The sequence below is a fragment of the Uloborus diversus genome, chromosome 8, assembly GCF_026930045.1.
Source record: "Uloborus diversus isolate 005 chromosome 8, Udiv.v.3.1, whole genome shotgun sequence".
In the NCBI taxonomy this organism is placed as follows: Eukaryota; Metazoa; Arthropoda; class Arachnida; order Araneae; family Uloboridae; genus Uloborus; species Uloborus diversus.
Window position 1 is genome coordinate 119,276,460 of NC_072738.1, and position 72,089 is coordinate 119,348,548.

Below are 72,089 nucleotides of genomic sequence, written 5' to 3' on the forward strand. Positions count from 1 at the left end.
CATAAGTCACTTAAGGTTTAGCCATTCACAGCGTTGATTTGAGCAGGTAATGAAGCTGAACAGATTAAACGACTTTCTAAAACGCCTTTCGTTTAAGCAACGTATCGTAGTTAATGAACTGATGCACAAACATTAGGTTAACCTCTGGGAGCTCTCAGTTTGAAATAAAGCAATTTCTACCTATCCATAAGACACGTTATGAACTTTAATCTTAATCAAGAGTGATTTATATCCTTTGATATATTTTGTCATACGTAATATTAAGGGTTTGCTGAACTTCATTAGTTAAAAGCGTTGTTTGATCGAAAATTCAGAAGTTGAAATTCATATGTCTTAAAGCAGTATAAAAATTGTTGCTCATACGTTATTAGTTTATTCGTATGCACATCAATGAAAAGTTAATGATGAAAATTCATATGGTATTTATTTATATATCTTTTACGTATTTGTTTGAAAAGAGCTAAGATTTTGGAATAATACTTTAGTTGTTGTACTTCTTTGTTTCCCCAATGTTTTGCTTTAATTTAAAATTTCTTTTATACAATTCTGTTGTAAAATTAAAATAAAGGTTTATTACTCTGACAGAAGTCGACAAAAGATTATCTTTGAACAAGCGATTTATTTTGTTGTATTTTTCCCATTGCTACATTTAAAAAATAATTTTGAGAAAAAAAAACTAGTAATGCATACAATTTTTGGTTAGCCTCGTTATCTTCAGCGAGAGGACAGTTTAGGGTTCATTCTAACAATTCCACAGTAACTTTATTATGCATTGTAAAAACGATTCAGAAACGTTCCTGGAAAATAATAGGCAGCTGATGTGCCCACTTTCTGCCAGTAACATATCTCGCTAAAACCAGGAAAGTTTTCCGCTAAAATTCAGTAACCTTCCTGAAAAATCCAGAAATCTTTCCGTTTAAAGTCTTTGTGTCTCTGGAAGTTCAAACTTATCTCTGGTAGGGATAATATCACAGCTTGGCACCTTCCTGATTTATCAAGACAGTGCCAAAAGCAGTACTATAAGGATGGCCATAGCTAAGCTGGAATTGCAAGTAAGTATCAAGCTTCTCACTTGCTTGCATTTCTGGCAAAGCTACGAAGTATATACTTATTCGCTCCGTTTGGGAGTTTAGTCAGCATGGACGAGCCGTAGGTAAACTGAAGCCGATACACCTTATAAATACTCTCAATTAATCTTTAAACTGGGAGCAAAAAATATTTTTTACTACAGAGAGAAGTCTGCATTTGTGCAACTGGTAGCCATTCAGGAAACTTTTTGTCCTTGATACGTGATATTTCCAGGAAGTGGATAAAAACCATTAAAATCCCGAAAGGTTGCACGGAAGTAGTCCGTAATATTTCTGAATTTTTTTACAGTGTACAGGGTATACCATTTAAACCTGCAAGACCTTTATTTTCGCAACCGTTAATCCTAGATGTATACTTTCAATTGCAAAAATGTTCAAAATCAAATGCGGAGTTAAGATATTGCAAGTTTGAAGTAAAAATAAAAATAAGTCAAAAGATGCAAAATTTAACTTTTTATACGGACCCCAGGTCCCCTAACTTATATTTATCGAAATCATCTTTATTGAAAAATAATTCCAACACAAAAAGTTTGAAATTAGTACAAACAATATTCACCGAGATATGAAATGCAGCGTTTTGTGACTTACACCACTTTTGGGGGAAAATATAGCGGTTAACAAGTGTTTAAAATTATATGTGTGCATAGAGTGTATTTTTTTTATAATTAATCAAGGTTTCGTCGTGCATTTATACGTATCACAGCAAATATTGCACTTATTTTTGGATAGCAATAAAAAATATAAATACTTTGTTCTTCTTACTTTGACGACCAGGTACATTCTTCTGAAAGGGCGATAAATTCTATTCTCATCTTCTGTATGGTCCCTTAAAACTTTGAACTGGAATATCTCCTTGAGTTTTGGTCGCACATATGTCAAGTTTTTTGTGTCAGTAATAGTTTTCAATGGATATTATTTCTCTAAATATTAGCTAGAGGACCTAGGGCTCGTATAAAAAGTTAAGTTTTGTATTTTTTGACTTTATTATTATTATTTTTTTTACTTCAAACTTTCAGTATCTTACCCTTGCATCTGATTTTGAACATTTTTGCAATTGGAAGTATACATCTGGGACTAACGGTTGCGAAAATAAAGGTCTGGCAGGTTAAATCGGAACATCCTGTATATTGACAAGCCCATTTTGAAGCATTAAGGGAGTACGGGACGTAAAAATCGTCAAATTTTGCATTTTTTATATTTTTTAAAATCATTTGAAAAACTACTCCATTTTTTCTGCTTAAAATTACGTTTGAATTTTACTTCTATCTTAGTTAGAACGAAAGATATAATTATTACATTTAACTATAGTATGCTAAATTTTACAACTTTAAACGCGGTTTTCTCTATTATGCAATTTTTCCCATTTTTTTCCTTTCGAACTCTTATAAGTCAAAAACTAATGAAGATAAAGTAATGAAATTTGGAGCACATCTTTTTCAAACAGTTTACTCGACAAATTTGAAAAGAAAAAAACTTTTACACTGCAAAAAATGTGATTAAAAAAAAATTGTCTCAGAATTTTTCGAAATCGTTCTTTAAATAGTTTCTATAGTTTATTGAAATAATATTTTTTAAATCACGGAATAAAAAGTAAAGCTTAGATATTTGTTTCTTTTCTTTTTTTTAATAAAATTAATATTGACCAATAATACTTTGAGTTTTAGCGATTTAAAAAGCAACCTTAGTAAAAAAAAAAAAAGCAAGACTATTTATGCTAGGATTTTGCTTATTAAATAAATGGTCAGTCAGTGAAAAAATTTCAAATCTCTAAATTGTTTAATAAAAGCTTTTTTCAAAATGTGTCCCGGTTCCACTTAAATATCTTGATGCTTCTAAAGTTAAGGCATTTTATTTTATATTTGCTTCTAGTACATTTCTTTCATTGTTTTGGACAAGGTTTTGATAAAGTAAAGCCAACAATGAAAATTTCGAAAGTATAAGTGAGCATTTGTAGATATTAGTTGAGAAGTGCAAAACATTACATCTGATGCAGTGAGAATCAAAAGGCTGTAAGTAACAAAGTTAAAAATTTGGAGATAACATTTACAAATGATAGATCAACCCCTCCTCATGCTTGGGCAAGATATAATGTTAGTGGCCCTGGTAGGTTCTGTTATGCAGTATAATTTAGAAAAAATTTTCAATGAAAGCCTACCTACACTGTAAAAACGATTCAGGAACGTTCCTGGAAAATAATAGGCAGCTGATGTGCCCAATTTCTTCCAGTAACTTATCTTGAAAAACCAGGAACGTTTTCCTTTAAAAGTCAGTAACCTTTCTGAAATTAACTTTGAAACTTTCTGAAGAAGTGCGAAATATCCCCTGTTAAAGCCAGCCATGTCTCTAGAATCTTCCAGAAAAATTATGCAGGTTTATTGTTATTGACTAGAACCTTCCTGATCTACCAAGAAGGCTCCATAAAAATCTGAGCGACCACGGCCAAAGCTAAGCAAAAAGGAACCAAACAAATCTCTTGGCCTACAATTCCTGCCTTGCAAAGTCTGGCGCTATCTATTGACTTTTTTGCTCTCATTAGGAGCTAAGTCAACCCGGACAGGCCGTAAGCAACCTTAGGCAGATACACTTAATAAACACGTTCTTTCAATCTTTAAACTGGTTGCCAAAAATATTTTCCACAACAGTGAAAAGTCTGCACGTGTGGAACTTGTAGCGATTCAGGAAAGTTTTTTGTGAAGATACTTGTTTTTACGGGGAAATAGGTGAAAACGTGTAAAATCCCGAGCCGTTCCACGGAAATAACCAGTGACGTTTCGGAATTTTTTTACAGTGTAGGATCCTATATTTAAACGCGTTTTACTCAAAACTTGAGAAAATGTCTGCTTACATCCCTTTGCTTCTCACTGCCTCATTTGTCCAACAACATCAGAAATAAGTAAAACTATTCGACTTCAACAATAATAAACGGCATTTTTATTCTAGTAAACTACAGTGACCCATATAGAAACAAATTGTGTTGTAAAATACGATCAAGTGTTTACGGACTGTACATGCACTCTTCTGTGCGTGTAATGTTGCTTTTTGATAGAAAACTGCTTGCTGATAAATCTTTATCAGTCTTTCTGATGAAGTTACGATCTAGCAAATTAGTGTCGAACTATATCAAGAAATATGGGATGTCCTTCCTGGTCAAAATGATCTTATTTTGTCAATGATCCTAACCTTAAGTTTATATGAAATCCGACACAAAATATGAAAACGTATACTCATATACCTACTTGAGTAAAATTTCTGAAAATTTAGTTAGTACAGGTTTAGCGGCGGAAACTTACTGCTAAATGTCTAGCACTGACATTTTAAAAGTTATTACAAATTCCACACACAATACAATGTTTTTACATATTTTCCAAATTTTTCACACAACATAACTATACGATCAACTTTATGTGTAATATATCGACAGGCGCAACAAGCAAATAAAGAGCTACAATGGTTATTCAAAAGAATGTTATAATTTTTCTCATTAAATTAACGAGAAAAAAAATGAGTAAATCAGTAAAATCTAATTAATCACCAAATTTCTTAGTTAATGCTCAAAAATAATAACTTGTTTTATTTTCTTCAACAGCTTCACAAGGTTGTGAATTTCCAGCCAAATGGACAGGTGTCTGGTTTCAGAAAGGAGTACATCCGCCCATTAAAATAGAGAAGGATCTGTTTTCTCTAAAAGGAAAGTGCTTAGCAGCCGATAGCCACATGTTTTACATTGAAGACGCGTAAGTGTGCATTTCCATATTCTTCTTAATACATTTTAAATAAAAATATCTCTCAATGAAAATAATTTCTCAAAGGTATATAATATGAAAATTTTATAAATGCCTACTGGTAGGTTATTTTACTGAAACAAGCGCCCTGAAACTAAACTGAACTGAAACTTTCGCATATTTTCTACGATAAAAAGCCATCAAACGAATATGACTGCTCTCCCAAATATAGTATTTTTTACAGTATTATTTTATAGTATTTTTTATAGAGTTTTTCATTAATTGTTTCTTCCAATGTTTATAAATAATGCACAAAAAGAGGGGTTTGAGTAGAGTAGTTTAAGCATTTTGTATCAATTGAAACTTTTGTACAGTTGTTAATATACCGATTGGCTAGCTTCAAACTTTTTTTAATATGTAAAATCTGTAAGTCAGGGCCAAAACAAGATAAGTCACACAATCTTAAGTTCAGAGTAAAAAGGAAAAACTTTGGTCTACTTTGGTCAAACTTTGGTGCTTGCAAAAGATTGAACGTGCGCTCTTTTAACAATTGTAAGTAATTATTTTTTTTATTTAATTAATACCATTTATTACAACTACGTTCACATGTTTAGATGCGGAATAGGATTCTACATACAATTCACTAATAAACAGAAAATCGCAATTTTTCTACTTACGTCCATCTATCTCTGAGGTACAGACAAAACCTTCAAAATATTTTCTTTTTAAGTTTTGAGGCGTTGAGCATAAAGAGTTAATATTATAAATTACTATAGCTTAAATACTTACCATTACTTTTTGCGTTCATTCTAATGTAATATGTTTTCATTTGCGTTACGTTTAGTATTAATTTTACTACTTTATTCGAAGGTTATATGGAAATTGAATGAAAAAGGTAAACAACGGAAAAAATTAACAGAAGTAAAATTTGTAAAACACTTGTAGCTTTGAGACTTCCATTTTAAGGACACATATTGTTTTGTAGTATTTACACTTATGTAACTTTTTGAATTGAACAATTAGTTTACCGTTTCATAAAAACATGCAATTTATTTGTCACGGCAGCGCGCTACTTTGGTGCAACAATAAGTGTGGTTTAATGAGTTTCGCAGTTGTTTGGTGTTCGCATTGATTGGAAAATGTTCAATTATTGGGATTCGCAGCTGTAGCAATCTCATTTGCGGTGCACTAAATGATCTTAGGTCTTTTCGAAATTAAATTGGATATTTATGCCTTATATGTCGATAACTCATTTTTACCAATGAATATGAATTTTATTTTAAATGAAGTTAGAGCCAATGCCGAAGTGTCGCCATTTTATTTTCCAGCAAGCTTAACACATTCACTGGCCAATGAATTAGAAACCCCCCAAGATCAATATTTTATTGGACCCCTTTTTACGCGAATAGCTCTTCTGATTGGTTTGGGTATCGAGTCTACAAGCTTCTGGAGTGCATTTACATCTAGAGAATGCCATGCATTGGCTATGCAGCTTTTCAGATCTTGTAAATTAGACGGAAGAGAAGAGTTCTGTCGATTGCGTCTATTTTCTATGGGGTTAAGATCCGGGCTACTCGGTGGCCAGGTAAAGTGTTGAATGTCAGAATGATTCTCAGCGAACCAAATTTCAACACTCCTGGCACGATGTATAGTTGCATTATAGTCCATGAAGTATCCGTTGCCATTAAGATAAAAATGTAACACCGCAGGGCGCACGTGATCTGTCAGTATTTCTATATCGGATCGCTGTATGTTCACCCTCGAGGAGTACCAAGGAACCTCTTTCATACCTGCAGAATATGCTCCATATCATGATAATATCTCAAGATTCTTGCACAATGCTGGTAAGACAAGAAGTTTCTCTCAAAGGTTTCTATTGCATAGGCCAGTGAGTGCATGCTTCTTTTGAAAGTATTAAATGCGTTGAATTTAATGTCTTGGATTTTTGAATTATTTTTTAAATGAGAGAACTTTCTTTGAAGGGTGGTTTGAGAATGTGATTTGACTATGAATTTAACGTTCCTTTAATTTTGTTGTTTATCATGGTGGAGCACATGATTTGTTACATGTAACACTTTAATATTTAACCATCCACGAAAATTGGTGACGATCCTAGATGTTTTGAAAATGCAACATTTTAGTTCATGGTGCAACATTATTTTTCACCACAATAAGTTTTTTTTCCGAACGCTAAAAAAATTATAAACAAAGGTCATTAAACATTGTTTTGGAAAATCAAAGCTTCTCAGATCCATGTCGCAGATTATAGATCCCACGTTATGTATTAAATTCATGTTTCAAAGTAAAGAGACATAATTAATGTTTTCAAGCTTAAGTTAATCATACAATCCTCTTTAAAGGAAGGATCAAAATCTAAAAAATGTGTTTACACTTCATGCAGCTTCCAAACTTTCTTCCAAAGTAGGACAATGATATTTATCTTTCTTTTCTACTGATGGCATCTAAGAAATATGGAGACAAAATTCATTTGTGAAAATCATTTTTGCCAAGTGGGTCAAACTCTAAGATTAAATGCTTTAGAAATGTACTATCGTTAAAGTTTATTTTCGAAATCGAGGTAACGCATATGCTGAGATAAAATTTAATTCACAAAAATTTTGCTTAACAGTTTGAAGTTTCACTGATTAGAAAAAAAAACTGACATTAACTTTTGGAGCTTTATCTGATCTATCTTTATGGATAGAGTCAAATACGTGTTTTATTAAAAGATCATTAAGCAAAAAGGATTCAATTATTATATGTTTTACTATAGGTGAACACTGTAAAAAGGACTCAGAAACATTCCTGGAAAATAATAGGCAGCAAATAATAAACATTTTACTTAAGGGAAAACTAATGTATTTTATTATAGTTTTAGGAAGACTGTTAGCATTATATTTCAGTATAACTGTCATTTCTATATTTTCTATGAGATTTGAAACAACTTTTGTTCTGATTCACTGTAAAAACGATTCAGAAACGTTCCAGGATAAAAATGAGCAGCTGATGTTCCCAATTTCAGCTAGTAAAATATCTCGCAAAAAACAGGAATGTTTTCCGCTAAAACTCAGTAACCTTCTTGAAATTATCCTGAAAAATATTCCCATTTGAAGCAAGTCATGTCTCTAGAACTTGAAGGTAATCTTTGGTAGGGATAATGTAACAGCTGCACAATCAGTATTACAATCATGGCCAAAGCTAAGCCAAAATTGCAAGTAATGTTTGTAATTCTTGCAAAGTTAAGTAGTTCAAAGACAGATTCGCTTCCTTTGGGAGCTTAATCAGTCAGGACGAGCCATAATTGCTTTAAAGTCGATACACCTTATAAATGCTCTCAGTTAATCTTTAAACTGAGACCTATAAATATATTTTACAACATAGAGAAGTCTGCATTTCAGCAACTTGTAGCCATTCAGGAAACTTTTTGACAATGATACTTGATATTTCCAGGAAGTGGATAAAAACCATTGAAATTCGGAAACGTTACACGAAAATACTCAGTAACGTTTCTTAAATTTTTTATACAGTGCATGATAATAATGAACTGAGGTCCAAATTGAAAGTTATGTTATTTGGAGATTTACGAGATCATAATGTTAAATTTGTAGAAAAATATAAAACAAACACAACTTGTATAATATTTTATATGGGTTTTCACTTCATAATAGTAAAAATATACAGCTCCAACCAAAAATTTTTGAACCCAATAAAGTAATTAGCAACAAACGGTTATTTTTTTTTTCTTTTTTTTTTTTTTTTTTTTGTTTTTGCTCTTTTGAAGTTTCAATAAAGCTTTTGAACAGATAACTTGACTTAAATTAAAGCAAGCTTCGAAAACCTGCATTGATATAAAAGTTTTAACAGTCTTCAAATTCCTGCTTGCTTAAATTCCACTCTGATAGATTCTTTATTTTGTTAACAAAATTAACTTTAAAAGTACTATGAATTTTCAGTGTTTTGACAACAACTAAAAAGTGATACCGGCAACATTAAGACACTTAAAGATATTTATAAAAATTTGTTTAGAAATAGACACTGTGAGAGATTAGTTTTAAATCACATTCATAAATCATTAATCCCTCAACGTATAACTCGATATCTTTCTCTTTTAGAACCGTACGTCTATATACACATTTCATAGAAATATTTTTCAAGCACTTATATAAGGAATAATACATATAATTGTCTACAAATACTAATATTTAAAACTGCATTAGATGACCGTGAAAAAAAAATAGAATGAAAAGCATTAGCTGATCTTTTGGATTTTCATTATCTTATTTAGTAAGGAGAAACAGCATTGTTAAAGAACTATTTTTTTTTCTCACAAAGTGCCCAATATTACATACTAAAAAAAGCTTTTTTCATTATTTTATTTTTTGACATGAAACGCAGAAATGTAATTTACTTTGCAAATGTGTTCGAGACTAGACTTTCTGCATGATTTATTCAAAGGAAACTCAAACAAAAACTGAAGTCCTATTCTGTTAGTTTTCATTGTCAGCCTCAAATTTAGACGCAAATCAATATTAGTTTAAGTACAGACGTGCTGTAAAATGTTAAACAAAAAATGTTTAGGGAAAGCGGTGTTTTTTTTTTTTTTTTTTGCTCTTGCTATTTAACGAGGTTAGTGCGTAAGACATGACATCTTCCTTGTTTTAAATTTTATTTTTATTTCCCGAGAATAGAAAGAAGAACATTGAAAAAGGAATTCTGTGTTCTTCTGGTGCGACTTATTATTATTTTTTATCTTACTCACTTCTTACTTAGCCGATAAAATTCTTCTCTCTTTCATTTCGTTTTTGATTGAAGTAGCAGTAAATGGAACTAAACTTCCAACTAAATCCTTCATGTCCGGAACAATTCAAAACTCTAAATAGACAGGGATTTAAACACCCTTTCAATTCTTTCACACATTATAGATTTGAAGACTCTTATCATAGAAGATGTCTGTTAGAGGGAGATTTTTCTTTGGTGTAAGAAGTGTAAAAGCGCACTTTCTTTCACGTACATTTTCTGCGGTAGGATTAGAGATAAGCAGGTTTTCAAAGCTTTTTGAAGAATCGGAAACAGTAATGCATGTTCTTCGACAAATGTAGGTTCTTTGGAAAATGTGGAATGTATGGGAGTAGCATAAAGTGGAAAGTTTAAAAAAAAAGAAAAATATCGAAAAAAGCCCCAAAATGTGAATTAAAACTGCAATAGATGGAAATAAAACTTTTTTTTGTTCCTTTCTTAATTCTATGATAAAGATTTTATAAAAGTATCTTTTATTTCACAAACGCATCGCGAAAACTATGCTGCCGTGTGTATAAAGGAAAAATGTTGCATTTGGTAAACCTTACCGTCTCACGGCAGTATATCACTTGCATATCGTCATCATGCACACGATTGTAAACAAAAATAAGTTACCATGGAGTCAATTCTTCCCCAAGTTTTCCAAATTACTGTTTTTTTCCTAGATCATTATCAATTTTATCAATTTAATGATTAAAATCAGCAAAATTGGAATGTGTCATGTGAACATATATTGATTCCCCCTCCCCCTTTTTTTTGTTTATTACGTGTTCCAGATGAGCCATATGTAGTGTTAGGAATATTTATCTTGAACTTGCAAATGAAAAAAAGTTTCTCGCAAGAAAATAATCTACATTATTGCCACTATATGACACACTAATTAGTAACTACAAAAAATTATTTATGACATTTTTAAGGGGATGTTTCTTTGTGGGAAGCGATTGCATTTGTATGGTTCATATTTATAGATTTAAATGCATAAGTTACCATTTACTTAAAGAGATAAAGAAAGCTATTTATGAGGTCACTTTTAAACTTTAGTGAGATCCAATGTCTCAAAAAATTAGTCTAGTAGCTTGTTCAAATAACGGAGTCATGAAACATTCAGTTCAGTTATTTCATAACATTCCTTCGATATTAACACTTATTAATTTCTTATCATCATTAAAATTTATGTCGAAAATATATGAAATTCTTTTGCGTTAAGGAATCAGTGTAACTTCTTGGTGAAGAATTCGTTTGCAAATGTGGAGTAATTGTAATATCAAAGTATGGCAAAGTAAATAAATGCATTAATAAAACTCAATAAAACAATGTTTTCAAATTTTTACTATACAAATACTGAATTTTCGTACATCCTTAAGAAAGAGAAAGTAGTAGTATTTCTACAACTTAAAATAGTCGCATAAAATACATCGCTTTAATAAATTATAATCTCACGTTAAATACAAGGTATACTTCATTACCTTTTCTTCAGAAAAAATGTTTTACTTTAATACGAAGGTTTATTTTCGGAAATTTATCGGTTTCTAACATCCTTATATATTATTTCTGTAGCCTGTTTTTGGTTTCTACGCCAGATTTTCCTCAATTCTTGATCGATTTCTTTGATTTACGCCTTATTTTAAAGCTTATGGTGCTGGCTACTGACGAAAAATAGACCCACGGTCTAAAAATTGTGTTTTTCAGCTGAAAAACCTGTTTTAAAGAACCAGAATGAGGTTTTCAGTTAAACTTATAACTTTAATTTGCGCTATGACCGACAGAGCTGAATAGCTTGATCGGCAGAGCGTAACCAGCTCTTCGTAACCAGGAGAATGCGTGTTCGGGCCCCCGTCCGGACAATCTGCATCGAAAAATATCGCGCATTACATGAATAATAAATATGAGGGAACACATGAGGTAGAAACGCTCCTAGCTGTTATGAAAACTTGATGCAACACGGAGCTAAATTAATACTCAATTCTGAGGTTTTTTTTTTTTTTTTTTTTTTTTTTTTAAAGCTTTAGCTCCGGGAAGGAAATTAAAGCATAATGTAAGAGAAAATATAAGTATCAGGTTTAAGATTTCAGACTACATTGGAATTGTTTGTTGTTCAGTAAAATATAATAAATTGTGTGTTGAAATATAGATTCTTCTAATGAGTTTTTGACTCTTTGTACAAATGAAAAAAAAATACTACCTCAATTTAAAGGGTAATATATATTTTTTCTTCTTTTTTGCAAAAAAAAACAAATAGCGTATCACATTTTTACTACATTTGAAAAGCTACGCTTAAAAAAGAACTTAGTTTAAATTATTTTGTATTTTAACCGTGCTGTTAAATGATGAACACGTGCTGCCATCTAAGTCATAACGATTCAAACAGCCTGCGATAACAAATTGTAAAAAAAAAAAAAAAAAAAAAAAAAAAAACACTTCTCGGCAAGAAAAAAAATTTAAAATTACCTGTGGGTTTTTTTTTTTTTTTGGTAGAGCGTTCGGCTATAAACTGTATGAACTTCGGGCCAGATCGGACTAACTGACATAATAGCAAATTTACAGTAATATCACGTATTACATGTACTCATAACATACTACAGATAACACATGTAATAAAATAAATTGCAGTGGGAATGCTATTTGGTGTTTCGACTCCTTTATGCAGGCTACAGTTATCATTCAGATAAGTTGACTGCTAATGGAAGGGTAATCTTCCCTTTATTTCTTTAAACTTTGACTTCGTCCAGACCACTCAGCATAATGTAAGCATAAAAAAGAATTAGATATACCTCACGGGAATCCTTTTTGTGCAGAAAAACATTTTCATTGTATGCTGAAATGTAGATTTTTCTAATAGCAGTGTTCGAACTTTTGTACAAATGAAAAAATACTATGCCAAATTAAAACTACGAGTTTCAACCAGTAAATCTTTAATTATTTATTCTAATACGATATAAAACATTAAAATTATTATCATCTTCATTAATAAGAAATCATTTTCTACTCCTCTGCTTTCGGCTGAAAAAAAAAAAAGAACATTTTGTCTACGTTCGAAAAATTACACTTAAAAACGGACTCAGTTCAACTGGTTTTGGTTTTGAATTTTAAGTGTTCGATTAAAAGAAAAACAAGTGCGGGCTTTTAAGCCGTACAGGTTAAAGCAGCCTGCTATGGGAAAATGTTGAATATTCAAAAATAAAAAAACTTATTATTTCAACCGAAATTATTACTTCTCTAGAATGTTTGTTTCAATCGCTACGTGAGATCTTCTTCATTCTTTAATCAAATTCCATGTTTTAGGAATAAGTTTAAATCGTATCATGCTGGCTAATGAAAAAACATAGACGCATAATCTTATTATTTTTTCGGCGAAAACCTTTTTTACCGTGTTTTATTACGCATTACTTCAATGAATAGCATTCGAAAAGGAAGGCACAGTTGCTAGGTTTGTTGGAGCGTCGTACTGTTCATCAGAGTGGCGCCAGTTCGAATCCGTGCTACTAAATATATCTTTAATGTTTCTTTTTTTTTTCGTCATATGCTCACCTGGGCAGGACTGTATTTGCCACAACCTGTTTTTTCACATGCAAAATTACTGATTTTTCATGTGTCACTCAGCCACATTTTAATGATATTTATATTTGCATTGAAAATACGTACAACCAAAAGGGGAGCGATGATCAAATTATCGCAACGTTGTATTTAACGAGGTTTTGTTACTGATGTCTTCAAATTACATGCCTTCTCTTGTGCGCTTACTTTTTTCGGTTTTTCTTCATAATATTCTTTCTTTGAAATTTTTAAAGAGCGAAATGCCTTATGAAACGATTCGAAGTACAGTGCGGAGTTCCGCACGGGTCGACTAGTATAACATATTCAATTACGAAATAGATACAATAAGACAGAAGTACGTAAACTGAAATTACAAAATCTGTCAACAAGTAACAAAAAAAAAAAAAAAAAGTAGTCCGACTTAAAAATAAAAATAAAATAAAAAAACAGTAAGTTATTAATTGCAAAACGTATCGAATAACAATAATCGCGTATTGTGTACACTACTTGCTTTATTGTCAATCAATAAAAAAGCGCAGAAATATTCGTGTAGAGGGATAAGCTTCGATATTCTTTCTCTCTTTTACAAGGTATATATTTTTATTACGCTCAGTGTTTCAAGGTTACATTGACTTCAAGCATTTTTTAAGAGACTGCACCCTGAAAAAAACCCACAATTTTTTAGATGAATACTGTACAAAATATACTTCAAACAAGATATTTTTTTTCATCAAACTAATAAAGAGAAGGTTTTTCGAGTTTTAAATTTGCTAACGCATTAGAGCTGAAGTGTTTTTTTTTCCCCTTTCCTTAATGTGGATGCAAAATTGAATGCGTGTTTCCAGAATTACCTGAAATTCTCAAATGTTTTTTTTTTCGCTCTAAATATGAAACAGATTAAAAGTTCCAATTGCTTTAAGGAAACAAAATACATCTTACATTTAAAAAAATTAAAATAAAATGATTAAAAAAAAACTTTACCTTTGGCTTGAAAATTGCCTGAAGTATGACACCACCAGAAGACAATTTTGCGACCACTTACTATTAACTTAAGTATTTACCTTTCTTATGTGGCAATGTTTTTCATATTCTAAATATTATACATATTTACGGCTTAAATTTCTTTAATGAAACAAAACTATTCTTTTTAAAATGTAAGAAATTTTCTACCTTTGACACAAAAATTACGAAATGTTACCTATTATTATCAGAAAATTGTTTCACAACAGTTTCACTATTCGGTTATCTTCATATTTTTTAATGCTATTTGTTTTTGGGCTTAGAATTAGTGCACTTTTAAAGAAGTACGCTAAATTTCGATAAAACAATTTCTGATGGGGAAAGACTTTACAAAATAACAAAAATTAACGGGATTGCCGCAATTGAATGATATAACTAGTTAATGCAATACCTTTCAAATGGTAAAATACCCAAACCATTTCTCCCAGAATAAAAGTTCAAAAATTCCTATATTTTCTACCATTTGTTTTTTTTTTAACTTTTCCCCGCTGATATATCTACCGTCATTGAAAATGGGGCAAATAGAATTAAACTTCCGAGCAAATCCATCGGGCAGAATAGCTGAAGGCTCTAAATAGACCTGGATTTTAGAATTCTTTCAACCACTACACAGCTGAAGGCTGTTATCTCCGCAGACATCCGGCGGAAGCGAGATTCTTTTCGCCAAAGAATTTGGATTCTGTTCACGTACATTTTTTGCTTTGGTATTCGGAATGAAATCATTTAATAGATTTTTTAAATGTAGGTGAGATTATTATTTTCAGAAGCTAAAGGTGTAAAAGCAAGCAGTATGTTACGATTTTTAATGTCATAATGGCGACTATGGATCCTTTCTTAATTCTATAACTTGTGAAGAATCGGATTGAGACATATTTTGATACCGATGTACACCTGTAAATGTGTAATGTAAATAAATTATATATTTATCTCAAGTAACAGATGTAATGTAACATATTTATCTAATGCAACAGCGTAGTTGTTGATACAAATTTGATTCCATCTTATTCAAATATATCAGTTTACCAGAAAACTTGACAGTGGGACATAGGGATCTCGTTAATTCTTTATTTAAGTTTTCACTTTTTTTGCTATTTAAGTTGTTTTTAGAACATCTTCAACAATGTTTTTAAGAATATGGTAATATTTCGAGTGTAATGTTTCGTTTCTTATACGTGATTTGAATATTAATTCTTATGTTTTTCTAGAAGCCTTGTTTATTGCGACTAAAAGCCTCATGTCAAAATTCGAATCAAGAAATTTCTAGAAGAGTTATTTTTGCTTAAAATTAAAATTTTTTAAGCAAAATTCAAAGACAATTTTTCAGTTTTTTGCATCGCTTTCGGCGTAAAAAAAAAATTACCACTAACCCTTTTTTTTTATAAACTAGCTGAACTACAGTTACCTCCGTGCATGGGATGTCCGACATTATAGCTAATTTAGATTAATATTACGCATTACATGTACACATAACAAATAACAGATGATAAATGTAAGGCAATGAAATAAATGCGACGGGAATGCTACTTGGCGTTTCGACTCCTTTATGCAGTTATTATTCAGATAAATTGACTATTAATCAAGAGAGTTTTTTTTTTTTTTTTTAAAGCTTTGACTCGGTTCAGAGCACTAAGCATAATATAAGCATAAAAAAGCATTAGATTGAAAAATTTGGATATCGAGAGAATCCTTTTTGTGCAGAAAAACGTTTTTATTACATGCTGAAATGTAGATTTTTCTAATAGCAGTGTTCGACCTTTTGTATAAATGAAAAAAAAAAAAAAAAATACTGCGACAAATTAAAATTAAGAGTTTCATTCAGTAAACCTTTGTTTATTTATTCGAATACGATGTAAAACATCAAAGTTATTATTAACTTCATTAGTAATAAATCATTTTCTACACCTCTATTTTCAGAGGAAAAAATGCATTTTGTCTACGTTCAAAAAATTACACTTAAAACACAGACTCAGTTCAACTGGTTTTGGTTTTGAATTTGAAATGTTCGATTAAAAGAAAAACGCGTGCTGGCATTCTAGCCGTAACAGTTGAAGCCTGCTATGCGAAATTGTATTCATTTTCAAAAATAAAAACTTATTTTCAATCTAAATTATTATTTCTCTAGAATGTTTGTTTCAATCGCTACGCGATATCTTCCTCATTCCTGAATCAAATTCCATGTTTTACGAATAATTTTAAAGCGTATCATGCTGCCTAATAACAAAACATAAGACTCGTGGTCTTTTTTTTTTTTTGGCAATTTTTTTTTTATTACGCATTGCTTCAATGAATAGCATTCAAAGACGAAGGCGCAACTGCTGGGCTGGTTGGAGTGTCGTGCTTTTAAGCAGAATGGTGCCAATTCGAATCCGTGCCAATGACTATCTCTTTAATGTTTCTTTTTTTCCGTCAGAAACTAACATAGACGGGATTGTATTTGCCACAACGCATTTTTTCACATGCACAATTACTGCTTTTTTAGGAGTCACTCAGTCACATTTTTAATGATATTTATCTGAGCGATGATCACATTATCACAACGTTGTATTTAACTAGGTTTTCTTGCTAATGTCTCCAAATTACATGCCTTCTTTTATGCTTTTACTTTTTTCCATTTACTTTAATCCGTTTCCTTTTTTTGATTCTTTTTCATAATGTTCTTTCTTTGAAATTTTTAAAGAGCGAAATGCCACATGAAACGATTCAAAGAACAATGCGGAGTTCCGTACGGATCGACTAGTTGGTCATGATTGCTTCAATGCTTATGGAGCTCTCTTGGTAAATCTGGAAATTTCCCTTCAATTATATTAAACCTAATTATTTTTCTAGGAGGTTCCCGAGACAAGACTTTCTTTAATATGGGATATTTTACGAATTCTTTGAAAAGTTTCAAGGATAATTCTGGAAAGGTTACTGACTTTAAGCGGAAAACGCTTCTTGTTTTTTCAAGATATGTTATTTGCAGAAATTGGGCACATCAGCTGCCTATCATTTTCCAGGAGCATTTCTGATTCGTTTTTACAGTGTAGTACGCATAAAATAAGTTACCTGTAAATATACAGGGGACTCAAAAAACCTTTTAATTTTCTACCACGGGCAAAGACGTGCGGGTATTGCTGTTTTTTTTAAATAAATCTAGTCATATATGTAAGCCCTGGTTTAAAGCATTGTTTTTAAAAAGATGATCGCCGTTTGAGGTGAAATGATCGCAATAGGAAATTCTTGTTTGGTTAATTACAATATTCAAGTTTGCGTATTTTCAGTACAGTAAACTTTTGAATGTACTTTTATGTATTTTATTCTTATTTTGAAAATTCCTTCCCACAGTTTTAGAGAACCAAAACTAGTTCAAGTCAGAAATGTCTTCTTGTCGTTTATACAAAGAAGTATGTTTTTTAAAAGTAAAGGCATTTTACTTTTAAAGTTTGGTAATAAAATTCACCTTTCATTGAAGAATGGGGAAGTTCGGACGAATCGTAAAAGAGCATTTGAAACAGAATTTAATGATCTAGTCAGTTGAATGGACTATAAAGGTAACTGCCCACATGGGAAACATTGAACGCTTGGGTCTGAAGTATGAGACTGTTAGAGAGAAACACTTTAGCGGGAATTGAAAGGAACAGTTTTAAGCTTGGATTTTTTTTTTTTTTTTTTTTTTTTGTGGAAGTAAAATGTTAAGATTTCACGTTTGAGCTTCTAATTATTTCATTTTAAATTTGTGTGTAGAAAGTCACCAAAATGAAAAATATACGGAAAGTTAACTTTTTTAAAGTTACTTCAAAGTTACTCTTTTTCATACGCTGCGCTGTTTTATGTATGCATAAAGATTTTTTGTTTTTGTTTTTGTTTTGAAAATAATATTTTCAATTTCAGCTGATGCCTAGTTAATGAAGCGTTTATTTTTGAAAAATTAGTCTCAAATGCGCTCGATTTAATATTTTTTCCGGAAAAGGTAACATTTTGTTTACATTATCGTTAACTGTGGGTTATAGTGAGATAATTAGCAAATGAGATAAAAGATATTTTAACCTTCAAGTACAGTATTGTTTAACATAATTAAAAACACAAAACTGTTTCTTCAAAAACTTTATGATCTTTATTTGCAATTAAACCACATTGGTGTTACTTTCATTTTGGCGAACCAGTCCGTTCCACATTCAATTTATTTTGTGCTTGGTAGAGTTGCGTAATCCATTGTCTTATGTTGCGAAAGAACTTCCTGGAAAAGCAATCTCATGTTACCGGACCTTATTCTTAGTCGCATTTGCTAAGTGTGTCGCATTTGCTGGTTGTGCTAATTGGTCTATAGCAAATCACGTGGTGCATTGCATTACGTTCTGAGTAAAACGACAATCAGGTGATGTCATGTTGCCGTAGTTTGGCTTTACTTTTATTCGGTATGTAACTGGTACAGAGCAAGCCACGTGACGACGCGGCAATTGAATCTCGGGTTAAATCATTTCGTGTTGCAATGGTTTGGCGTTACTTTTATTTCATTTTCAATTAGTATAAGGCTAGAGTCACGTGGTCTATTCGTTTAAGTTGCATATGAACTTTATATCGATAAATGTCATGTTGCCGCAGCTTAATGATAGTTTTTTTTTTCTTTGTAATAGATAACGTATCACACACAAATGTGGTCACTTTCTGGTTGATAAGTTATTTTTTAATGTATTTCATTAGGAGAGAATACTCTCTAATGACTAAATAGAAAGTGAATTTATTATAATTTCAATGATGTATTCCTTACACGCAAAATTCTGTAGCTAGTTTCTCTTTCGAAGACCGATTTCTTTAATTTTTCAGCTTTATAGTAGACAGTTTTTCGCATTTGGAATTATCTCTGACAGCACAAGTTGGAACGTGTAGCTGAAATTTAAACGAATAGCCTCGTTTCATGTAATAGCGGGTACAATAAAGAAAAAATTGCTTCGTTTTTATTGGAAAATATATTAGGGGCCAAACTAGTCCCTCCCAGAAATCTGGGTATGATTTTCTTTATTTACGCTGTTATACACTGTAAAAACGATTCAGAAACGTTCCTGGAAAATAATGGGCAGCTGATGTGCTCAATTTCTGCCAGTAACATATCTTGCAAAGTCCAGGAACGTTTTCCGCTAAAATTCAGTAACCTTCCTGATATTATCTTTAAATATTCTTGAACAATTCAGAAATCGTCCCGTTAATAGCCAGACGTGTCTTTAGAAAATTAGAGTAAACTTAGGAATGTATAGTATAATAGCTTGGCATCTTCCCGATTTATCAAGGAAGTTCCAAGAGCATTACTGCACACATGGCCAAAGCTAAGCCAGAATTGCAAATAAGTAACGATAACTTTACTCACCTGCTATTCTTGCAAAGCTACGTAGTCCATACTTATTTGTTCCCTTTGGGAACTTATTTAGTACGGACGGGCCGTAATTGAACTGAAGATAACTCACTTTAAAAATATACTCAGTTAATATTTAAACTGGGAGCTAAAAATATTTTTCACAACAGTGAAAATCTGCATTCGTACAACTTGTAACAATTCAGGAAACGTTTTGACAATGATACTTGATTTTTCCAGGAAGTGGATAGAAACCATTAAATTCCCGAAACGTAACGCGTTAATACCCAATAACGTTTCGGAATTTTTTTACAGTGTAAGGCTAATGAGTACAAGGTCATATTATGAAAACTCAAACATTTCACCTCTACGTTTTGTTTCTTTATTTCTTTATTTTTTTAAATTAATTTCTCAAAAGATATGCTAGTACTAAAAACAATAGGGACTGTACTAGCATTCCTGCGTGTTTAATGTGGAAACCATATCTACGTATTTCTGAAATTTATAAAATAATACATTAAGGGAAATGTAGTGTCATACTTCTCTGCAACTTCAAAAAGATATGGCTTTTATTCCTCTTGTTCCTGTTGATCAATCAAACTTCCTTGATGTCATTTTATTATTAACAATGAAACTCATTCAATAGAATTAAATATTATATTTAAAAAAAACTGCCTACCTAAATAAAAATAAGTTAAAATAAAAAAAAAAATACGTTATTTAGAGTTATTTATCTTTTAAATACCCTGATTCCTGGCAAGGCCACAATGTATTTGCAAACTATTACAAAAAGAAAGGAACAAAAAACCATTAATGTGATTCGAATCAAAAACATTTGTAATTTATTAAAAAGTTTACAACAGCTGGACAAAGCGTTTAAAAATATATTTTTCTAAATAAAAAAAAATCCTTCCTTTACATTGTGTGTTTTTATTTTGTGGATTTAATGCATACATAAATTATTATTATATTACCAACCAATCTTCTAACGTGTTTATGATACCATAAAAGGTAAAAAGATTTTTAACACCTTAATCGTAAAACATTTGTTAGGATTTCATATTTTCTTAAACCTTTATTATAGACTTCGGAAGCATTTTATGCATGCATGAAGGATTTAATAATTTATAACTCATATAACCTCTGAAACAAAATGCGATCTCGTAAAAGTTGACATCTTTATAACTTTAACTGAAAAGCTAACTGAAGTTACGGTATAACCGCAAATTTTCGATAGAATCATTATGAATGCATATTGCATGTTCATTTATTTCAAAAACAATATTACTTAAAAAGGGATTATACGAAAATCATAAGCATAAATTTAAAACCTACTCATTATTGATTTTTAGTTTAGATACAAAAGTGACTTCTTGTAAAAGTTTTGTAAATTTATCTAACAAACATATATTTTTATTGATTTCCTTACGCAAAATATTACAACACACATATTAAAATTGTTGTTTACGAATCAATTTTTTATGACCAGTTTTCGTTTATCTCTAATTGTAAGTTGGCATTTCTTTTAAATCTGCTTAGAAATGAAATACTTGCAGTTCGTCTACCCGTCGTTTTAATGTTTGATTACAAATCTGATTAACTAAGTAAAGTTATACTGGATGTTCCGTTTTAACCTGCAAGAACTTTATTTTCGCAACCGTTAGTCCTAGATGTATACTTCCAATCGCAAAATGTTCAAAATCAGATGCAGGGTTAAGATATTGAAAGCTTGAAGCGAAAATAAAAACGAGTCAGAAAATACAAAATTTAACTTTTTATATGGGCCCCAGGTCTCCTAACATATATTTAAAGAAATAATCCCCAATGAAAAATAATTCCTACACAAAATGTTTGAAATTAGTACGACTAATATTCACCGAGATATGAAACGCAGCGTTTTGTGACTTACACCACTTTTCACTCGCCGTCAATAACACCTTTTGAGGGAAAATATAGTGATTAACAAATGTTAGAAATTACATGTGTGATTTTTTAAATTATTCGAGGTTTTGTAGTGTGTTTTTGCGTATCACGGCCTAACATTTGCATTCATTTTTGAACAGTAATATAAACACCTTTTTTTTTTTTTTTTTTTTTACTATGATGACCTGTAATTTTCTGGAAGAGCGATAAGTTCAAATTTCAACTTCTGTATGGTCCCTTAAAACTTCAAACTGGAATATCTGCTTGATTTTGGTCGCACAAATGTCAATTTCTTTTGTGTTAGTAATAGTTTTCAATGTAGGTTATTTCTCTAAATATTACTTATATAGGGCCTATATAGGACTTATATAGAGCCTGTATAAAAAGTTTAATTTCGTATTTTTTAACTCATTTTTACTTTCGCTTCACACTTTCAACATCTTAACTCTGAATCTGATTTTAAACATTTTTGCATTTGGAAGTTTACATCTCGTACTAATGGTTGCGAAAATAAAGGTCTTGCAGGTTAAAACGGAACACCCTGTATATTTAAACTACAATGAAGTAAAGCGAATTTTGGAACAAAATTAAGTTACCATGGGGTAAATTTAACTGGTCATGTGTAAAAATGTTTGTGTACCATTAAGCAAAATTATGATAATATAACTTAAAATATATTTAATATTCAAACAAGTCAGATCCATTTAAATATTTATCGTTTCTGGTTCACTAATAACAAGATAAAAAGCAATATTTTCAAATGATGAGTTATTATAAATGTGCTGTACAGACCAGTGGTCTGCTAATGATTTCAATCAGAAGAAAAATAAATGTATATTATTTTTATTGAAAAACACATCGAAAAAAATGTGTTATTTGAACATGATAGTTTGATTTTTTTATGCTGCACAGGTGTCCCTCGTATAACACGGTACTTCTACAACACGGTTTCGATATTACACGGTACAAAACTTGATTTTAAATACTACACGGTTTTGATACAACACAAATTTTAAAAGAAGGAAATTCATTTTTGTTCAATACACTGCTAAAAAATGTATGATAATCACTGTAATAAGTTTTTACTTTGTTTTTACGAAACTTTTACGAAAAATTCTCTGTCTTCGACTCTTTCCCCGTATAACACTAACTTTTAACTTTTAAATACATACTTTATTTTTCTCATCAGTTTTCCAAAAGCAAAAAGATGAAACTTATTTTGTTTCCAATTCATTGTAAGAAAATAACTTTAGGATTAACTATAAGCTAAATTTGGCAAACGATAAATAAAAAGTCAAAACAAAATATGAAATAAAATAAATAGAATAATGCAATTTGTTTTATCTTTATATTTTGTTTTGTTGTTGTTTCTCGGACGAAATTTATTGCTATAGTAAAGCTCAGCATTTTTTTCCTTATAGAATGTTTTTTTTTCTCAGTAAAGATGGTTGATAAAGTTTTTTCCTTATTATGCATAACAGTTTTAATTTGAGGCATGTAAAATAATTACGTTTTATTGTTTACTAGTGGTACCCGCACGGCTTTGCCCGTAGTAGAAAATTAAAAGGTCATTTGTTTCGCCTGTATATTTACAAATAATGGATGATGAATTTCTCGCTAATTTGCTATGTTCATTTGCTCGCCCATGTTACGTTCCACGTCATGGAAATTTCGGAATTTGCTCTTCCATGTTGCGACAATTTGCTAGGTAAAATGTTCTAAAAATTAAAATTTAAAAAAGGAACAAAATTGAATTTTCGAAAAATCGCTTCGAGCTGCACACCCCCGTGCTACAAACTAATTTTGTACTTAATTTTATGAGCTTTTAGAGACGCATTTTTATTATCACGTACTTGGAAGTAAATATTTACTTTATAAATCAATGTACATTTAGTCGGATATCGACAACTCGAAACTTATAACTTGAATATTCCTTTATTTCAAAGTCTTCATTGGGTTCCAAACTCTTGAGACTGTTGTGTAAACTTCCCATAACTCGAACTACCAAGGCAGGCAATAACTTACTGAATATACCTGCCTTGCCTGCAATATTCGAGTTGAACCGAACCATTGTTTCGGTCGCTCGTCTGGTCAGTGCTAATTCTATGTTAGCTACCAGTTTGTTTGGCACTCTTGGCTTCCTTAAGAGGTTTTCCACCTCCAGCTCAGTTAGTCCTATGCCGGGCTGATGAGTGCTAATAAGCACGAAACTGCAGTCCTCGGCTGGAATTGACTGAGCTGGCGGTGTATTTCATGTATTCATAGTTGTTTGTAGTTTTTAGTAGAGCAGCGGCTAAACTATCATTTCACTTGCATGTATCCATTATCTATCATTAGTTTAGCAGTAAATACATTTGAACCCAAGACTGAGAACTTTGATGTGATCTATTTCTAGATTAAATATTGCCTGGACCTATTAATTCATTTAAGTCATTTTTGCATCATTTATGCTTTATAGCTGTCACATGTTTTTTATATATACATGTTTGCTTACGTATTTTATTTATTTATTTACTTTTTTTTTACAGGAAAGAAAAGTGTTTTCGGTGTGTTGTAATATATGAAAAACATCCTAATGTTTTACAGTACAGAGAAAGTAAGTAATTCACATTCAAACGGCAATGTTAATAATTCAAATCATTTATGGCAATTCATTGTAACCATTTTTACTACCTAGTGTGATAACAGCGGAACCACAGCACAAGATATTTTTAGTTGGGTTAGTTTATAGAGAGAGGATCCGCTAAAGAAAATTTATTTGGTATTGAAGGTCATGAATTCGAAAAAGTTTGTCACAAGTTTACCTAATCTAATTCTCACTAGGGTAATAAGAATAAAAGAAGAAAAAACGAAAGAAGGTAAAAAAAATCGTGAACTGAGTTATACTTATTCGGACAAATGCACATATTGCGACTTCATCTTTCTTAACGCAGTAAAACATGCCAATAGGACAAAAAGAGACAGAGTGAATGAATTTTGTCATGAATTTAACTAGATCGTTTTTAGAGACTACATTGTGATCCAAAATTCAAACAATCCGTTACAAAATACTTTATTAATGTTTTTAATAAAAATTAATAAAATATTAATAAAGTATTTTGTAACGGGGTTCATAGTTTGTTGACAATACTATACTTTTCAGTATGACATCTCATTTTCATTTTCATAAACCATGCGCAATAACGTCTTCAGCTTTTAGCGGGTTGTCGATTCCCCATTATGGTCAAAGAATGTTCAATACTAAGAAAAATAGTCCTACTCATTGTTTAAATCTGTTTTTAAGGTTTTCAGAGTAGTTGTGCAACCAAAAGGAAATATTTCGCTAAATATCTAGTTTTCTGTAAACTGGAAATGTTGGATTCCACATAGTTTGATGTTCAACTCTTCTAAGGCAGTACAAATTATATAAAAAGAAAAGTAGAATATTAAAACCGAATGCAAAAGGTCCAGAAAAAACTGGAATTACAGACAGATTATCACATGAAACTTATCACAGCTCATAGATCTGAAGAAATTAGAGTTTTCAACTCATCGTGTTCGTATTATTCAAGAAATAAAAGCTCCTGAACCATTTTAACGATTACGTTATTGTAGATAGCTAAGGAAATTCATTGACTGCAAAATAGAAATAAAAAGTTCTTTACACATAAAGTGTAGTTATTTCATTTGATGATCTATGTTAATGGTTAGAACACAATAGTTTGATTCACCGAAAGTCCATCTCCTATTCATAAGAATGTCTTCAATCGGCAGAAATTCCTTATCCTGGGGAAAATACATTTTGACCACGTGACGAGCACAAAGCTACTAAATATGTCAGTAGGCGTGTAAGACAAAAATAAAAATGGCGTGTCATTCCAAAGATAAAAATTACTGATCCCAAGCCATACTTTTCATTCAAAAGAAGAAGTGTGGTAAAGAGAAATTCGATAGCTCTCCATTGTTTAGAATATAATAATCTGAATCGTTTTTTTTTTCAGTTACACGATATAGATATACAAAAATCAATTTGGCATGCATTTGTAAACCTCTTTTTTTTATGTTTGTTAAGAATAATCTAAACGCTTTTCACACAGCATGCAATCATGCGAAGAAAACAGCTTTAAAGGTTTTCTTACTCGTTTTCGAATTTAAATCCAAGCTTTAAGCACTTTCTTGCAATAGCAATCAATCTCTTTGCAGTAAGGTCTCAAAAGGAATTGTTTGTAAAGAGTTGCATTCATTCAGTACCAAATAAATAGGTAAATTCGTATGAAAGGATACAACTACTGCTAGTAATCTTTAGGTTTCTTTGTTTTCTCAGCCGAGTTTCTTGGTAAACAATGCAAACCTATAAAGTTATATGTGTCTTTTATTTCAAAATATATTGGGTTGGGAGCCACGAAAGTAAGTATATACTATGAGTTGTATGGTATAGTTAGAGTTAAGATTTATTTAGTTCTTTAGTTGAGAAGAACACGCGGAACATAAGAAGCAGTTGCGTGAATGTTCTGAAGAAAAATTCAATTATGTTGACGATTATGGAACAGAAATTTTCTCCGCGTAAACCAAAAAGAGGAATTAAAGAATAGATTCTATCTGATATTTTTTTCTTGAGGCTGTAAGTTTATAAACTTTATATCTGAAATTTGTAGACATTTCCTAGGTTATTTTTCCACAAATTACGTTTTAAATTTTTATCAACTTTTTTTTTATTTTGAAATCAAAAAAATGAGGAAAATACCAATTTTCTTTATTTGTTTACAGTTAAAAAATATTTATTCTAAAATATCGTTTATACATTTGGTTATTTATTAACTTATTTTTTTTTTTTTTTTTTTTTGGTTTTAACGATATTATTATTTAATTTCTTGATCATGAGTATATTTTTGTTCTTATTATAAAGTTAGGAAGGATTTTACTTTAAAATGTTATCGACTGTCTTTTTTACCATATAACTATTTCCTTATTATAATGTATTTTTTACATTAACTAAAAATTTGTCAAGAACCCTTGTCACGGATAGTGTTAATTCAGTAAAATTGATTGATGATTATATTGCAGTTTTTTTTTTTTTTTTGGCTTTCTGTTTGTTTGCGGTGTTGCAAGTTTAAAATAGCTATAATGGTTAACTATTTTTTTCCCTTAACTATTACTCCATTTTTTTAAGTTCAAGCAAGATAAATCAGCACTAAAATTTGTTTTATTATATGCTAAGTAGTTTGCAATACCAGTATTTCAAACTGTTTTGCTATTTTGTAATACCGGTATTTGCTGAATAAAAGTACCAGTATTTTCGGTATAAGCTGAATTAAAGTACCAGTATTTTCGGTATTAGCTGAATTAAAGTACCAGTATTTTCGGTATTAGCTGAAAATAATATACAATTTTAATTAAAGAGTTTCCAATGTAACTTAATAGATATCTTCTTTTATATATTTAAAATGTACATTTCTTGTTCACATGATGCAGTACCAAAATCATTGGTGCGAAAAATTTGGGTTTAAAAGTACAAAGTAATAGAATATCATTAACTCGCGAGAACTCGCGCCATTATTTGTCACAGGAGTGCTCACACGGGGTCGAAAACGAGCCCAATTCGACAAAAAAAAAATTCTTGTTAGTATAACAAAGGGCAATTTGTGGTCACCGGTCTTTATTTGCTGTCCTGTACTGCTATTTAGCTTTGTACTTGAAAAGATAATATTTAGAAAATATATAGTGCCTTGTAAATTTGCATAGAGTTAAAGCATAATGAACTGGAACATATTTTCAGATCCTTAGATAATTATATTTCAAGAGATTCGAAAAGAATAAAATAAACTAATATGATCCAATTTAGCTTAACTCATAGCAAATTTCAAACCAAACATCATATAAAACCTATGCAGATCAAGAGTAAATCCTTGAAGATGGCGTTAATGTTGGAAAACTACCATCTGTAGAAGATAAATTACAATTAGCTATAAATTCAAATAACAATTATGCACACAATATAAAAGAAGCTTACACACACACACACAAATATTTATGCAAAAATGTTATCCGAATTTTTTGAAAATGAAAGACTTGGAGGTAAGAAAAAGAGGTGTATAGCGCATTGTTAACAGTACTACCGACTTGCATGAATTCATAGTGTTTTTACTAATGGAAATTTGTGCTCTAAAATGAAACCAGGCTTCGAGACAATTCAACAGATGCGTTATAAGAAATAAATCAATACCTTTGTTCCGAGAAATAACAGGAAGTATCCAACGTTTTTTAGCATAAATAAACACATGTTTCGTACTGTCATTTATTTTTTATTATGACTTTGGTTCCCTTCATTTTATATTTGTTCATAATACGCTTTCATAAATAATTTAATTTTTGCACAACATTATTAAACCTATCAACCAAAAAAAAATGTTTTCGATCATTTTTAAGGCATATCAAATACTGGTATTAATACCGGTATTCTAGTATCCCGTTTTAAAAAATACCGACTACCGGTTTTTCATTTTTGGTCCCGTATTGCAATTCATATTGTTAAAAACTCTAAATAAGAAGAAATTCCAATCGTACAACCAAAGGTATTGATTAAAATTAAAATTTGAAAAAGTTATTAATAAAATTATTGCGTGCTAAGTTCTAATTATTTTCCATTTCTTTCTTTCTTTTTTTTTTTGTGGAGAAAACGTAACAGGGAAACGCATTCTTGACCACTTTAATATTTCACTGACATAACACTTTAGTAACATATGTCTTTCGTATACAATTGTATATGAAGTAATGACAAAGTTGCGTGTTTGGGCAAATGGTCAGTTTCCGTGGATTATTATTTTATTTATTTATTTTTAGATGTAAAACAGATGTTTATTCAGAGTTATTTCTCTAAACATGTTCCAATGCACTTAGTAAAGTCAATGGAAACACATAAGCTAGACATAGTTTTGTTCATTACTAATGCAAGATTAAAATAAATGCAAAAATGTATAACATTATGTCTCTAGGTATTTAAAAGAGGTATGTAATTTCCTTAAAAGCTTTTTCACGTTTGAATAAATAAAAGTAACAAAATGCTGTGACGATTGAAACCTAAAATACACGCATTTTCATACAGTTGAGTATGTTTCTGAATAAAATGTTACTTGGTTACAAAAAACTGAAATGTTTAACCTTTTTTCATTCAAAACTTAGTTCAATACAATTTTTTATATTTTTATTGATTTTTGATGTTTTTTTAATAAATAAAAGCAATTTTTATTTTGCAGCCTATTGTGATGGTTACAAGTCCCTCCATCAAGCATGTTCCACAATAAATGCTGATGCACCACTTTTTTCACTTTTTCGGGGTAAGTTTTTAATTTTGTATGTTATCTAAATATCAGTGTTATAAACAGAGTGGTCCGGCAGTGGGCATCCATCCATTAATTTGTAAAATAATGCCTGCGTTGCTCGTAGTTGCACTGTCTACCTCGAAATTAAAGGTTGCGTAAAGTGACGTATGATTAACAAAAGGGCTTATATATAAAATTAACAATTGGGTAAAATTTCAAATCAATATGTGGAAAAAATCAATTCACAAAATCGGATTTCGAGAATTCACTTATACCATTAAATTCAGTTTAAGAAATACAATAATTCAAGGGAAAATATAGTTTTTACAACGTATATTTTACGGTATATTTCGGTTTCAAAATTTTAGTCAGTCAGCCGTGGGATTGTTCAGAATTTTTTCTTTGTAATATACCTGCATTTGATAGGTCAATCAGTCGATCCCACTGGTTAGAACAACGGGAAAAACAATACCCTGCTTACTGTGATAAATATGTTTTCAATACACCAAACCATCGTGAATAGTTTCTGCGTTAAATTTCCTGAAAAAAAAAATACAATTTTTGCTGTTGCTATCGCGTTGAAAAGAATAAAAAAAAAAACCACAGTCATTCCGATTCTAATCTTTTGGCATCTCATACACTTACTTTTAGCATTTGATTTCTGTGAAGGTACTCATAAAATATTTAATGTACACTAGCTGAATCACAAAATATTATTTTTTTTTATTTTGCAGAAAAAGTGCAATGGCAGAAAATGAAGTTTTTAAATTTAAAAGGAATATTGCTACTTTGTGTTAATTTTGTCAAGCACAAATTCTTTACCACCAGATGGAGAACAGTTTATCTTTTCAGCTTAGTAAAACTCTGTCATGAAAGATCTTCATACATTTAAAACTATCAAAGCAAAGTCGATAAAGATGAACTTGCAGTTGAATTTACTTTTAACACAGTAGGTGAGAGTGGTGTACCTTAGGAGACTGCTAATTTCTAAGAATCTATTTTTAGCAGCCATGTTTTTGTAATCTCTTATAGTAACCTTCACCACTAAATGGTACCATAAAACAAACAGCATCAAATGAGTAATATTCACGATTTTGCGAGAAAAAGAAATTTTTTTGACTCCAAAGTAAATATGTTCTTCATTTTTATTTCATTTTCTGTCTTTGTATTCGTAAACCTAATCAAGTGAGTTTTATTTTCTTATAAGAAAAGATAAGTACTAATTGAAAGTAAGTCAATTTTGGAAAGGAAAATTTTAGAGAAAATATTGATAGTGCATCTGGATTGACCACTATTTTGGTTTTTCTTAAACGACAAGGGGATTGCACCTTGGAGCAGTCAAACATATTGTACCTTAGGACACGTTCCAAAGTAAAACATATCAATTCGTAAAAAATTAGATAGTTTTAGGAACATGGAACAATGTTTTAATACCATTTAGTCTTTTAAACACATTTAATATTAGATAGTGATTCACAATTTATTATTCATATTTAATTCTTTAACATGAAAAAAAAAAATTTTTTGTTTTTGTTTTTGGTGCAAAATTGGTTCGAGTACATAGCTGTTTCATGAATCTCTAAGACTTTCCCATAGTACAACAGGATGTGTCTCAAGGTACAATAGGATGTTGAACCTTGGGAGAGAATGGCTCTTAATTTAATTGGCTCGCAATGCTTTATCTTCAAACTATCTGAATTAATAAAAAACATGTTTCCTAGAAATATGTTGGGGTATTTTAATGTGACTTCTAGATTTTAAATTTGATTCAAATAATTGACGTTAAAAATAAAATATGATAAGTGTCCCAAGGTACAACACTCTCCCCTACCATAATTAATAATGAGTAAATGATAGTAAAAAGAATTAGCCTTTAGAAACGTACGACTTTTTTTTTTTTTTTTTGAGATGCTCAAAAGTGTCAAGTAAAAATGTTCGGTTGAACCTTTGCGAGAAAATATTGTGATTTTTTGTTTTCATTAAAAATGCTAAATATGGGATAATGCATTTATTGATAGCAATTGCTGTAAATTTTGAGCAAAAACTTACGAATCTCGAGATAATAACATTTTTTGTGCTTCATTCCTTATTGCTCCTTTTTACTTCCTTTAACCAAAAAGGAAGTATTGTATTTGCTAAAAAATTTCACTCAAAATCGGCCTTAATTTCCATTTTGCTTGCCCCCAAATAAATATTGAGTTTTTTTTCAACCCGACCACACGTGGATATATGCTTAAGAACGTACATATACCCAAAGCATCCATTTTGACGATCCCCGAGTTAATTACAACGAGTTTTCTCGTGACGTCCGTATGCACGTATGAACGTGGTGTGCGGATATGCCCTAGAAAGTTGAAATTTGGTACGAAGACTCCTAGTATAGTCTAGTTGTGAACCTCCCGTTTTGGTTGCATTCGGATGCTCCAAAAGGGGTCTTTTACACATTTCTTTGGGGGGGGGGATCATTGTTGATTTCAAAATTTGCAATATATTGCCAAACTTTTCGTCGCCAAGTTTTGTCACTAACTTGGCGAAAAATATGGCGACCTTTTTTAAAAAAAATCTGTTTTCAATTTAGATACTACTGGCGATATTTAGAGTGGAAACCATTGAATATTGCGAAAATTAATCTGCATAAAACGTTTTTTTTTTCTGCTACTGTGCGCAATAAATTTGGGGTGAAAGTATTTTTCTGCTTAAGTGTTTATTTGCTTAAGTAAAGTTTGTTTGCTTACTCCAAGTCCAAGGCACTATTATCATTAAATTAGCGTGAAAGGAAGTCATGTGATGTCGGCTCATAATGATATCAGCTCGTTTCTTAAACAATTAAAGTTTTCAAATAGTAAAGAATATTACATCAAGCATTTAACTCTGTAAATTGCATGAATCTATAGGCGGAACATAACTATCTAAAACAACAAAACTCCACGCCACTAAGGTATAAATAGAAATACTTTTGATAAAATTAAAAAGCATTGTTAAATGAATTTTTCCTTAAAGTTTTTTCTGTAAAAGGTGTGTGACAGACAATTTATACTTTTTGAAGAATGACCCTGGAGCGAAATGATGTTTTATTCAGTATTTCTCTTAAAGTGCGTATCATTTAATATGATTACGAGACAAAAATTTCTTAAGATGGAAAACTTCTGGGTAGATTAAAACTTACTCGTGCATTATTTTATGGTTAAAAATAGTGTTTCTTAGTTTCTGATTTCCAAAACTATGCGTAATTTTTAACTAAAAAACTTTAAACATTTGATTGTGTTCATTCTTTAGAAAATGTAAGACATTCAGTTTAGCACTATTTTTAAAACAAAGCCGTTAAAGAGATATTTCTTATTTGACTGGTGGTAGAATTTTCAACATTGTTGCATTATTTTTACTGTCGTAAAAATGATATAAATTTGAAAAAACAAATCGGAAAGAACTGGATATGCTTACAGACGAAATTTAGAAAAATAATATTATTAAATTGAAACATGAAGTAGAATTGTAGTGGAAGTTGAGTTTTGAGATAAACATACTATTGCATCCCTTAAAACATGTATGGATTTATAATATTTGCACAACTATGCGCAAATTTGAACAAGAACAAAACCCTTAAATATTTGATCATGTTTATTCTTTAGGGAAAATAAGACATCCATAGCATTAATTTCAAAACAGGGATGTTAAGTGCAATATTTATAATGTGACTGATTGTAGGATTTTAGCTGTGTAATATTATTTTGGTTTTGATCTAAAACTAATATGAAATTGAAAAGAAAAAAAAAATCCGAAAATGTAATTAAAGATGAAACCGAAAATTGAGTTCTTGGTAAAGTTTCGTTTTGTGCTGAACATTTCATCGCATTTATTAAAGCCGGTACGAATGTGAGGAATGTTTAAAGACGAACTGTAGAAATGATTACGGTACAGAAATGCTACATTTTTAAAGTTTAAAATTTTCTTATGTATAAAAAATCTTGTTTTCTTACATGCGTACATAGTGGATGCAGAGCCTGTGTCTTGTCAACTTCGAGGGCCCTTTACTTTCACATACAGCCGAGGCCACGGTGAATGCCTTTACCCTTTGTCCTACATTGATACTTGTACAGACGACTCTAGATTATTGTTTAGGTTTCAAGCATGTGCTGATGTAATTGGTACGGAGAGTTCCGGTAAGTGTTGTACTCGATTTGCTATTGTGATCATAAAAATAAAGTAATAATTTGCATAAGGTGTTCAATTGAACACTTTTGAATTCAGACCCTGAGTTTTGTAACCTAAGATAGGCTTATACATCAGATTGCTTCTTCAGCAGTTTATCTCAACACTTATGAAATGTTACTTGAGGGTTCTTAAACGTTTTTCTTTGAAAGAAACGATGTTTTGTATATAAATTTACAATTGATTGTTAGTAGATACATATAATTTCTCAGTAATTAACTTTAAGATTAATAAGTTTTCCCCCTTGAAACCCTTTTTATAGATAATATTTTTTATTTTAATAGTAGCAAATAAAGCAATTATGTGACAGAAAATATTTTTTTAACAAAATAATTATTTAATGTAGTGTACGTATTTTTGGTGTCGTCAAATATATTTTGAAAGTATTTGGCGTAACTATTATGATAAATATAAGCAACCCATTTGAGTTGAATGCTGGCTAGTCAGCTGACAGCTACGCCAGTCAAATCGTTGGGCTTACTTAACTTGTCTTGAGATTCTCTTGCTTTAATTGATTTCATTTTTATTAGATTCTTTAATCTAGTATATATTTGTTACAAATAAGTCATTTATCACAAGAATGTTGGACTCTTTTTACAAACTACTTTATAAGCGAAATTCAAGATTGACGACGTGAGGTGAATATTTATGAAGCTGCTTTCATCCGTACTGGATAACGCGTGGTAGTAGAGTGCTGGCCAAATTATTAGACTAAGACTGTTTTAAAAGCAAATTCTTTATTGATTACATAACTATAGACACATTAACAAGCAGTAAAATAATTATCTAATGTTTAGTATGCATTCTCTTGTTCTTGATGAGCATTTTAAGCCTTTTTGGCATACGTTTCACAAGGTTTACACCATTTTTTAAATTTTTTTTAAAAAGAAATTAAAAAATGTTTATACTCACTATTATATATACTCACATACACATACTCACTAATTAATTAAAATTACCTTTAAATATAACAGAACACACTAATAAAAAGAACTTGTGAACTCTTTAAGCTGATTGGGGTTATGTTCCTGGTAGGTAGATAAACAAAGAACATAAACACAGCAGACAGTGCTGCCACCTGCAAACATTAAATTATGCTAAAATAACGTAATAATCAGTGTACAGTATGTACTGTACTTTAACAATAAAAAAATAGTATTTTAGTACAAATAGTGTACGAAAAACAAAAAAAAAAACCCCCACTTTAGTCTAATAAGTCGGCCAGCACTGTACTAAGGTTTTATAGTTGTAGACAGAAAGCGTGGGAGAAAAGCATTTGTAAAGCAGACTTAACGTATATTTATCATTAATTACATTTTCTTAATGTATATCTATCTTCAATACTTAGCAAAAATATTTAAAGACTGTAATACTTAACTATTGCATTTCATATTAAATATGAAGTGAGCACAGCAAACAATTAGGCAAAAATCACTGACGATCAATATAAATACATCAAAATGAAAGACGTTGGATGGAATTGCGAAACATTTCAAACAACAAAAGTCAAACTTCGTCGAAAGACTCATAACTAAATATAACTTTACATTTAGCTTATAGCAATTATTTGTGTTTCATATCTGTAGAATTTGAGAATAAGAACACAAATATGACATTTTGGCAATATTTAAGGGAAAACCTGAGAACGTCTTTGGAATAACGGATCGACTGTTGCGCACCTTCCACGAATTTCTAATTTTACCATTTTTTGGCTTTTAACCGGACATGATTGCCTAAATGCTCATTTATTTAAATTTTGATACAAGGACTCGCAGGCTAGCAGCATATGTGACTTTAAAGCTTTAACGAACAGTTTACATTTGGCCACGCACTTTGCGCTTAGATTTTATTTGTACTGTTCAAAAATAATGAAAAGCCAGAAAGCGAATAATCTTTTAATATCTTTCTTTAAAGAAAAAATGTATACATTGTCTTAATATATATGTATTTAGCAAAAATAAGTAAAGACTAATTCTTGTCTATTGCATTTCATATTAAATATTTTTCCATGATTTCAACATTGTTTTGAAACTATTTCTGTGCTTTTTTTCCCTTTTCAGTTGAACAATTAAGTTGTTTAGCTGTCTGGAAAGAAGGTTCTGCACATTATTTAGTTGGAAAGATGTCAAATGAAAAACACTATAACAGGCCCTTTACGGATGATAATGCTTATCGCTGTTTTGTAAGTTATTAGGATTTAAACTTTAATGATTTTATTCCTGCAAGTGCAATTTTTTACAGTGAAATAATGATGTTTTGACTAATAAATCTTAGCATTTTTAAGTTGAAAATAATTAGTTTTACATCTATTTTAACCAAAAAAGGAAAAAAAATGTTAGGATAGTTGAAGTCTTGTTTAATCTTTATTATTGTTTCCCATAGTTAGCACATATTTTTATTTGTTTAACTATTTCAGTTGAAAAATACTTTTTAGATACAAACGAAGTGTTTAGTTTTAATATATGTCTTATTATTTTAAGTATTTCAATAAATTTTATCCTTTGCATATTTCAGTTAATATTAATAACTTTTAAATACAAACTAAATACTGAGTTTTTATGTATGTCTCCTTATTTTAAGCATTTCAAGAAATTTTGTTTTTCGCAAAAAGAGAGAAAAACTGACTTCTAAGCAGCCACGCTTTTTATTTTATTTTATTATGGAAAAACCCCGTATTCTTCTCATTTCCCGACCGATTTTTTACTATATTTTAACGTTTATTATTCCTTTTCATATATTTTAATCCTGATAACACCAAGAAACGTTCCTATAATAAAAAATGTAATCAAGATTATGTTTCTTATAAAACTTTTTCTCCAGTTTATACACCCAAACCTGCTTTTATGCTATGGATAGGGACCGCGTAAAAAATCGCATTGAAAAATTGTTCGAAACTTCACGAGAAGTTTTAAAACGTTGTTTTCGCATCACATTTTATTTTTTTTATTTATTTATTTATTTTTCAATGTAATTTAATTTTATTTTTCAATGCGGTGGATAGGGACGGCATAAAAAAGTCTCCCATAGAAAATAACCCAAAACTTATAAAATTGTAATTCTTAAAGAAATCAATATAAACCAAGTAAGGATACTTTTTGCAGAGTAGTCGGACAAAATTTCCCGCATAAGGAAAGTTTTTGGAAGGTCACAGTGACTTTCCGTTGGGGTGCCTATGTCGTCATTCTATTCAAAGGTCGTTAAACATTCAGAATAATAATTTATTATATTATTTTAAAAATATCGCAACTTGTACCTTAGAACATTTTGAAAAAGGCCTAAATCACTATTTTGTAACCTTTTCTTTACTTTTTTTAAACTAGGAGGCTCTGCCCCTGCTCGCTAGCGCTCAGCAACCCCGCAGATTGCTTCGCAATCTTATTTGACTTGCAAAGATTTAAATCGTCAGTTAAAAAGAAAAAAATTAAAAACACATTATAAGCTCTTGTTGGGACAAAAAGCACCCCTTCCCCGGTTTTCAAAATTATCTGAACCAACTTGCAGATCGATAAGGGCTAGTAGGCTTCTGAGCATTGAAAAACTGCAGACGTTTGACAAGTCTCTCTCATATTCGTGATCTCTAGTATTATATTTTGCTTCTTAGCTCGTGGCTTAAATTGAGTTGAGCCTAAGATTTTCCGTTAAAATTGACACCCTTAAAATGTATGAATATGAAAGAAGAAACAAACGAATCAAAAAGACGTAATTATGGCAACGCCAAATAAAACATTAATAATTTGAATGAAAATGAGATTTTTCGAATTGGATTAAGACTGCTTGTAACTTTTTTCTTTGGAGATAGAAGCTAAGTTTTTCAACCATAGGTCAAGTTAGACCTGGAATGAAAAAAGTCGCTCTTTCGAGTGGTGTTTAAATAAAACCGTGGGACAATTCCTTCACTTTTTACTGATACATTTAAAGAAGAAAGTAGTACCTAAATTTAAGTTAAGTCTAAAAAAGTTCGAGCTAAACACGCAAAAAACGCCCGCCGTATTTTCGTTAGAGCATTGAAACAAATTGCGTGGAACACGGAAAATTTCAACTTTTCCAACGATAGATAACATTAATATCTGCAAGTAATTTTTCACCCATTTAATAGGCAATAATAGGCACCTTACGCAAAATTTGTGCTTAAAAAAGTAATAACAAAAAAAAACTAATTCGAATTTTAAAAAACAGAACCCTAAGTGCAAACCACCAGTACTCGAAGTAATTTTGTACAAAATTTCAAGGCTGTAGTTGCTATAGGATCTCCTGGACGCAAGCCCGCCACAGACTTCAATTTTTCTCTGACTTTGTTTTTATTATTATAAACAGATAATCACGATTTTCATACTATAAAGTTATTTACAAATATTATGGCATAATCTAAATACACCGCCAGCTCAGTCATTTCCAGCCGAGGACTGCAGTTTCGTGCTTATTAGCACTCATCAGCCCGGCATAGGAAAGTGACTGCGCTAGAGATGGAAAACCTCTTAAGGAAGCCAAGAGTGCGAAACAAACTGGAAGCTAATATGGAATTAGCAGACTAGATGAGTGACCGAAGCAATTTGAAAGCCGTTTTGGTTTAACTCGAAGATGGAACGCGAGGCAAGGTATATTCAGTAAATTACCGCCCATTAGCCAGGGCTAAAGCAGAAATACGTGAAATACATCGCCAGCTCAGTCATTTCTAGCCGAGGACTGCAGTTTCGTGCTTATTAGCACTCATCAGCCCGGCATATATTTCATATCACTTTCTTCTGCCGGGCTGATGAGTGATAATAAGCACGAAACTTCAGTACTCGGCTGAAAATGACTGAGCTGGCGGTGTATTTCACATATTTCTGCTTTAGCCCTCGCTAATGGGCGGTAATTTATTAAATATTATGACAGCACTTTTTTTGACATAAAAATATTACTTATCTGGATATTTTGGTACATTTTAAAGCAAAAAATATGCGATATAGAAGTTAGTATACATATATGAAAATATTTAATTCCACTTTTACGTAAAAAATATAATTTCTTGCTGCATTTTTAAAGCTGTTATCAATAGTAAAATCGTCAGTAGATTACAAAAGAGCAGGAGAACAACCCACAAAAAAAGTAAAAAACGTATATGCAGTTATAGAAGCTTTCAAACGATGTATACAATTTCACAGAACTATTTGCACTTTTAAAGAATTAAAAACTTGACTCATTTCTTAGGTTTTTGATTATTTACCAGAAAAGGGTGGAATTCAAATGTCACAATCAGCTGATGCAACTTGCGATGGTCTGGTATCTCCATGGGAAGGATCTAGAACAATGAAATTAAACAAAAGTGAGTTCAGTTATTGCTTTGACTTTCACTATGTTGAAATTACATTCACAAGTAATTGTAACATTGCAACTAATGGGTAGTTACCATCAATTTGCATATTTTCCTAACTATGAAGAAATGGGTCATACACTCAACTTGCCAGCATTTAGGAAAATGTTTGACATATATAAATGTCATTTGATGATATTTTTTTGGTTTATTTTAAATAAGTGATCGTTATTATTATTTTGTTATTGTTTTTTAACTGTCAGCCACTACAAATATGGGCTGGCATCGAAACAACATCACAAAAATATAATAACTGCAATCCATAACTTTCATTAATTTTTAATTTTTTATTCGAAAAACATCTGTCAAGTTCAAAATGTTGTTTTTAATGAATTTGTCTGTATAAAAAAAAGAAAAAAAAAGTTATGACATTAACAAAGTTGTTGACTGATTTTGTGAAACATTATCGACTTCAAAAAACCTTAACTCAAAAATCAGAAGAAAGAAAACCTGCATTTTTGATTGGCTCATTTAGTTTAAGCATCTAAAACTATTTTCAGTTTTATTTATTTATTTTTTTTTTTATTTATTTATTTTTATTTTTTTTTTTTGCACTGTTGTCATCTATTGTTCATTAGATTCATTTTGCAAGCTTGTTTACTTGATTACTTGCCTGGAAAAAAAGCGAGAGAAAAAAAATAATTTCACTTTCAACATTTCCCAATTGTAAATATTTTATTTATTTATTATTATTATTTTTTTTTTAATTCAAATTTTTCGAAAACTCATTTTTGCAGATACTGCCGTTTACCTGTCTACTATAGTTTTGGAATGCGTTTGTATTTTAATGGCTAGTCCCTGGATGCTTTGTAACTTTCCGACATTGCATAGTTCAACTAGCAACTGAAATTATCTTCTTGCCAATCATTGGCAATCTTGAAAATATTCCACCTTTGATCTGTTCCTTTTTTTGCGTACGCAATTTGCAATGAAGAACGAGAGATTTCAACAATCGCAAATTAGTATTAAATATCAACTTCCAAACTTACTCCAGAAAGTTTCTGGATGTCACAATGCGGTTGTTTCCTTCAGTCAAAAGTAGAACTTTTTGTAACTGAAATTGATAGAATTAGCAAAAAAAAAAAAAAAAACATGGACTCAGAAAATACTTTTATTTTCCCAACAGTTTTATTTTTTAATTTAATTTTTTAAAATGTCCAGTTCTTCAAACAAGGCTAGGTCTTTATGATGTCACAAATGATGCACTATGGCGCATTTTTCTACCACATTTCCACGTTATGATAATCAAGAAGCGAATTACAATTGCACTCAACGCTTGTTTTCAACGATATCATTGCCAGTGCACGTGAGTAAAAATGCGAATTAAATATTTTTGACCATGAAAATGGCAGCGCTAAATGGCATTTCATCATTAGTGATGTCATTGGCAGAAGCGTTAAACGATGAAAGAGCACCGATTTAAGTTTGTTTTTTTTTTTTTTTTAAATATTAAACTTAAAGAAAGTATTTAAAAAATGACCAGATTCTATGTTTTTAAGCATGCTTTTTCAGAAAAAAATACTTTTAAAATTTTGGAAGCGACCCCATTAGCTCTTACAGTGATGCCTTCTTATTTTGTAAAAAAAAAAAAAAAAAGGCAGATATCTGATTTTTTTAACCTTTCCAGTAGTACAGAATTAGCTCATATGCTGCTTATCGTAAAGTCAGACGTACTATGCCGTAAAGCATAGGGGCAAATTTGGATACAAATTAAACCCTAATGTTGTAGTACTCTTCAAGACTCCCGCTAAAATGCAACTTTTTAAGGCAAAGGTCAAGTCGTCTCTGCGTGTTACGTGGGTCACACTCACAAAGAGACAAATTGTGACGTTCCACTTTAAACTGCTTTTAGTTGGTTACTGATACTTTCCTGTGGCGTTCTCTGCAGCAATTAATTTTGAAACCCTGACTGAAGCTATGAAGACGTCACTGCAATGTTACTTTGTGACGTCGCGACTGACAAAAATTAATGCGTTGATGTTCCTAATTAAGGATTTTATTGTTACATTTCATGAAAATCACATTTCTTTCAAAAAAGGATTCCATTTCAGTCATTCAGCTATTAAGGTATTTAAAGGCCGTGGTGGCATGAGTGGTAAGGCGTCGGAATCGTAACCGAAGGGTTCGGGGTTCGATGCCCACCGGTCGAATATCTTGCGTGTTCGTTGTTGATTTTTTAGCGTAAACGATACGTTTAATGTATCGTAATCACATCGAGTCTCCCACTCGAATTTATACCTCTAAAGGTGCAGGCTTCCGGTTTCAATTTAGAAAAAATGTAAATTAATCTGAATTCTGAAATTTTGAATTCAAATTATGTTTTTCGCAATCACAAACTGAGACAGGACCCTACTCATTGGAGTTATTGTTTCTAGAAACGGCTCCTGTCCCCCCCCAAGCCTGTCTCTCCTTCTGGGCCGTTACGTGTGCATAGTTGTGTGTGTAAGTGTGTAGGCTTGTGTGTGTGCGTAGACCTGTGTGTATGCACGTAGGCGTGTGTGAGTGTATGTGTGGGAAGTCGTGTGTGTGCATGTGTGTGAGTGTATGTGGGAGAAGTCGTGTGTGTGTATGTGTGTGAGTGTGCTTGTGTGAAGGACATGGACGCCTCCGACCAGGAGAAGCGGATAGCTCAGGACCGGAGCAGCCGCGCCGCCTAGAGGACGGTGGACGGTGGTGCTGCGGAGCTTCTGGTCCAAGCTGTAAAAAGCACGGACCTCAAAATGGGTCAAATGAGAATAATAAGCAATCGTGACTGCTCAAAAAAAAAAAAAAAAAAAAGAAAAGAAAAAAGAAAAAAATGAGCTGTCTTGAGTAAAGTATTAGGTACGATGGACCCTGGAGTGCGGCGATAATACTATGGCCCCTATAAAATGCTGCTGGGTAAACAACGTCTCTGAATAGCGTACTGCATTGACTTGTGAGATACTTGTGACAATTGTACTACACTTACAAAGTCTACAGTAAAAGTTTTAGCATCCATGTTGAAAGGACTTTCAATCGGTAAATCATATTTTACAGTAAAATAAAAATAAATAAATAAATAGATAAATAAAAATTAATTTGAATTTTGACATCTGGAATTCAAATTATGTTTTTTGCAATCACGAGTGTGTGTGTGTGTGTATGCAGGCGTGTGTGTTTTTTTGTCTGTGTGCAGGTATGAGTGTGTGGGTAGTTGTGTGTATGAGTGTTTGTGGTAGGGGGGATGTGTATGTGTGTGTATGAATATGTGTTTGTGTCTGTGTGCAGGCATGAGTGTGTGGGTAGTTGTGTGTATGTGTAGGTGTTTGCATGTATACGTGTGTGTGTGTGTGTGTATGTAATTGTGTATGTGTGTAGGTGTGTGTATGTGTTTGTTTGTACGTGCGTGTATGTATGCGGGTAAGTGTTGGATATTCACGCAACCTGGAGATGGCTTTCGCTAGAGGAGCAGCATCGTGAGGAGCCGGTCGACGGTGGTGCTGCAGAGGGGGCTGGTGGGAAAAAAATGATAGCACGCCAAAACAGTCAAATGAAAGCAATAAGCAATCGTGATTGCTCAAAAAAAACGAGATTTAAACAGTTGGATTGAAGCCTGCCTTCTTGTCGTAGTTAGCATGGCGTACAATCCCTATACTGAATGGGATTTTAAAAAAGAATGAAAATGTGGATTCTCAACATAAAATGTTACAATTGTCTGTGCAAATGCTCACTTTTTTCACTAAAAGTGCCTGTAAAATTTTACGCATTGTAAACATTACATTTTACAACAACATCTGCCTTAAAATGTTCCATCCTGAATTTCTAATAGTGTAGTGTAATGTGTGAATTTTTTATCCAACATAGCATTATGTTTTAGGCAAACATCCAGTTCCCAGTTGCTCTTTCCCGTCGTGGGTGACTACATCGCATCGATGGCACACTTTGGACGGAAAGAGACTTTACACGTTCAGCCATAAAAACACGTCCTTTAAAATAACACATCTTCACGATCCAGTGGATACGAAGTTCATTTGCATAGAAGACGTATCTGTTACTCCGAACACAAGCACGTTCATTACATACAGTATGTCCGGATGGTAAGAAAATACATAATTTTTATTCCTTTTCAGACATTAGGGTAACTGCACCAGTAACAGATATACTTAATACATCGCTCTCAGGTTTACTTAATTTTCTGAGCTTTTTAATGTTTTCAGACTTTTTTTTTTTCATGCACCAACATCTCATCTAACCTTTGGCTTCTTATGGATCCTCTGAATTAGTTAATTCTATTTTTATATGCTCAACTTTGAAAAAAGGTCCGACCTCCAGTAACAGATACCGGAAAATCTGATGATACCCAGTAACAGATAGGATGAGGAAAGAATGAGTAATGGACCAAATTCTCATTTTCTCTTCAAAATGTGCCTTTTTAGATCTAAAAATTATTTAAATGAACATGAAACACTGGCAGATCTCGTGGTGGCTGTTCATAAACACTGTAAAAACGATTCAGAAACGTTCCTGGAAAATAATAGGCAGCTGATGTGCCCAATTTCAGTCAGTAACATATCTTACAAAAACCAGGAACGTTTTCTGATAAAAGTCAGTAACCTTTCTGAAATATTAAGAAATCTCCCCTATATAAGCCAGTCGTGAACTATCTAGAAAAATTAAATAGGTTTAATTTATTTGATTAGAACCTTCCTGATTTACCAAGAAAGCTCCAGAAATATTAGAGCAACCACGGCCAAGCTACGCGAAAACTGCAATCAAGAACCAAGCATATTTCTTGCCTGCAATTCCTTCCTCGCAAAGCTGTTGCTACCCAGTGACTCATTTGCTCCCATTGGAAGATTAGTCAGTCCGGAAAGGCCATGAACAGTCAAAAGCCGATACACTTAATAAACACTCTCCGTCACTATTTAAACTGGTAGCAAAAAATATTTTTCACACCAGTGCAAGGTCTGCATTCGTGCATCTTTTAGGAATTCGGGAAACTTTTTTGCGAAGATACTTGATTTTTTGGGGAAATAGGTGAAAACCTCTGAAATCACGAAACGTTCCACGGAAATAACCAGTAACGTTTCGGAATTTTTTTACAGTGAACTTCCGCCATTACCTCTTTGGCTACCTTGTTTATAAAATTCACGCTGATAACACTAGATGGTTGCACCGTATTATTGCGTCGCAGCAAAAGCAGTTTTACCCGCCTAAAACTCATATAATTTAAATCCAAACTAACGACTGTCTGTTACTGAACCCTTGTCTGATTCTGGTGTCGTTACTGTATTTTGTTTTTAAATAATAAAACATCTTGTTTACTTTTTAAAGCTTTAAAAAAAGCGGTGTGGCGAGAGTATAGCCAAATTATTTAAAAAAATCGATTTTTTTCTTATCGATTCTTTTTGCTTTGATTATTTTAGTCTTTATGATGGGTTTTATAAGTATTTAAATCACTTATTTCAAAATTAAAAAAAAAACTTTTAACTAGCAATAACACTAAGACCGAGAAAAACACATAAATAAATACTACAATTAAACTACATCGTAAAAACAAAATACACCAGAGCTAAAATTAAATTACAAAGTATAGTTTGTTTTTCTAATCTTTTTGCGGAATTCTTGTCAACAAGTCAAAAAAGTGCGTGGAATAAAAAATACCATTTTATCTATCGTCTTTAATTTCAAAAATCCCAACTTTAAATTTTAAATTCAACAGTCAAACACTTATGTTGCAAATAATATGGTAGTAACAACCTCGTACAAATAACAAATGTAAAAACCTGCCAATTCTAGATAACTAATTTAAACAATAGAACAGTAGAGCAAAAGTGATTTTTATGTGATTATAAGTAAAAACAATTGTAATACATATGGTTAAAAACTAAAAATCTTGAATGAAGTATATTAAAGCATTTCTTCTTAACAAAACAACAAACGATGTTTCAGATATTAATTTGTTACTAGTGATCAACATTGAATCTATTCAGTTTTATTTAATTTTAAGTAAATTAACTAAAATATTATTTATTAATATTCCGGAAGCTTTTGTACGCTATTTTTAATGCGATATTTGTATATTTAAAAAAAATTGCCCCCCCCCTCATGGAAAATTAGTTAAACAAACACAAATTAAAACATTGTAAAAATGGCAATTTACTAGAAAAAAGTCTCCCTAACGCTTACATTTTGAATACAAAACACATACACTTAATTTTGTAGCACTGCACCAAAACTTGTTTTGTGTACGGTTAGAAACCGTTTAAAAGACGTTAATTGAAAATGAATTAGAATCAATAACATAATATTAAAGTTTGCCCATTAACTAAGAAAGCACAAGCAATTGTTTCCCTTGAGACATAGCATTTGAGCAAAAGAAAAAGTTTAAAAAAGTTAAAATATTACAAATATTAGATATACTCCGACCGCGAATAAATTACCGTTGTCAATCAGTTGAGAAAACGGGTCCATTCCTTAAAATAGCTAGGAGAAGGAAGAAAAGAGGCGTGCCATATTTTTTAGTCGAACAACATTTTGGCGATAAGTTGCAGGAAGAACTGCGTTAAGTTGGCAAAAAAAGGGAAAAAAGCCCTGCATTCTTTATTGCAAGACTACTCGCGCCAATTTTCAATTGAAAGTAATTATCGGGGGGTTGCTATCTCTTACCAATGGCTGCTGAAAGAAGTAAAACCAGACCTACCCACTTACGTAGGATGTGACCTGGCCAAAGAGACAACTGTCCTGACCGCACAAAACAAAAATATTTTACCTCTTTGGTTATTTTCTTAAATTCCAAGGTGACGCCTTTAATCTCTAGAACCAATGAGGCACTTTGAAATTCAGTTCCACATTTACTCTCCATATAAACCCTTCACGAAAATGGACAATTCTGAAACGAGGCGAAGCAAAGGCTCAACCTTTCGTAGTCAGACTTTACCTAATATATAGAGATCTAGAAATTATGAAAAAAGTTATGTAATTATGGTTTTATTTTTTCTTTAATTTCAGCAAAAATGGATACGTTTGTATGAAAATTTATCGAAGACACAGACACATAATTGAAATTCAGTTTGGTAAGAAAATTTATCTTTTTCCATGTATTTGTAAAAAAAATGTTTCTTTTTGTTAAATTAACCATTCCCTCTAGTAACTTAACTTCAAATTTATTTTTTTTAATTCTAACTTTTTGCGATTTGAGCTTTGGTCGGATGCTTTAAGACTTTAGATCTTTCAAGCACCATAGGTGCTACAGAGCAATTTTATACCTGATGTAACCTAGATGAAAATATATTGTTCCGGAGTGATGCTCCACGGTTCTAGGAATTTGGAATAAATTTCGTGCAAGACAAACGGCGATCACGAAGAACTTCTAAAGAGCTGTGAGTCCCTCACGTATCTTTACAATGCAAATTTCCAGTACACATTGGAGACACGTTTGGGATACTTTATTGCAGAAAAAGTGCTTTTGTTGAATAAAATGTTCCGAATGTGCTGAGTTAAAAAGATAGTGCACTGTAATATACTTTGACACTGTTCAGAATATTTACAACTGAGGGCAACATTTGATGGCCCACATTAGAGTTACATTTGAAAACAGATTAGGGACACATTTGGGTACACTTGTGAAATCTTTGTTTCCTTTATTTTCCTAACATTCTATAGTGTCTCCTTAAATGATATCAATAGAAATTTGTTTTTGCAACGAATCGCTATCGGTGTTTGTTTTGAATGCCCTAAAAATTTCCCTTCATTTCAAAACCGTCCAGTGACCGGCTGCTGTGTACAACTGCTCCTCGAAATGGGTGCATAGTTGCTAGATAAATTTAAGTGTTTCATTACTGGTGTAAAAATTATGCTGTTATGTGATCTAAAATGAGAAACAAAAATTAAATAATCTCAAAAGTGTCCTCAAAAATGTTAATATGTATGGTCACCCAAATCAGTCTTTTGAAAAGCATTTTTGAAACTATTTCACAAAGTGAGCATCAAAGTATTCTAAAAAGGTGACAAGTGTCCGTATTCTAAACATGTTCAAAATGTCGGAAGCCAATTTGTCAAAGAGGGTGAAGGAGGTCAGATTTGTTGAAAAAATTTATTGAAAATTAAAAACATTTATTGACAGACCCTAACTGAAAAAGAAAGATATTTTAATCATGTAAAGATTTTAATTTCAGCAATAATTAACAATGTTGTTGTTGGTGGTGTGTCCTAAGTAACCACTAAGAAAGTTGGTTGTCAATGCATCGAGATGCTGAACTTCTTTATTTTATTTACATGCAAAACAACACAAAAAATATTTACAACACAAAGAGAAGAAAAGTACGCTTATGAAATCGGTGGGAATCGAAACCAGTCTCCGGTTTTCAAAGCAAAGCTTCTACCACAGAGCCACGGAAACCCCAATAATTAGCATTATCGAGTGTATAACGGAACCAGAATAAGTAATTGACTCAAGAAAACAATTGGCTCATAAAAAAATTATTTCGGTTAATCTAGTTTTCCAATGAATAAATAAAAGTTAGGGGAAACTCTGGGAAGAAAAGATTATTTCTGGAAAAGGGAAGTTTTCTGGAATGAACTGTATGAAAGTTTTTTTTTCTAAGACTCAAACAATTCCTCATGCAATGCTCGTATTTGAAAATACTTTAAAAATACTGAAAGAAATTTGCTAATTGATCTAAATATATGTGCACATTTGTTTCAAACCCATTCTGAAAAAGTTGTAGATGTTACACCATACATTTAAAAAAATAAATAAACTTACGTTCCTTCAACGAATCAAACAAAAACACCAATCTGTCTCCTCTTTTTTGGATGACAAAGTTTTAATATTTGATTTAAAGAAATGACTCTGACTTTAACTGATTAAAAAAAGAAATCACTTTTATTTTTTACTTCCGGTTCTTTTTTCTAGACGCCCATAACGAACGTTTTGTTCAGACTTTGGAAAAATTATAAGCTAACACCCGGATTATAAATGCAATGAATTAAAAGTCGATCCAACTTCCTAAAACTAGTCAAATTATCGGATTGATTCACATTTAACCCCAAGAGCTGCTTCATGTTAAGCCCGAGTGACTGCGCTGACTATTATTAATGAAGGATTTACGTGAGAAGCGATTAAAGAGTGGTACTTGACCTTCTGAATGAAGAATCGTTATTCATTTGTCCTGTCAGCGGAGGCATGTAAAGTCACAATGCTGAAAGTAAGGAAGTTAGTTTCGTGAGTATTAATTTAGCTCAAGATGTTGTAATTATGCTTCATCACGCCTACTTATAATACATCATCTGCAGTTTGGGAAGTTATGGAATTGTGAACGCCGAGACCTTTTTGTGCGAATGAATAAAAAATGCTTTACTTAAGCAAAAACTGTATTTGTACTAATTAGATTCATTTTGTTAGGCGCAATTTTTTGGGAAGTGCCCGAAAAATTGCCTGAAGAGATAATCGAAAGTTTTATTATAAAGTATAAAGCTACTTATAATCGTCCTTAGTATTTTCAGATGATTTTAACGTATTAATAAAGTGTAAGCCCTTTACAAAACAAAAATGAACTTTTGAGCAATTTGAGGATAGTTTCCTACAAATAGAAACGAAATTTGTTTTATTTCAAAATTTAAAGGCTACGTGTGTTGCCTCCTCCGTACTTTGAGAAGTTATTGAGATTTTTACGGAGATACCTTTTTTGTAGGAAAAAAATAGTAATAAAACGACTTTACTTTGACTAAAATGATATTTTTGCCAAAAAGAGATTTACTTGATTCGGTTTCACTTGTGAAAGTTGCAGTCAGTAAATTATGTTTTGCATTATTTAAAAGTTAAGCACTTCCAAAACAATTTGAAATATACCAGTATCATATTATTTCCTACAATTAAAAACGATCTTATATACGAAATAAAAAAAACGAATAATTCATCAACAGCATTTTGAGAAACTATAGAGATTTTAGAAGAAAGATCATTGGTAAAAATAAGAATTTGAATGACCCAAACTGACCCAAACAACATATTAAAAAATCAGATCTACATCGAGCTTTGAGATTTAAGCCCCTTTTTTTGCATAATATGACTGGACTCTAAAATTATTTTTGAATTTTAAGTTGCCATATTCTTGTTCCAGTTTAAGAATTTTAGGCTAAACTTTTGATTAGTCGATGTCAACTTTGGTTCGTTAATGTTGACGTTTAAGAGACAAATCACCAGGACACCAAAGAACATAAATGTATTTTTAAACAAGCAGCATTAATATCTGAAGGGAAAAAAATATCAAAATAAGTTAAACAAATGCAATGTTTTTTTTTTTAATTTAAGCGAATAGTTTAACTACCGGTGTATTAGCTGTGTGCTCTTCATTAATAATGAATTTATATATATTGAAACGTGTTATTTATGTAGGTGATTTGGCGCGGAGTCCTCAAGAAGCCTGTCACATGATCTCCCCAGATGTTTATAACGGCCAAGAGTTTGTGACATTAGTAGGTAAGTTCGGTTTTAAACGCATTTAAATAAACAAAATGGCAGTTGTGAATAAACGTATACTGTTATCTTGTTAGCGTTGTTAAAAAATTAAAGTAATTGTCCATGACAAAATCCTGATACACGTACTTCAATTAAATCGATAAATAATTAGGTTAAGATGTTTTTATTGCTTTGATGTTTTCGCTCCAACTTAAAATTGATTATTATAATTTTAATCAATTAGGAAAAAAATGCATCTAACTACCGTGGCTTTTCTCCTGGAAAGCTATTCTTCTGCATGGTTCTTTATACAGCTCTTAAAGAAGAAGCACCATTATTAGTTTATTCCATGCAATGATAAAACACTTCCAACTAATCAATGTTGTGAAATATTTATCTAACATATGATTTGTCCCTCTTATGTGTATTAACAGAACTATAACTATAACAGAACATATAAATGGATACTCTAAAGATAGTTATTAGTGGTAATTATTATGCGTATCAGCAATGCGAAAGCTAAATGCATCTGAAAATTTTTTTTAAAGAAACGCTTCACACAGCATTTAAATGTATATCCAGCTTTATCACAAATAAAACTTATTAAAAATAAGCAAAAACCTGTCGAAATAGCTACTGAAGCTTCTGAATATTTTGTTTAAAAGCAGATATTTCTGATTCTTTGGGTTTTAGCTTTAATTCCAATCTAATAACATTGGCTTTATAAACGAGTTTAAATGTAAATCACTAGAAGTAAAACGAAAACTCTTTTGATTAAAATTACTTCTACATTATGAAAAAAAAGCTATTCGGGTTGATAGCGTTGCCACATGTCGGACGAACTTGGATGAAATAGTTTATTCCATTTTTATCGACGTACATGTACATACAAATTAGTGAAGTACAAAAGTTAAAACTTTGCAGAAATAGTTTATGTATTTTGCTTAAATGATTTGTGCAGCAAAAGTATTTTTCAAATATCGTTTTTAACTCTTATTTTTAATGAAATATACCTGTAACGTGCAGGACACATACGGGCGTCGGTATTAGACTCTTCAATTATACAAAACCTCATACGAAATATTGATGCAATTAAAAAAAAGAATAATATTAAGTACCTTTTTCTTCCAAAAAGAGACAAATAGTCTGCGGTTCTTCAGAAATAATGGCGTGATCTGTATTTTATACCAAAACATAATAGGTTAATATGAGACAATGAGAAACAGTCGTTTACTTTTTCCAAACGACTTTTACAGTTGTTTACTTTTTCCAAAATGAACAAATTGGAAATTTTTTTCTGAAAATTGCGGCACATAAATAAGGAGCAATATATTTTATAATAAAATTTGCATTGAAACATTATTTTTAATTTTTGGCAGTAAAATTGTACCTCAAAAAAGATGGAAATGTGAACTTACATTTTCGTGAGTTAAAGTGAAAAATAAAATATTTTTCTATTGAAATTAAAAATATTTTTTTATCAAATCAATAAGTAAATGAAAACAAATCGACACAATAAACGAATAAATAAATAAATTAATTAATATTTGAGGACAAATAAATGAATGAATAAGAACATAACTGATTGAATGAATACATAAGATAATTATGAAATGGAGGAATGTAAATTGAATACTTAATTAATGAATAAATTAATGATAAATAAATAAAAAGAAATGAAATGGACTATTTCACTTGGCCCTAATATACATTGTTCAACTTAAAAACAGATTTGATATACGTGATCTGCTTTTGGTAATTAGACTTTAAAGTGTTGAGATAAAGATGAAATACTTGAGCAACGTTTGAAACATTATGTTATCGGGAAATCTTAAAACTTTCTACAAAACATATTTTTCGGAGATTGTAAAGGGGGAAATGATCACAAACTACTGTGAATGCAATTTCTGAATTAAAGCAATATTAACTAACATTACGCTAAATATGTTGAATATTTTTATAGCGAATTCAGCTACATCATCTGGGTGTCCTCAATTAGTTGAAACAAACGGACTTCGAGTTCAAATGGGTAAACTTGCTTCATCATCTTTCCGACCAGAACTATGCCATGATTCGTCTGCGCGGATTGTTGGTTGTCGTTCCACTGACTCTATAGAATTCCTTACTAGCTGTGCATCCTTTACAGATGTTAAAAGTAGGTACTTGGTTTATTTGTATTTAATGAAAAAAAATGCGATGTGAATAACATTATTAATCCGTCGCATTTTTCATGTGCTTTAACGAATGAAAAAATTAAGTTGGTTTGCTTGTTTAGTTGCATTTTGTAGAATGGTAGAGTATCCTGATTGCACGTGATGGGAATAGCAAACGGTCAAGATACACTGTAAAAAAATTCCGAGACGTTACTGGCTATTTCCGTGTAACGTTTCGAGATTTCAATGGGTTTTACCCACTTCCTGGAAATATCAAGTATCATTGTCAAAAAGTTTCCTGAATTGCTACAAGTTGTCCAAATGCAGACTTTTCTCTGTTGTCAAAAAATTTTTTAGCTTCCAGTTTAAAGAATCACTGAGAGTGTTTATAAGGTGTACCGGCTTTAATTCGAATACGGCTTGTCCATGCTGACTTAGCTCCCAAAGGGAGTGAATAAGTATGGACTACGTAGCTTTGCAAGAATTGCAATCAAGTGTGGTGCTTGATACCTATATGCAATTCTGGCTTAGCTTTGGCCATGTTTGCTACACTGTTTTTGGAACTGTCTTGATAAATCAGGAAGGTTTCAAGTTTTTACATTATCCCTACCTAAGATTATTCTAAAGTTCCAGTGGCACGACTGGCTTTAAACTGGAAGATTTCTGGATTTTTGAGGAAAGTTACTGAGTTTTAACGGAAAACGTTCCTGGGTTTTGCGAGACATGTTAGTGGCATAGATTGGGCACATCAGCTGCCTATTATTTTCCAGGAACGTTTCTGAATCGTTTTTACAGTGTATGATTCCTGCTGTGCTGTAATAAGAAAAATACTAAACCCCAATACTACCCCCCATATACTGCTTAAAGTCTATTAATCCACATAGAAATGTGTTTTTTTTTTTTTGCTAAGTATATTTTTACTAAAACCGCTTATGCCATCAAATAGAAGACAATAAATATATGTAATGATCATTGATATTAAGAGTGTTTCATTCAGCAATTTCAAAATATGACATTTGTTTTATGCTACAATGTAACAATTAATTGACTTAAGTCTCATTTCTTTTTTGTAGTTGAAAAGATTCAAAAAATTTAAAGGTGCAAAGTACTACATGAACAAATACAGAAAAAACTTTTTCTTTGAAATAATATTTAAATAACACTAAAAAGTTATATTATGCATTTTAAGGATTCTGTACAAAATTTAATTTTGATAACAAACAATCTCAAACAATGTAATGTTTATAGTGAAAATTATTTCTACCAAGAACAGGTTTCCTAATTGAAAGCAGAAGGTTAATAAAATGAGAGCGGATTTATCATAAACAGAAACACATTCTATTTGCATGTTAACTTTTTTTAGTATACTTTATTTCATTATTTCAATCTGATTTATTTATTTCAAAATCTTATGAATTTAATATTTTTTTATGTGCACTTTATCTTGTTTCTGATTCTTCTCTTTTCTTACACAAATAAAGCCGTGGGAAAGCATATGCAGCGTCACCAAAAAAATTTTCCAGTACAAAAGACGCAAATTTTTATTTACTGTTAATTTTTTTTCCCGTGATTAGCACTTAATGGTATGTTTCTTATCTTATACATATAAAATCTGAGTATCTATCTATCTATGTCCAAGCTTCTTCTCCCGAACGACAGTGAACTGACCATCGAACCAGGTATCGATGGATTCGTCATCTTCCCGTCTTCATGTTTGGCTATTTAACATAATCCTCCGATAATAATTAGCGGAGATATCAATTAAAAATTATTAATTATGACTCTTAGATTTCAAAATAAAATCCATATTTTTCGAAGGCTTTCCTCCATTCAAATTATTATTCAGTGCTTCATCTCAACTTTCGGCAACAACGCTTTTATTAAAATGTATAGCGTGAAGAAAATCATTAAGATAAAAGATCTGTTGCCATTTTTTTTCTCGAATATGAACAGGTAAAATTCTTGTTTTTGTTTTGAGGTTTTTCGTGTAATCAGGGGATTTAAAATGTTTACTTTTTTTTTTTGGGGGGGGGGGGGTTCCGCAATCTGCCGCAAAATTTCACTGACTTTTTTTTTTTTTGGTTCAAGCCTGAGTGTTGAACTCGCGTCACTTGACATAACTTTTATTTTCGAGGTGGACCGTGCAAAGCCGGGCGACGCAGATAGTATACATTATAAAAAAGGCTCCTTCTCCTTTAACTATTAGTTAAAAAATATTTTTTAAACTCTTTTAAATTGCATTTTAAGTCAATTATTTTCCTATTGTTGCCTTTAAATAAAGTTTCTACATTTCTAAATATTCATTCAGTCACTTGCTTCAAATAGTATGATAGAAAGAATGTTCAACAAATAATTATTTCTCTTCGAATTGCTTTTCCAATGAAAATACTAATTAGGTTTGAATGTTTTAGGTTTTCATTGCCATGGCGATTGGGAAGAAAATGGCAGAAGCTATCTCGTTACAGGATTACGGAATACGAAGACAAAATATTGCTTTGTAAGTTTAAAATCCATTTTAATACCTTAGAATCGCATTCATTTTAAAGTTTTTAAAAAACTCAAAGCATATCCATTCTTGGCAAATATTTTGTTTCAAAAACGTGCTTTACGAAAGTTGTCCCATGTACGAAATAAAATTCTAAACACAGAATTACTTCAAGAGAGTTGTAGATTGCTTTTCGAAACTATTGCATGTTAAAGTTATTCTCTGGTTGAAGAAATGAAATTCTTTAATTTTTTGATAAATTAAATTTATTGCACAATTTCATTAAAGAAGCGGGAAATTTTATATTTCCCTCTATCTCTATTTTTTATCATTTTTTACTCCTATCACTATTAAAAAAATACACTAGATAATGTTTTGTTCCCATTTCATATAGAATATAGCTGAGATAGGAAAATGATTATTTTTTTAAAATTTTATGCGCTTTACCAATATTTAACATAACACTGCAAGTTTCTAATATCACATTTGGAACAATCACACTCACATTTGGAACAATTTTAATTGAAAAAAAGTGTTCCAATTGCCTGAAAGTGCACTAAAGTTTCTTTTGAATGTGCTCCGTTGAAAAGTGTACTAAAATTATCCCTGAAGTCTCGCTTGGGATATTAGTTAAATTTGAAAGTAGGATCACATTTGAGAACCTATAGCGGATGCATTGGAGAACAGATCAGGAGCACATCTAGGCACACTAGTGAAATCATCGCTTTCTTGCATACAAATATAATTTCAACTGCTTTCTTTAGCTACCAGTCAATAGGATACTGCTAGAAGTTTTGTTCAAATTAGCCGTTGTTGCCAAGATGGTCGTCAAGAAGGATTGATTTCTCTGACCTTTCTCCCTTCATTGTGCAGCAGGTGGTTAGCAACTATTCCGCGAATATTTAGATTAAATTGGCGGCTAACACTGCCTGTATAATAAAATAAGGGTTCCATAAGTGTTGTAAAAAGTGTACTTAAGGAAAAGACATGTGTCAGTAATCAAAAAAGTTTTCATAAATGCGCTCGCAAATATGTTCAAAAGGTTTACTGAATCAAATATGTTTTTCAAAATGTGTACTTCAAAGCGTACTAAAAAAGGAGAAAAACGTCCGTGTTCAAAAACAGTTTACTAAGTATCTGTATATTTGCAGAGATGACTCTGACTACTTATATTAAGAAAAACGCATATTGAATAACTAAACACAGCGTAATGAACTGCTGAATAAAAACAGTTAAAAACAGTTGAAGTATTTCTATTTAACAGTATGTACTTCATTTAATTTAGATATTTGACTTCCGTAATTTAAAAGACAAGACAAAAAACCATATTCGACACCTAATAGAATAGTGTTTAATAAATATTAAAATAGGGTAAAGACACCGGTAATAGACAAGGGCACAGAAACAGACAGTCGTAAGTTTGTATTTTAATAATAAGAAGTTTAGGCGCGTAAAACTGATGTTGCTGCGACCCATGAATACGAAGCAACGATCTAGTGTTTTCAGAGTGAATTTTATGAGTCAGTATTTACAAGGCAGTGGTGGAAGGTTTTGAACAGCCACTACCAGGCTTGCCGGTGTTTCATGCTCATTTGAATTTAATAAAGTCTTAGGTCTTAAAATTAAAAAACCATTGCACATTTTGAAGAGAAAATGGGAATTCCATCCAACACTCATCCTTTCTTCATCCTATCTGTCAGTGGGTATCATCAGTGTGTATTTTATTGGTGTATGTATTGGTGTTTCGGTGTATGTTACTGGGGGGTCGGACTTTTTTTCGAAAATGAGCAAATGAAAATAGAATTACCTAATTAAAATTTTCCAGAAGCAGCCAAACGTTAAATCAAATGTAGTTGCATGAGAGGAAAACAGTTTTAAAAGTCAATAGTTTTTAAAAGAAATGCATCAAAAGGATCAGAATATTGAGTTAACCTGAGAGCTATGTCTTAAGCATTTCTGTTAATGGTGCCGTTACCCTATGCTTTAATTTAAAAAAAAATGTTTGACAAATTTAGTTTCTTTGGACTACAATTCTTCATTTTAGACTATCAAACTAACAGACGAGATTTACTTAGTTGTTAACTGACGGAGGAAATGCGAACAATGTCTTGGCAAAGGAACAGTTTCCTTAATTGTAGTACATGCTGCAACAAAGAAAACGAATGAAAATATATTCTTACAGTATTGTGTTTTGAACATTTGTGAGTTAATTACTTCAAAATCCATTTCATAATTTTCAATAAATCTGCCGACACAGTAATTATTCCCACCTAATGCAGTAGCTTTGTAAACATGAAACTTTTAAAATTGTGTTCACCATGTTAATTATGTTAGGCTGTCTAAAACAGACAAAATGTTTACAAAATGATTTTTAATAACTCTTTAGGAGTCGTCTAACAGAAAGTCTAGACTAGTCTTTATCCTGCTTAAAATAATAATTTTAGTTTTCGAAATAAATAAGCCGTAGAAAAACCAGCTCTTTCACTGTTTACAAACTTTTATTGAAAAAAAAAAAAAACTCCATAACAAATGAAGACATGTAACAAAACACTTGTGTTCATGTCAAAAAGATTTCGTTTTGCTGAATTATATACATAAAACAAGGGAGGATTTTTATTTTAAAATACTTTTCAAAAGAATATTTTAGCTGTTGCGTAAAAGTATATCACCATGCATTTTGACGCATTTGCGTATTTGGTTCTTTTGATAGTTCAAATTCTATTGCTTTAATTGATTATTGTAATGCCGAAAGAAAAATATTTAACATGTATTTTTTTTCCTTTTAAATGGAATAGAAGAAAGTAATTAATTGTAGTAATCGTTAAATCTGCAGGTGTATTGGACCAATGACAAAACTACACATCTATCTGGAATTCACGACACATGTAGGAGAACAATTGAACCTGGAGTAACCGGAAACTTCACCTTCAATATTTCATCAGCAGGTAAGAATGATTTTGATAATCATTTTAACAGTATTTAACGTATGCGTAACAATTACTTAAGTTTGCTACAATAATAGGCAAAATACACAACGATAATGTAAATCTACTCCATTACACAAGCATGGAAAATTCGAGTTGCGTCACATATCCTGATTTGTTGATTTATTTCTATTACTTAGCTATCGTTATAAAATGGTGCTTCTTTTTTCATTGCATCATTATTTTTTATTAAGTTCGCGATTCGGAAAATTGTAACGCTTAATTAGACTTAAAATGTTTTTATCCTAAATATTATATAATTATCATTTCTCCTATTCAATGAATTATTCCATCAAAACTTGTGAATAATCTTAAAACAAACTAAAAGGGAGTATCAACAATATATGAATTTTTAACGAAAAGTACCACCAGGGAACTTAAAATAATTTTAGGTCGGTTGTAAAAAGTTTCAAATTTAATATGTTGTATTTTTCAGATCACTCAGCTTCCCCTTGATAACAATCAGTAAGTACATAAAAATTTAAATGATTAAGAAAAAAAAACGTAAACTAACAATATCGGAACAAATGGATTTTTAAGATTTCCAATTAAAACCAGAACTTTGCAGGTTTACTTTCGTTATTTGTAAGGTATGTAATTATTATTTTTTAACACTACATACTGGTTAAACTGCGCTATTTTTGTTTTGTACTGCCGAATGCAGAGACTGTGATTGGTTGTACACGTAAATTGTATGTTGTAAAAAGGAAAAAAAAACCCGCTTTACTTTAAATACTAGCCAAGCCAGAACAAAATGCTAGTGGCTTGTAAATCACACACCTGTGTTCACGAGTGTTTTCGTGCAAGATGTAAAAAATCATTAAAAAAAACCTTAAAGGTCAAATTTTTTCAGGTTTTCAAAATTATTAGAAAACTGATTTATCCCTTTACTGCAAGATCATTGAAGATATTTTCTGCTGTTGTTGTTGTTGTTTTGTCAGTGATGTGAAAGAAAAACAGTAGATTATTCCTAAGCTTTTGAAGACAGCCTCGGCGACATCCACAGCCTTTTCTGAAAAAATCAAGTCATTCAGGTCATCCAGGCCGATTTTGCACTATCCATGGAAGGTGGGGGTTGCCAGAGCCTCGAGAGGTTGGACTTCTACCTGTTGGTTAACGAGAAGATTTTATTCAATTCATAGATAGGTGACAATTCACGCGAAAAATCTGTCGTCTAATGACCCTGATCAGTAGAAATGATGATAAAGTAATTCTTACTGTTCTTTACTCAACCCAGGCGTACAACTTCCAAAGCACTTTTGCTACTATACAGTTGAACTCGCTTATAGCGAGCCCTTCTTTAACAAGAACTCGGGTTCATCTCCAAAGAACTTTTGCTAATACAGTTGAACTCGCTTATAGCGAGTCCTTTTTTAACAAGAACTCGGATTCATCGAGGAAATCTAAAATATTTGGTTGGTACAATTTCAAGTCTATGGGAACAAACTCGGTTTTAACGAGCAAACTCCGTTTAAAGCGAGCAATATTTTTGTAATTCATAAAATGTCTGTTGATTTCCTCCCCAGAAAAAAAATCTATTTTTGGAAAAATTCCATTTACATTTTGAGTTTAACCGAAAGTTATATAAAAAATCATGAGAACAAGGAGGGACACGGCCCTTTTTTTAAAAAAATTAATGGAGTAGATAAGCATTTTAAAATTATATTTGTTGAAGAGAATGTTATAATTTTTCCAAGATAAAATTGCACTTCGTACATCACAGAAAAGTTTTCATTGTAAAAATCACATATTTGGCCTTGCCAAATCTGACATTAATCCTTATGTTTTTAAGTGCATATCGTCGCTTTAGAGCAAGAGTAAGATATCTAATTCCAGAAAAACGCTAAGATGTCTTACTATTGCTCTGAGGCGATGATATTCATATTGTATTCAATTTCTAGCATCATAATTCTATGCAAAAGAAAAAAAATATTACGAATGCAGCCTTCCATTGTATACTCTTCCTGTGATTTTTATCATAAAAACCTTTAGAACAAATGTTTTTTTTTTTTTTTGAACAGCACACATCAAATTAAATACCTACCTTAATTTCTAAAATGTGTTAAGTAACAAACGTATCTTGGGCAATAACAATAATGCATCCTCTTTTTAAATGACAGAACATTTATTATCTCATTCTCAGGACTTTGTGACAGTTTACTGAATGGAAATTACATCGGCCGTGGCTCCAGCGTTATCTTCTCTTCCGGCAGTCTTGTTTTCATTGTCCTGCTGTCCTTTGTCCTGATTCGGTGACAACTACTGTAAACGGCAGATCCTGAGATTAAAAAATGGGATTTGTAATGATGGAGGTGACTTTAATTAAGCATCTCACAGTGCCTAGTCATGTGGAGGAGGACTTTGTAAATTGCTTGAAAATAATACTATAGCGACCAAATTTTTAACTGGACTGACAACTGATTGCGCATGTCAATAACATAAACCAGCGATCAAGAATGAGGGAGCAAAGGTTTCAAGAGGGAAACATTTATTTCTCTTTGCATTTATGTTTGTCATATTTATTTGCAATGTAACCACGGTTAGAATTTTTAATTTATTCAAAGGAGAGTCAAAGTGGTAAATGTTAAGCTACGTGATCTTTCGTTTATGAAGGCGAAGAAAACATAATTTTGCAACCCTGCGAGGAAAGAAACATAACTCAAAAAAAAAAAAAAAAAAAAAAAACAGCCTTTTAAAGAATCACTGTTTAACGCAATGGTAGTTGAAAACAATTTAGCCTCAAATATTAATGTGCGCAAAAAATTATAATGTTATGCTTACTCGTTGGTATATGCTGTTTAAATTAATAATGCACACCTAAAGTTCGATATTTTTCTTTCTAAATTATGAAATCATAAATGTGTTTCATTATTGATTATATCAGGGTTACGCCACAATGGACCAAATATATGTCAACTTTGTGGAAATATTTTGGCAGAAAAGAGCATTAAATTTAAAATTTAAATCAATATCAAGCAGGCATTTTTTTTTTCTAAATTTTGAGTTATGTCACTTTCCTTGCCGGGGTGCGGCAGCCTTTATCATGTTATTCATAACTTAGGTAAAAGTAACTACTTTGAACACGAAGTGAACGCACCATTTATAAGATTACATTTTATTCGTGAATATGTTTTCCTACTGTTGATTTTTTACTCAGTTTCATCTTTGCATCTTAAAAAAAGGATGTTACAGTAAAAAAAGGCAAAATATATTTTTTTTAATTATAAAAATGTTACTGGATTAAAGGCCAAGAAAATTTTAGTTAATACTATATAAACGAATTTTTCTTTAATCTCACTTATTGTTATCATCTAACAAAGTATTTTAAGTAATTAAGAAATTTTCTATGTTTGGAAGTTAACAAAAATATTATTCAAGTACAATAGCTTACACAAAAACCGTTTTGACCTGCTACGAGATCCAGTTAGCAAGTTTGATAAAAGCAGCAATAATTTGTTCTTCTCAAAATGTTAAATAAAATACGGGATCAATTGTTTACAAACATATTTTTCTGTTCAGGAAAGCAGGAAAAATGTAAAAGCAAAGAAGAACAATTTGCCTTTATAAAATTGCATTTTTTAAAAATCCGCAAATGATACGAAATACGGAAATTTTCAATTGAAATTTCGCAATGGTAATCGTTTTTTATTTCATAACTCTCATTGGTAAACTTCTTCGGGTCAGAAATTCTGATTCACGATCATTAAATACACTGCATGGCTAAAAATAAATAAATAAATAAATAAATAAAAATCTTTAAAATGCTTCTGACATAATTCTTGCTGATTCTTCACCTGAATCCAGTTATAACAACCAGTTAACCCTTGCACGTCCCATTTTTTAAAAAATGGCGCTCCTCATGGCTTTTTTTTTTTTTTTTTGAGGTTTTCGACAGTTTTGTAGCCATTATTCTTATTTGGAGTGGTTGAACGCACTGCATTAGCCATTAACATTCTTCCAAGAGGCCAGAGAGATGCAAAATTCAAAAGCATTTTGAGCAATTTGAGAGACCCTCTCTTGGAGGTATTCCCCTCTTAAATATATAAAAATTCACCAAAACCGGTCTTAAAAGCATTTTGAAGGTTTATTTATTTTATTTATTTTTTTGCTTAGTGATATCTATCTCATTATTAAACCATATGCTTATTTTTTTTTAATGATAGATTATTTTTCACAAATGCAGTTGACCCTCTGTTTAACGACGCTCTATTTAACGATTTTATCTATTTAAAGACGGCTTTTCACGTTCACGGATGCTCCACTGTAGTTTTAAAAGCATTCTATTAAAGGACGCATTCTACTTAAGGGCGATTTTTTGTGGTCCCTTGAAAATCGTTAAACAGAGAGTCAACTATTTAGACTACATTTTCAACTCAAATCTTCAGTTTTTGTTTTATATATGCTATTATACGTAGTAACTGAAAGCAAAATTCAATTTCCACTTGTGTTAACATTTTGATGGAGCATTTTCTTTCCTTCAAACGCAAATGAATTTTAAATAGAAATCCTATTTAATTTCCCAAAAAGCCCCTATTTAATTTTAAGTGAACTCAGAACGGCCATTGTAACAAAGTGTTGATTGTTAAAAATAAACTAATGAAGACGCATATTGAAGATGCATATACTAATATGCAGAAAAATATATAAATGCCTAAACGTAAAAATATATAATTGCTCTTTCATGAAATACAAATTAGGTGAGATGACAAATTTCTTCCTGATTGGTATATTTCCTGTAAAAATTATTATTTGATTGGTACATTTAGTTTCAGTTATCATACTTAGCAAAATATCTTTTTCTGAAACGCAGTAAAAACTTCGAGTGGGATTTATAATTTATGCATTTTCAATTAATATAAAATATGAATGCTGTGTTTAACATCTACTACTTAGAGCTTTAAACCAAGCAAATTAAGAATGAATCAGTTTATTTCTCAAAGCATTGAAAAATAAAAAATGATTTTTTTTTAAATGTGGAAGTATATTTGAAAAAATTAAAATTAAGAAAGAAAAAAAAACTTCTAGTTTTTGAAGCTAATATCATATTGTTCCACAATTTTGTTACGACTTACGCAGTTTATTTCAATAAAAAGATAGAAATTGTTTTTGAAACTGTTTTTTTTTTTTTTTTTTTTAATTCTTATAATTTTTTTCAACATAATTGTATGAATCCTTTAAAAAAAAGTTAAGAAAATCGATTTTTTTTCTTTTGAATACATTGCTTTCCAAGTAATGTGCTGCTATTACTTAAGGAAAATCAACTAACTTTTGAATTTTAACAGAAAATTTGCAAATCTGAATTTTGCCATCATTCCGACACTGTGATGTTATACTGATGGGAAAAAAAACTTGAGAACTGTAACGGAATGACCTTCATGCAAATATTTATAGAATTGATGTATTTTGCTGGAAGTTGTCTTACATAACTGTTAAAAAGAATTATTTGTCTACTAGTGTTTTGAAATGCATCCATATATTATGGATGACGGTTAATGCCTGTAAAATAAAATTTAAAATGATCTGTAAATAATGGAATTATAAATATATTTTGTGGGAAAAATTCCCATAGCCACTGAATTCTGTTTTCTTTTGTGCACTTTGTTTTCTTGGAAACCATGCAGAACATATTGCCAAAAACCGAAACATTTTTGCAAAAATGGATCATCGGGTTATACTGTTCCGGGAAAACCCTTGTTCGGAATCATGTGTTTGGTTTTACGTAACATAGCAACAAATAGTTCGCAAGTCCATCGCCAAACTGTGCAATATTTCACCAAACTGTACTCCCGTTCGGTGCCGAATCCCATGCACCCACCGAAGATTCTTGCTTAACTGGCGGGCCATTCCACGAAAACTAGTAACTCGATTGTAAATTTTAGAACTCTGTAGTCATGAAAAATTTTGGTGTTTATGAAAAGTTAAAATTAGTGATGTGCCGGATCGTTAAAAAAGAAGATCCGCGGATACGGATACGGATCATTAGTGTCAAGATCCACGGATACGGATACGGATCTCAATTTTTTTTTTACCCAATTCAACTATCCAAGTGTAAAATTTGTTACGAAAGGTATTCCGGTCAGAATAATTTCAGTTTCTTCAAAACATGTCAACTGCGGCAAAAATACAATCAAGACTGATTTACTCTTTAAAGAAATCTCGGTTAAAATTGAGGGAGAGTTGGAAGGAATGTGTCAGCGCTGCATTATTGCTTAGATGGAATGTGAAAAATTATTTCTAGCTTGCTCGGTAGATGTAGGATACAGGAACAAGAGTGTAAAGCTGCTACTGGACAGACTAAAAATAATTTTCCGCATTTTATTTTAGCATAAATGCAGCGCAGACCCATTCCACCGAACTTACTCCGACCGACGAAATACAGAGCCGGGAACACCACGCTAATATGAGGAAAAAATTCAAATTTCAAATGGTATTCGTGCTTTTTTACGAATACCAGTCATTTGAAAGTAATAAGCACAATATTAAGGAATAAATAAACAAAAAATTAAAGCCAAATGACTTTTAAGGGTCAATACAATGCAAAAATAATAAAAAAACGACATATGATAAATTTTAATCATGAATTTATTCGAAAATATTTGAGTGTACGAAGACTTTTGTGGCGTATTATTTCTCTGTCTCTTCGTTTTTGACCCATTTCAAAAAGAGGATTCGTCAATATTTTGAAAAAAACTACAGATTTTATTTAGAATGACAAAGGAATGATGTGAAAAAATAGTGGACTTCATATTCGAATTCAGTTTTGCGTTACTTCGATTTTACTAAAAAATTTCAAAGCGTACGAACACTTTTGGGAGCCACTGCAAACGACTATTTTTATGCACAAATCAATCGTTCATGAGGAACATATTTTTAATCTTGAAAGTGATCAACTTCATTACGGAATACCCGAAGTAGTTCAATAATTATTTTTGTTTTAAGAATAAATTGTTTAAGTCACAAATCCACATAACGCCGTATGAATATAATAGCAACAAAATAAAACTATTTTTATGTTTTCTATGTAAAAACTTCTTGCGGAACAAATACATTTTGTGTTTTAAATATTAAGTTTTCCCTTTTCATTCTTTTTTTTTTTTCACTACTTAATATTTGCTTCTGTAGAAGGCAGACGATAATTTTAATTATTTACTTAGTTACCGGGCTTTTCACGGTTTACCTAGGAAATAAAAGTTATGTGATGCATGTTCAACAATCAAGCTTAAACAACAAAAAATATCAAAATTTCCCCGACATATTGCGGTAAAATAAACAAAAAGGAAAAAGTTAAAGTCCCTCGGTTACAGGAAATGACCTCCTATTAAAAATTCTTCTGTATCACCCCCATGTCTTACAGTTTTGCCCCAGTCACCATGAAAACAGTGTGTTGTGATACAAGGCGTACAGAAAAGAGTCTGTTCTACTATGACAAATTCCTTAGCAGATGCACTGTTGCACCCAGAAGTTGTCATATCATGTTGTATACTAAGAAAATAAAAAAAAAAATCCTTTCTCAAGACTAATGTGAGTCGTCCAGACATAAACTTATTATGTAAACCTCATCAAAAAAGTCTACTTCTGAGTGAAGTTTTGTATAATTGCCGGTGAAATTACAAAAGCAAATCTTCAGAATATATTTCTTTTCATAATCATTAGTAAATCATTTCATAGCTCACTAATTTGTAAATAAACTTCACTGAAATACTTTTTTCTTACAAAGTGTTTAGCAAATACTTTATTTTGTGTATTGACTCAGTTTCTGACAATAAAAAAATTATGCTCTTGCAAAAATTTGCAAATGTCCTGCACGTGATGCTATACATCTTTTTTTTTTTTTCAACAGTTTAAATTATCATTTCTTTGGACATTATATGCGTTTCATTTGCATTGGAGTCTTGACTTTTAAGGCCTTTAGTTTGTTTTGCTATAGCATTTTTATTATAGCAAAAATGTTAACTAAGTCCTGTGACAAACGATAAGAGTTTGACTTTAGATGTCCTTCACGTGACGCTTGCAAATTATTTTTTTTTCAAGCAAAAAGAAAAAAAATGTAGTAAAATACAACATCTCTTTGTACTAAATACAAAGATAAGAAATTGCGATATTTCCAGTTTTTAAAAAAATACGAAGCTTTATAACAAATGTTTGATGAAATAGAAGAGTCCAAATGTCCCGCATGTGACGGTGGAATGGTCCTGGTGCATTGCGCTAGGTAAACAAAACAAACAGAAATCCTAGCATACTTTTGAAACTCTGTACTTCAAAACGCTAAAGTTTTAATGGTGCTAATTTATTATCATTGGTATTTTTTCAATACCAAGCAATGCAGTTTTGTTTTTCAAACCAAAAACAGTGTGGTTTTCTAAAACAGTAACAAATGTTTATGTCATTTGCTTACGCAATAAAAGTTTAAACTATTGTAGTTTGTAATATGTTTCACTTAGAGCTTAAAAGAAATCCCTTAATATTTTTGTCAGAAAACTACATTTTAAAACAAATAGCAGCAAAACACATTGAAAACACTGTATTCATGCCTGCATAAATAAGACAGACATCTTTGCCGATGATACATAAAAATAGTTCTTCATGCATTTTTTTATTTAATATTTGTTAAATATAATGTTGTTAGTGATTGGGAAATTTGAACGATTTTGAAAGAGGTTAAAGTTTTATCCGCTTGGGTGATACCTAGTTTAAGGACTATTTAAGGATAAGCAGCTTCATTATAGTAAAATGGAAATATTTAAGTAAAAAAAAACATAAATACAAAATTTAAAAAAGTCAAACATAGTTTAGAGTTCAAAACCGCAAACAATATGGTGCGAGGGAGTATCCTCATAATCAATTACGCTATGCGAATACAAGATGTTTTACGATTTTAAAAATACTTCTCGTAAACAATAGTTATAATCCCTGAAAATTACTTTATGCATAAGAACTATTGTTAGTGTAACACTGAATTCATCAACATGGGTTGATGATTACTAAAATACTACTTAATAGGCAATAAAATCGGGTGTAAAATCTCACTGGTTTTTAATGTGAGTTACTTAAAATATGTAAGGTCAACATATGACAGCATATTTCAAGCTAGCTCCACATTGTTTTTCCAAGGTAGAAACAGACCGCAATGTTCGTAGAATCTTTGTGAATGGATAATATCTCTAAGTCAATGCGCTAAATTTCAGTTCCGATAGTGTGAGTTAATAAATATTATTAATTGAGAGATACCTATTATCTTGACCTTCAAACTGCCTTCGTTTATGCGCTAATGTTGTTCAGCGGTATTCAATAGGCGAACATACCACATCAACCCTTTTTTTTGGGTAAAACGGAGTTCCGTTTTACGGGGTTCGCGAATGGCACCACTTACGATTCCAGACGCCGTGGATTCAAATATTAAGTCTGCACCCATATTCTGCGGATGCAACTATTATATATAGTACAGATGCATCCATATTCTGCTTATTTTATCACTCCAAAGCCTCTGACCAGATACATACAGTGTCTCCCAAAATGTAATCGTACAATTTGAAATTTTTCTAGTAAAACCAAAATAACGCTGAAAAAAAATGAGCTGAATTCGAATATGAAGTCTATTCTTTTTTCACATCATTCCTATGTCATCTATATAAAAAAAACAGTATTTTTTTCAAAATATTGACAGATCTTCCTTTTGAAATGGGTCAAAAACCAAATAGACAGAGAAATAACATGCCGTGAAAGTGCACTCAAATATTTTCGAATAAATTCATGATTTAAATTATCATGCGTCGTTTTGTTTTAAATTATTTTTCCATTCTGTTGACCCTTAAAAGTCATTTGGCGTCATTTTTTTTTTGTTTATTTTTTCCCTAATATTTAGTTTATTTTTTTAAAATGACTGGTATTCATAAAAAACAGTAAACACGATTCGAAATTTGAATTTTTTTTCCTCACAGTAGCAGTAAAGTTGTTTGACTAACTTTAAATTAGTTACAATATACCGTTATTATCATTAAATGCTTGATAAAATACTTTAAAGAAAAGAATAATACCAAAATCAAGGTAAGAAAGGGTCAACTGGAAAAGTTTACAAAGCGTGATCGGATATTTACAGTTAAAAAAATTATGAAAGATAAATTTGAGTACTGCAAATGTTTCTGTAGAATTTAATGAAAAATTTTACATTTAGTTTTCACCTAAAATTGTTTTCCAAGTTATCTGATTAGCTAGATTAAATGGGTCCTCTTCCCGCAGAAATTTTCTTGTTCGAGCAGAAAACAGAAAGCTTACGCTTTTCGTCGCAAAATCAATGATAAATCAGCTCCAAAACATTTTTGAATAACGTCTTACTTACTAATGAAAATAACTTCAACATTTTTGGTTAATTTGTTAAATAATTCTCAATAGAAGAAAAAATGAGGAACTTGATCTTAAGATTTTATTTGGATCAGTTTATCAGGACGGTGAAGGGGTTCTTATGTGCGGGTGTATCAAGAGTTGGTAGTTTGAAATTTTTTGATGAAAAAGTAAAACATGTTGTTCATTTAAATATTTTTAAAACAATTTTAAACTCTTAGCCAAAAATTTGGTTATCGGAAACAACTTTGTTTTTTTATCAAGATAACGGTAAGAAGCACACGGCTTTCAACGTTGGCGTCTAGTGCCGTGAAAAATGTCCTAAAGTTTAGGAACTACAACCTCATTCTCCAGATTTGAACTTATTGTAACATACTTAGAGATTATCTAGAGGTTAGATTACGAAACTACGGTTTTGAAACGAAAAGAGAGCTAGAAACAGTGAAACTCGAAGTGTTGTTGAACACTTACTCAGAAATTACACGCGAAAAAACGAATTAACATTGAAATCAATTCGCAGGCGTTCAAAAGCTATTGTGGACGTTGAATGATATCGTTGATGATCTTATAGTTAAATACCTATTCCGAAATATTAATTCTAATCATTGGATAGAGGCATATTTCCTTGAAACTCGTAGGTGTGTGAACATTTTTGGAGTCACTGTATGTGGTTAAACATCCGCATGGATGAAAAATTTTACAAGGACGAGAAATTATCCATATCGTACCACGAGGATGCTCCCACCATTATGGCACTGCTGATTGAAATTTCTTCATTGAAGACATGTTTTCTAACACTTAAAGAGCATAAAACCTTTTCACTTCAAAAATATCAGAACATTTTGCCACAGCTTTTAGGTATGATAATACTGCTTTAAATGGTTAAAATATTAGCTCAAAAGTTTCTAAACCTCCAGTTGATAAATAACTGAAAGATAAATTGTCATAAAATAAACTATCAATTAAAATATCCTAGCGCCTATTCGGTCTATATTTTTCGCTTAGGTTGACTTACCACAAATATACTGTATAAATTGCTTTGTTTCAACTTGTAGGTGATAACTTTTGTACAAGTTGCAATTTTTGTAGAAAGAAGCACATTATCACCAGCAGAGCCACCACATGTAGTAGTACGCTTTTCATTTCGCTTATGGAACGGCACGTTAAAGCTGTTTAGTAGAATTTATTGGAACGTATTTTAGGTATGATGTATATATTTGGTTCGGAAAGTTTGCGTTAGAGCTTTCTCAGTTCAACTAAGTATTTTTTTCGAGAAAACAAGCTAAGATATACTCTTAGTGTCCAAGCAAATATTACTTAACAAGATCCATAATATTTTTGGCAATTTTGCCATTTTTTCTGCTAGACTTCAAATCAATTTACAATTTGTGAAAAACTAGTGCGATAATGTGTTGAAAAATGTGTTCATTTTTTAAAATTTTATTAAAACCTTTAATCACGTTTAAAAAGTTGTAGCACTCAAAAGTATTTATATACATATTGTAAGACAGAATGTTAATCTCAAGATTGAAAACGTAGTAACATAAATAAAATTCCAGAAATAATCGCAATAAACAGCATCATCTATTATTTTCGGATAAATCTTAATGCGTAGTGTAATGAAGAAAAGTCATAAATTATGCTGGAATGGGACACAAAACAAAAATCCAGACTTGGACATTTCTCATTTCCATGTTTTCGGGTAATTTGTCTCAAAAAACTCCCCTTCCCAATTGTGTTTTTAATCTTTACAAAGCACGTCACGCAACTTTTATTACTTAGGAAACGCTATTTCTTTCTTTTTTAAAGGAAAAAAAACACACAAAGGAAAATAAAAATATTTGCGTTCATAAACTTACCATGTGTGAAGCTTAATTTATGAGTTCCCATTCATAAGCTTTAGAAGGAAGTAAATGATCCAGAAAAACGTTTTAAAACAATTAGTTATAATATTTTATTCGTAAGAGTAGAAAAAAAGCATAATATGCTGTAAGATTAATTATTAATTAAGCATTTACATCCTGTTTAGGAATTAGAAAAATGAATTTTAAAAATGCTTAGCAAAGTTTATTAATTAGAACCCCTTTTTAACCTGAAATAAATAATGAAAATTTTTTTAAAGCTTATCTCATCTTGTTTCTCCATTTTTGTAAACGAATTAGTTTAGTCGTTGCTGTTGTCAGACAGAGAATCTATGATGTCTCTTTATATATAAGCGAAGTCCTCAAAATTTTTAAAATTTCCTAATAGAAAACATTCATAGAGAGAGAGGAGTGTATTTTACTTTCTTAACAAATAATTTTAGTTATGTTTCTGCCAACAATCTTAAGTTTAACTCAGAATATAAAAATGATCAGCAAGAAAATCCTGCATTTAAAAGTTAAAAACTATGGATCAATTTTTAAGACACAAACGAAAAAGTTTTTGACGAGAGTAAGAAATAAATGTGCCTAAACATATTTTTTTGTTGCAACCGATTGAATATTTAAAGTAACATTTCGTGCTATTATGGCGCTAATGAGAGTGCAGTGCAGATAAACGCGCACATATTTTTTACTGAAGACGAACTTTTTAAAATAATTAATTATCTTTTGTTCTTCAGATGATGTTCCCAATAAGTGTTTTTTTTATTTTGATGTTTGACTTTTTTTCTCTTTATAATTGGGACACAAACAGCGAAAACGTGTCAAGATTTTTGATCCATGTAATGTATTTATATCCATTTTACGGGTTTAGGTAAGAAGAAGAAAAGTTATTTAAAAAAGAATAGTTATTTTAATACAGTACACCCTCGTTACATCGCGCCTCGTTATTACGTTCATTGGAATGTATCGCGCTTTGTCTGGCGAAGAAATATTTTGCATTACAATTGACATTATATCTCTCACATTTTCTTCTTTTTGTAATTAATGAACAAAACTGACATCTTTTACATAGACTTAATTCGTTGCAAATTAAGTTGAATTGAGGCAGTGAAAAACAAAGGGATGTAAGTGGCAAAGTTAAAAATGTGGTGATAAGCAGTACAAATGGTAGGTGAACCTCTCTTCTGTCTTAGGTCAAGAGATATTACTAATGGCCCTCACAGGTGCCGCTGTACCGCCTGATTTATTTTTAAAAAAACAATGAAATCCTACCTAGGAAGTTATCTCTTACGCGTTTTACTCAAAACTTGCAAATGTTCACTTACATCCCTTTGCTTCTCACTGCCTCAATTTTCGATTTGTATTCTGCCATAAAACAATAAACTATTTGAAATTGCTATTTATTTTTTTCTTTTAGCTTAAGAGAAAGATTGGTACACAAATTTTCTCTTGTATTTATTAAGAAATCGTCCTGATGTGATAATAAAATAATATTTTTGTATATTCAAATGTCACTTTTATAACTTCGGTAATAGTGCTTTTTTTTTTCTTTTTTTTTTTTGGCCACCCAACCAGCGCGATATATCGAGGGGTTACTCTACTGTGTAAACTTCCTAAAGCATTTATTGAGATTTCTTCACTAGTATTCCGTACAGTTTGTACACGTTCTCTCTTTCTTTTTTGCAATAATTCAATTTCATCGTTTTATTTTTTATCTACTAATTGGTTTATTGGTATCGGTTAGGCGTGTTAAAATACCGACTGCTTGTCTCAATCAACATAATATTGCAATTTACTTAGCTTTTAATATTTTATTTAATTTAAAGTTTGTTATTTGTTAAAACAGTGTTTCTCAACATTTTTTGGTCGGCGGACCTGCAAAGCTTTAAAAAAAAATCTCGTGGAGTGGTGAGGTTTTTTTTGCTTTTCTTTCTTTCTTATTTATTATTATTTCTTCTTTTTTTAACAAAGAAATAATATCTAATTCGACAGAACTCCACTTGATATTTTAGATTTGTTACAAAAAAAATATTTAATTGTAAAGATTAGTAATTATTGTTGTAATTATACAGAAATAAAAACAAAAAACATTTGTGAAAACTCATAGAAAATAACGGAAAGTAATCACAGAATTCATGTAAGAAGTGTCATAAATGTATTATTTCTATCATGTCTTATTTTTTATTTTAATGATTTTTTTTCTTAACGTGGATGAGCAAATCTCTCTGAGGACCGGTCAACTTTTTCTGCGGACCAATGCAAGTTCGCCGGGCCACCCATTGAGAAATACAGAGTAAACCATAATGTTGTGACCTTTATTAACTTTCCCATTTTATCAAGGGCCCGAAGTAAAAACCTATCTGACGTAACTGCTAATATATTGTTTTATTTCTGATCGCTGATTCTTTCATTACTTCTAAAAATATTCCTGAAATGAAACAAGGTTTTATTCAAAGTCATAAATATCTTCCCTTACTTGATGCCCAATTTTAAATAATGAATTACAAAATATCTCACCGCATAAAATAGTATCCATTTTTTGTCCGTTATTTGGCACATAAATAATTTCCTTTGTGTTTATAGAGGAAACCGTGTAAAAAACGAGAAGGGTTCAAAGATAAAATTTTATTGACGCTTAAAAATGAGGAAACAAAACAACTTTTACGAGCTCGTAAAAGAGAAAATCGCTTTGACGCCTTATAAAAACCATTGTTAAAATATATATGCCTTCCTTTTATTTTGCTACATATGATAATAAATTAAGAAAAGCTGTCATGCAAGGCTGCGTGAAGACGTAAAATAAGATGCATGTGCTTCCTGTGCTTCCCTCTAATTGTATAAGCATATGTTAGTAGTTTAAGAGGGTTTTTTTTTCTCTTTTCTTTTTTTGCATAACAAAATCAGTGGTTTAATATTTTCAAATTAATTTACGTTTTTCCCAACAGACCACGTTTGAAGTACTCGTATTTTATTTCAATTAAAATCTTTTTATCGAATTGCTCTATCAATTAAATATGTTACAAATATGCTGTATTGCTAAGAAAATAATAATGCACAATGCTAAATATGTCATCCCTGTTTAAAAAAACCTGTAAAGCATGGTGATGCTAATAAAATTTTAAATGAAATGCGTGAAAATTTAAAATCCTCGGTATGTTTTCATTGTCCCCCCCCCCCCCCCCCCCCACTTATGTTGTACAGCAGCTTTCTGAGCTACTAGTAACATGTCTTACCACAAAAACGATGGGAGATTATCCTACCATTTGTAATAGTTATCTTAAAAGTTTTAGTTTCGACTCTTACACTGTAAAAAACGATTCAGAAACGTTCCTGGAAAATAATAGGCAGCTGATGTGCCCAATCAATGACAGTAACATTCCTCGCAAAACCCAGTAACGTTTTCTGTTAAAACTCAGTAACTTTCCTGAAAAATCCAGAAATCTTCCCGTTTAAAGCCAGTCGTGCCGTTGGAACTTCAGAGTAATCTTAAGTAGGGATAACATAAAAGCTTGGAACCTTCCTGATTTATGAAGACAGTTCCAAAAACAGTGGCAAACATGGCCAAAGCTAA

General features: G+C 31.2%; 1 protein-coding gene across 1 annotated transcript; it reads left to right on the plus strand.

Moving 5' to 3' along the window:
* The first annotated feature begins 1,025 nt into the window (after positions 1-1,025).
* LOC129228555 (uncharacterized) lies at positions 1,026-59,271 on the plus strand. Its single transcript, XM_054863238.1, has 14 exons — positions 1,026-1,052; positions 4,662-4,822; positions 23,939-24,006; positions 28,643-28,723; positions 32,698-32,868; positions 34,978-35,099; positions 38,108-38,222; positions 42,109-42,328; positions 45,243-45,307; positions 48,631-48,714; positions 50,657-50,848; positions 53,258-53,343; positions 56,165-56,276; positions 58,459-59,271. Exons 1-14 carry the CDS (start codon positions 1,026-1,028, stop codon positions 58,569-58,571), a joined length of 1,617 nt encoding a protein of 538 aa, XP_054719213.1. The 3' UTR covers positions 58,572-59,271.
* Positions 59,272-72,089: the final 12,818 nt, after the last annotated feature.

Bases quoted from the DNA above. Each gene is read 5' to 3' on its own strand.
- LOC129228555 (XM_054863238.1), top strand. From the start codon at position 1,026: ATGGCCATAGCTAAGCTGGAATTGCAA. The intron at 38,223-42,108 runs GTGAGTTCAGTT...ATTATGTTTTAG, and splicing joins AACAATGAAATTAAACAAAA to GCAAACATCCAGTTCCCAGT. The intron at 42,329-45,242 runs GTAAGAAAATAC...CTTTAATTTCAG, and splicing joins ACATACAGTATGTCCGGATG to CAAAAATGGATACGTTTGTA.